Source organism: Nicotiana tomentosiformis, chromosome 9 (genome assembly GCF_000390325.3).
Source record: "Nicotiana tomentosiformis chromosome 9, ASM39032v3, whole genome shotgun sequence".
In the NCBI taxonomy this organism is placed as follows: Eukaryota; Viridiplantae; Streptophyta; class Magnoliopsida; order Solanales; family Solanaceae; genus Nicotiana; species Nicotiana tomentosiformis.
The window spans coordinates 87,917,238-87,989,326 of NC_090820.1; the positions used below are offsets into that span (position 1 = coordinate 87,917,238).

General features: G+C 37.7%; 3 protein-coding genes across 10 annotated transcripts; 2 read left to right on the forward strand and 1 right to left on the reverse strand.

Moving 5' to 3' along the window:
* The first annotated feature begins 5,888 nt into the window (after nt 1-5,888).
* Nucleotides 5,889-48,147, forward strand: LOC104101766 (protease Do-like 7). 8 transcript variants are annotated; one of them, XM_070185718.1, is made up of 24 exons: nt 5,892-6,328; nt 8,241-8,311; nt 17,503-17,637; nt 19,359-19,417; nt 20,777-20,813; nt 21,617-21,742; nt 22,707-22,796; nt 35,849-35,914; nt 35,996-36,052; nt 36,138-36,203; nt 36,646-36,753; nt 38,413-38,493; nt 40,311-40,360; nt 40,524-40,689; nt 42,199-42,711; nt 43,719-43,901; nt 44,079-44,184; nt 44,773-44,943; nt 45,143-45,222; nt 45,299-45,526; nt 46,482-46,697; nt 46,842-46,999; nt 47,253-47,364; nt 47,578-47,676. In XM_070185718.1, the coding sequence occupies exons 1-24, from the start codon at nt 6,097-6,099 to the stop codon at nt 47,614-47,616; spliced, it is 3,150 nt and encodes a 1,049-aa protein (XP_070041819.1). In that variant the 5' UTR covers nt 5,892-6,096; the 3' UTR covers nt 47,617-47,676. The 8 variants fall into 8 exon arrangements, with proteins under 8 accessions (XP_070041822.1, XP_070041823.1, XP_070041825.1 ...); XM_070185717.1 differs by having other exon boundaries at nt 5,893-6,328; nt 47,571-48,147; XM_070185719.1 differs by lacking the exon at nt 44,773-44,943 and having other exon boundaries at nt 47,571-48,147.
* A 2,581-nt stretch (nt 48,148-50,728) lies between these two features.
* Nucleotides 50,729-51,142, forward strand: LOC104101767 (uncharacterized). Its single transcript, XM_009609276.1, has one exon. The coding sequence runs from the start codon at nt 50,729-50,731 to the stop codon at nt 51,140-51,142; it is 414 nt and encodes a 137-aa protein (XP_009607571.1).
* Nucleotides 51,143-60,096: 8,954 nt separating this feature from the next.
* LOC138899154 (uncharacterized) lies at nt 60,097-60,786 on the reverse strand. The gene has a single exon (XM_070185276.1). The coding sequence runs from the start codon at nt 60,784-60,786 to the stop codon at nt 60,097-60,099; it is 690 nt and encodes a 229-aa protein (XP_070041377.1).
* Nucleotides 60,787-72,089: the final 11,303 nt, after the last annotated feature.

Sequence of the window (72,089 nt, forward strand, 5' to 3'; positions counted from 1 at the left end):
ATTCGCATAGTTCACTAGAATATATGGCCCTTTTTCCGATAAAACAACAGAAAAGGAAGGCATGGAAAACTATCAAGTGGTCCATACCCTTCATTTCATGACATGTTTTTTTTTTTAAAAAAAATTCGAAGTTAGCAAGGTCATGAGTAGGGTCGTGCATAATTTGGTAAATACCGAATTACCGTACCGAAACCGAAAAATTTGATATTTGGTATTCGATATTTTAGTATTTGGTTTAAGGTTTAAAAATAATTGGTATTAGGTATGATATTTGATATTTTAAAAAGAAATACCGAAATACCGATATCGTACCGAAATATATATTATATTACACAATACACATATTATTAATTATATCATAAATATAAAAAAAAATCTAAACTTTTACTTTTCTTTATTCTCTAAGTTTATCAATTAACTCTAAGCAAATAATAAGACATTTCTTTATGTATATGAGTTTTCTCTCTCTATGTTGATATTTGTTGGTTTTGGACAAAACTTTGTCAACAAGCATTTTTAGTTTTATACACTTTTGAGTATTTTAATTAAGAATATTATAGTCTATGGCTCCATGCACTAGTTAGTATTCAAACCGAATAAACAAAAATTACCGAACCGAAAAACCGAAATTGAAAGGAGAAAAACCGAACCATACCGAATTTAATTAGTTACGGTGTTGATATAACATTTTAAGAAATCGAATACCGAAAGTATCGAACCGAAATATCTAAACACCATATCGTACCGACGAACACCCCTAGTCATGAGAGAGTAGTAGAGTCCGGTAGCAAGATGGCAGCGAGGTGCTACGAATTTGGATTGGGCAATCCCACTTTGAACAAGAGAGGATAAGCCTAGATTGTTTATAAGTGATTTGCAATCAAAGGCAGATTCAAGATTTCAAATTGATGAGTTAAATTTTTAAAGTTTTAGTATTGAACTTATTATATTTTTAAAATTATGCGTTCAAATCTAATATTTATTATATTTTAGTGAATATTTATATATATATATATATATATATATATATATATATATATATATATATATATATATATATATATGCATGCAAAATACATAAGTTGACACTTGAAATATGGGCCAAATCCATGTTACACATTTTATGTGAGCAAAAATAATATTACACACTTAACCTTTTAAAAGTGTGTCTAATACACACATTTTTGACTAGGACTCAACATGTGTAAAACACAGGACAGAAGCGCGTCTATCAAATAAAAATATTATCTAAATACTTATTTATGCCACGTGTCAGCAAATCCCTCGTCTTCCCCGCCCATCTCTGTCTCTCTCTTCGTTTGTTTCGCCAGCCAAACTCTCCCTCCATACCATGTTCAAGAATCTTATTTTTTCCTCCATCTCTCCCTATCTTCACCACATTTATTTGCCATTTCTAATATCGATTCTGGCCTTTCTACGAACCATCTACAATTACTTCGTCAAATTTGAGTTTATTAACCTATTAGTTACTATCTAACAGTTAAAGTAAATATAGAACTAATGTCATACATTTTACCAAATTGATCAAGAACATCAACAACCCAGTTGTCACTTTTATCTTTTTTCTTCCATTACTTGTGATATTCTCCTGCAAATCCATCAATGTCGGTGCTGCTATCTTCGTTTCCTGTGATTTCTTTTTGTATAGTATCTAAAATCTAGGAAGAGGGATGCACAAGTATGGAAAAGTGAAAATTAAAATTTTAGATATTTAGATGAAAGGAGCAAGAAGATATCGAGGGATATTAGGAGGAAGAGATTGTTAAAATTAAAAATTAAATCACCAATTTATTTGCTGGTATGCAATTTAGTGATCCATGGCTTATTAGCTTTTGATGCCTTTTATTTCTTTCTCGGATTAAATCACTTGGGCTCCTAAATTTTGGGTTGAATTGTGTGTGCTGATTTTTCTGTTGGTCCATGGAGGACGAGATGGAGGGGAAAGAGATGGGGTTGAAGAAGACGAGGATATGTGTGTAATTTTAGATAGTTGTTTTATACTAATGACACGTGTTATGACCTTATTGGTGCGTGACATTACCCATATTTTGGTAAAGTGGTCAAGAAAGCTATAAATACGACAATTAGCATCCATTGTAAACACGAAATATTTTGTACACAAAAGCTTAAATCAGCTATCATCTTACAATACTATTCTTTTTCTTTTTTCTTGAATATTGTTCTCACTTCTGTTACCGAAGAGACTAAGTTCATATCCAGACTTGTATCTTTAAATTTATTTCATAATCTTACTTTTGTTCTTGTTTATTTCATATTTCTGGATCAAATTAATTCACGTATATATAAAATCACATTACAAATTCAATTGTACTACTGTTTTACAAGTAAACAATACTGAGATCAAATAAATTAGCTGTGGGAAGGTCCAATTCCACCTGTCCGCACGCCTTCATTTCATCGGCTAACATTTTGGAGTTGAAGTAGACGAGTTTAATAAGGTGATGTTTGTCTGAAATATGTTAATCAGATACTCGCAGTCGTAGACGTATCTAATAATTGGTGAGCCGTATTGATAATTGCTGCTTCATTTGCATCAAATTCCAAACAAGACTGTTGTGCAACTGAGAACTTTCCTCCTGTTTTTTCCAATGGATGTTAGATGATTTCATTTATCCAATATGAATTTTGATTTCTTAAATTTGTTTTCACATAGATAACAACTTTGGTATAAGAAGGATTTATACACTCGTCCCTGCAATTCTCACTCATTGCCCTCCAGTTTTCCTTTTCTTTCATCACTATTTATTACTCTGCTCCTATCTCAAAAAAAAAAAAAGTTAAAGAAAGAAAATTTACAACTCAAAAAATTAATTTTAAGTATAATTTATTTGATCTTTTTTCAAATTAAAAGGATAAATCAACATCTATTAAAATACCTCAATCGCTAGTATAATTCAAAAAAAAAGAAAAGAGAGTAACACATTTCTCATACAATTACAAATTTTGAATGTTTAATCATAACACGCATGAAAATTGATTGGATATTTGTGCTATTTATATTTTCTCTAATAGTTTCCTTGATTTATTGCCCTTATTTGTCATGTAACTTCTACCAAAAAAAGACAATTGGATCTTAAGAATTAAATCTCTCGAGTATGGTGTATGTAAATCATATTCTAAAAATTAACCTGCGACAAAATTGTCATTGAAGGCAAAAGCAGAACCTTTAGTCGAACACCACTATTTTATTATTCAAGCCAAGGGTGACATTTTATTCTTATTGGATATTCTCTTATTCTATAACAGATCGATTCAAATGAATTTTCTGACAAATGTGTTGACGTGGATCCACATTGCCATACAACTATTTCTGAATAAAAAAGAAAAAAAAGAAGTTCGCAAACTTAAATCCAAACGGACAAAACCATGCCAACAATAATCATATTGTCATGTAGCATGGCATTTCGATTTTAGGTAATTATTTAATTTTAGAAAAATAGACGCGAGTCTTGGCTGTACACAAAAGAAAAAAAATATAATGAAATCGTACTAAGAAAAGAAAATACTATAGATAGTTATTTGTTTACTTGGATTAAACAATTCAGATGTGCTGTAATCATTTATCAGCACATGCGCTTCTACTAATTTTGCTCAATAATCTTAACTAAGAATTTATCTAGTTTACTTTATTAGAATTTGAAATTTAGTTATAAATGTTGAGACTCTATATTTTTTTTAAAACTAGAGATTAATAATCAATAGTTTTCTAATATATGAGAAATATTCAAGGGTTAACAAAGCACATTTGGAAACTAGTTGATAATGAGTCCATCTCTCTATTTTTCTCCGAAAGGATTCAAAACATAAAATGCTGATAAACCGGAATATGTAAGATCAGTTAAACTCGTTTTCTGTCAAATTATGTTATAGTTTAAGTATAGGTCCTATAAGATTGATTCATCTGAGATGCAATTTATATAGTCTTGATTATTATGCGAGAGAATCAAATGAATGAAAAATTGTATGATGAAGAATAAAGTTAATATGACATTAAATTTGACTTCACCTGTTATTTTTTTTAAAGATAAGATTCCTTCTATAAAGCATAATTAAATTAATAACTTGTTTCGAATTTACTTAATTCATACTATAATTTATAAACAATACCCGTCAAGAAAATATAATAAATCATACTATGTATGTAAATTATTTAATTGCTTCTTTCGAATATAATTACTTTTTAATTACTATACTCCTCTCAAATATATAATAAATCATAATATGCATGGAGATCAAGTACTTGTTGCCATCATTATATACGAATATGAATCTCTTCGAAATTTAATATAACGTGTTATATTAATTTTTTTTCTCATGACTAAAAATTGTACACAAAAGTAATAAGTATAAACATATAAATCAGACGCAAGTATTTGAATAATTAAATCACAAATAAATAAACAAACACGATGCTTGATATTTTCAACAAAGAAATTACTCTATTACGATTTATGAACCAATTAAAATAAACTAGGATCCAGCATGACTACGAAAAAAAAAAGAAAAAAAGAAGTAGAGAGAACAATATTCTGGAAGAGAAAAGAGAAGAAAAAGGAGGGACACGTGACTAGGATCCAGTTTTTACAAAAAAAAATTAATTATTTTTCGGGTATGAGTAACGAGTCTTTTTAATTAATTAGGAGATATTTATAATTGACCAACATGACGATGACACATATCCCTCCGTTTAAATGAGGGGTATATTTGAACCCAAAGTATAACTGTAGGGGTATAGATAACCCAATAGTATAACAAGGAGTATTATTTGAACCCAAAGTATAACTGTAGGGGTATAGATAACCCAATAGTATAACAAGGAGTATTTTTAGATCATTTTCGAAAATATAGAGGTATATTTGGCCCTTTGCGGTTTTATAGACTGCCACCGAGCTTTAGATACCTTTCCGTTGTGACATGGATCATACCGGTCGCAATAGGTAACTTGAGTGGTTGAGTCCGTTGTAACGGGACATAAAATTCTATACTGTGCGATTTTAATTAAAATGTCATAATTTTGCATTAAAAATTCTAATGATAAATCGTTTGAAACTGTTGAAAATTATTCTCAAGCCCCACAATTTTACTAGAAACATGTTACTTTGTTCTAATTGAGTCATGTATTTCTTGATCGAAATTATTGCTCCAAAATAAAATTTTCAATATTTATTGCTTAAATGTCATTATTTATACTCATTTAACTTCAAAAAATCATCTTTAATAATCAAATCCTCTCTTTTGCTATTTTTTTGTTGTTGCATATTCTTCAGTTTTTATCGTTTTCCTCTAATGCTTAAAATTCACAATTTTCCAAAAAATACTAAAGTGAGTTTTCTAATGATAGTATCACTAAAATTATTTACAGATAATTAAAATAATACAAATATGATTGAATTAAACCCCTTGATGTGCATCCATTTCCATAGTCAAATCACATATATGCAGGGCGGACGTAGATCACTGTCACCGAATTTTTGAACCCAGTACTTTTAGTACAGAATAAAATTTTATGAGTAAAAATTCACTAAAATTATAACAAACAGTAAATATAAACCCATAACTTTTAAAAAATAATGGGTTCAATACTAAAAATTATAAAGATTAAATCCATAAAGTTTAAATTCTGAATCCGACTCTCTATATATGAGTCGAATCTTGTGACGTGTCCTTAACCTTAACCCACACATCACGCATTATGTTTTAACAATAGACCCAAGCTTTGGGGCAAGTAACTAATCAATAGTTATACTCCCTTGTTTTATTAGTTTAAGTTAATCATAGGTAAGCTTTGTTTCAATTACGTGTAATTAGAGTTTTATATGAGCTAATTGTGCAAATAAAAGTCTTCCCACTGTCGTCAAAAGTTTAGCTCTTTTTCCACACGAGTGAAGGGCCCCTCAACAGAGTGTCAACGCCAACTCAACTTCGCAGACGCCGCCAATTTTCTCGCATTTCTCTCTCCCAGTCCGCTGTCGCCGGAATAATCACTCTCCGTTCTTTTTAGCCGGAAAGTTTGTGATCGGAGGGAGAATTAAGACCAGAATATAGTCTAGTATAATGGAGGATTTGTGTATGGACATTGATCCTCCTCCGTTCAAGGAGAACAGCCTCGCTACGGCAGAAGATTGGCGAAAGGCGCTTGGCAAAGTAGTTCCTGCCGTCGTCGTGCTCAGAACCACCGCTTGCCGAGCTTTCGATACCGAATCTGCCGGTGTCAGTTCCGCTACGGGCTTCGTTGTTGATAAGCGTCGCGGAATTATACTCACGAATCGTCATGTTGTTAAACCTGGTGATTAAGATATCCTTATTTTTATCTCAAATTGTTTCTTAATCTGTTGATAGTGACTATTAAGCATGCGTGCGTTTGGACAAATTTTGAGTATAAGTGGAAAAATGTATGTGGAAGCTGAAATGCGTTTAAATTATATATTTACGCAGTCAGGTCACTTACTGCAGGAAATTCTACTTAATAACGTTGAGCGGTAATCTGATATAAATGATAATTAACCTATAATAACTTGTTAAATTATACTGATAGTGTAAAAAATTCATTACACTATCACTTTATATAACTTAAATCCAGTTGAAATTATGTTCAGAGATGATCTTTACATAGCAAAATATTCATAAAAGTTGAAAATTGGTGACTGAAAGTTTGAAAAACTTCAACTGAAATACACTTCAAACAACTATTTCAATGTGAATTATGCACTGCCGGTAAATGTTTTTTTACACCATCAGTGTAATTTAACCTGTTATAGGTGGTTACTTATTCTAGGTTATCCGTCAATGATTTTTATTTTTATTTTTATAATGGTGTCTGGACCAGCTTGCGTGTATCTCGACTAATTCAACATGATACCTGCTACCTCCCACCAGCAAGAAGTACCAGGTAACTCTGTCCACGAAGGCTTGGATAGATAGGAAGAAATTACCTAGTATTTTTGCCTCCACTGAGATTTGAATTTGAATTTCATGGTTCTCAACCCACTTCATTGACCCCTAGGCCATACCCTTGGGTCTCCATCAATAATTATTAAATAGAGTTGCCTGCAACTATATTTTAAGTGATTTGACGGGTGTAAATATTTTTTAGACCGTTATTGTATAGACCTTAAACTCTTTCAATATTCCACTCAAAGTTTGTGAAAGTTAAAATTATGTTTGGACATGAAATTCACTTTAAAAGAAAATTCATGAAAATTGAAGATTTGAAAAACTTCACTTGAAATACACTTCAAACAACTATTTCAATATGTATTTAAGTTATATGCACTAGCTATAAAAACATTTACACCATCAGTCATTATAATTTAACCTGTTATAGCTGGGTAGTCACTGTTTATTCTAGGTTATCCATTAATGCTTATTAGATAGAGTTATCTGCAATTACTTTTTAAGTGATCTGATGATGTACATTTACATGTCAGTAATAAAACCTAAAACTTTTTCAATATTCCACTTAAAGTTTTTGAAAGTTGAAATTATGTTTGGACATGAAATTTCCCTTGGAAAAAAAAATTCATAAAAGTTGAAGATTTGAACTTGAAATGCACTTCAAACAACAATTTCAATGGATTTAAGCTATATACAAAAGTATTTTACACCATCAGTCTAATTTAGCATATTACAACAAGTTACTCACCATTTACTTTAGGTTATCCATCCATGCTTATTAAATAGAGATACTTGCAATTACCTTTAAGTGATTACCGGGAATTACCTTTAAGTGATTTGATGTGCATAAAACTTAAAACTCTTTCAGTATTCCACTCGAAGTTCAAGCAATGTTTCACTTGAAATCCAAAACATCTTGTCTGAACTAGTATTTGCAAATAATAATTTCAGTATATACAGATACTGTACGTGCTAAATGGGTACTAAGAAAGTAGGGTAATGAGTACATCTTAACACAACTCATCATTCTCAGTGGAAGCAAAAGACACTACATGATTTCTTCCCATCTGCCTAAGTTTTGGGGGGCAGAGTTACCTGGTACCTATGCTGGTGGGAGGTAGCAGGTAATCGGCGGAACGAGGTGCGCACAAGCTGGCATGACACCACCGCCATGAAAAAAAGAAAACAAAAAGAAAAAACACCATTCTGTTTATCATATAGTTTGAGTTTAGATAACCAAGAGAGAAATTTGGAATTCTTACTATTGTATTTTGATGGATGTATGACTGTTCATTTGTTTGTAGGACCTGTGATGGCAGAAGCTATGTTTGTGAACCGTGAAGAAATACCAGTTTACCCCATATACAGGGACCCTGTGAGTTCACTTAGACATCCTCTGTCATGTGACTGTTGGATTCTGTTTATGCATTTATTTTGGTTGCACAGTTCGTTCTCCACCTGTATTATCTGAACATTAGATTTGACTCACGGGATACAGCTAGGAAGAGGTGCTTAATGAAAGGGGGTAAACGGAAATTTTTTGGGAAATCTAAGCCGTGGGTACACTATTGAGAAATCTTAGACACATTCTCAGTGCCTCATACCGAAAGTGAACCTTATTGGAACTAAGGCTATTATGATATGACGTGGCATTTCATAGATATCAATTATGGACTTTTAGCTTCTCAAGGTTGTGGCTGTTCCATGGAGCTGTGTCGATCTGCCAAATGGATTACTTAATCTTGAAACTAGAATCAGTAGCAATGTTAGACATATTTTATTAATTTTGTGAACAGGTCGAATTACGAGTAGGCTTTTTAGCTTGACTGAAGGGTTATAACCGTAAAAGAGCCCAGTGATATACTTAGAAATTATAATTGGCCTTAAAGATGGTAGGTTTGACTTGTTCGATGTATTAGCAAAGTTACAGTTGATTGTGTAGGATCTATTGTATAGGATGCGACTCGGGAGTGGTTGTGTATATCTTTTATGGATGTGAGCTCTGGAGGTTCACAAGGGGGGAGAAAGATCAGGGTAATCCCCTACAATTCCATCTTAGTTGAGTCTGCCTGAGGCCTTGAAATTGGCTGTTGTGGACTGTGAGTTTATGTGTTTTGAATCTTTTGATTTTAGTGAATACGAAAGTGTCATTTTCATATATATGTTTATAGATTGTACCGATTAGAGGAGCACTAACATGCCTTTTCAATGCTCAATTAGATAGAACTGTTTCTCAATGAACGGAGTATACTTTTGATATTTGATGAATTCTCCAAAGAAGCATTTTTGTTAAAAGGCTCGTTTTAAGGAGCGTTACTTAAGCCCTAAAGCTAGGTGCAAAACAAGCTGAGGGCTTCTCACTTAACCAGCTTCAGTACAATCACCAAGGCGCTAAGACATACACCTATCACTTATGGGCATTGTCATAAAGAGGCGACACTAAATAATAAATATTGCACTTAATTGTATATACTTTTAAGTTCCTTCATCCATATAATTGTTATTTATGTTTATATTAATTATTCTTGAATTTTATATATACTAGTTTTTTTTCCACCACATTTGAGGCTTTCTTTATTAATTCCCGCGCTTTTTTGCGGCTTTGCTCTTAAGTCCCCAGCAGGCCTCTGTGCTTTTTTTCTTTGTTGCTTTGTGCATTTGGTTTTAACTCTTAATATCGGTTAAGAAAATCTTTGCTTCCTGTGTAGCTATCTATGTAACAAATGCTTGTTGTATGGTAAATCTATCATTTTACTTAGAGAAGTTTCCTTTCAAGCTAACTTCAGCCTTAGCTGTGCATGAATAGCTCTGGATTATCTGCTCATCCTTTTGGGTCTTGTGTGACTATGAACAATTCATCATTTTATTAGTCCACTAGTCCTCTGTCTATACATAACATCTATTACTTGTGTTTAAGCTTATTTGTTGCTGTTACATTTGTATTAGATCCGAGTGTTGCTAGGAGTATGGTTTTACCCCAAAATAAAGTGTTTGCGAGGAGTATGGTTAGAGACTTCTATGATAGTATAGGGACATGTGGGCCTTCTAAAAAAGATTAAAGGGATTCGTAGTATGAGGGTCAAACCTTCTATTTTGGTCTCAATTCGGACATCAATTTCGTAATAAAAATAAGTTAAAATTTGCATAACTAGAAACTAGATAAAAAGTACTATAAACTACAATTTTTTATAATTAAAAATATTAAAAGAAAATGAAAAAGTTTTGGTCAAAGAAAAAGCTATTCGGCTCCCCAAATAGTAGTAATAATTTTATATAGTGGAATGGAGGGAGTAATAATTTGGTGAATAGAGCAGAATGAATGTAGAGGATTCATCTTGTTTGTGATTGAGATATAGTTGATCGATTAGTTGACTAATCCTCTATCATGGATTCCATAGTCTGTTGAACACTTGAACTTAGAAGTTCCAGTTTGCTGAACAAAACACATTATTGTGCGAGAGAAATATCTGAGGTGTTTTCCAGTTCGATGACACTAAGGAATTTGTTTGACTTTCAGGGTGTTGTTGGCACTTAAATGTAGGTTCTGCATTTATATTTTTCTTTTTGTGGAATGGAATTCTAGTTCAATGTACAACTTTTTTCTGATCAGGTTGTTCAATGTAAAACTTAACTTGGTCTACTCCGACCAGGCATATCTCTCTTTCCGAGGAAGGTTGTCACTCATATATAGTGTGTGAGGTTGAATCCCCACATACATGATGCCCCTAATCCCTGTTCCAGTGAATTTTTTGGAAGCAATTGGACAAACAGATGCAATTTTCTTTGGGAAGTCAATGCTGATGGATAAAGATAAATGTGATTAAATTATCAAATGCGAGTAGAGAACATAAGAACGTATAACAAGAGAATATGGTTAAGATAATTGATACTGAAAAAGAGGAATTGTGGAAAGATATAATCAAGTAAAAAATGGATAGTTAATGATGCACCGAGGTCACAACACCTTATGGGTGGTAGTCTGGAAACAGATAAGGAAATGATGGAATGAATTTGAAGTGATGGTAAGAATTTGGGTGGGGAATGGAGGAGAACAAGGATGTGGTGTCTTGAAAACTGACCTTTTAAGGAGCTTTATCAGATCTTGACAGGTTTTCTCACAAAAAAGGCTACATCATAGCAGACTGCTTCAGTGGAAGTATCTAGAAACTCCACTTCAGAAGGAACCTGCAGGACTGGAAATCAGCGAGTGTGAGTCCGCTTATTTCTAGACTGGAAGGTACAGCGTTAGTGGAGAAAGTCACAACCTCTGCAATGGATGGCTAAGAAGGATGGAGGTTTTGAAGTAAAACCGAGCTATAAATGGAAGCAGCACAAGAAGGAAATCCCCAGTGGTCATGGAAGCTGCTATGGAAAACCTTTGTGCCAACAAAAATGGCTGGATTAGTTTGGATAGCACTCAACGATACCTGCCTCATGCATGGAAATCTTCGAAGAAGAGTATGCAACTATGCAATATATATTAAAACAAAAGGTCTATCCAGCGCCTAGTACTACATTGCAGATTCATATGGCAAATCTAGTGTAAGTTTCTCAGTCTAGTTAGTATCAAGGACGGATGACATTGGTTTTTTAAGTGAAAAGTGCAAAAAAGCAATGAGGTCCATGGGGCTTGAAGGGAAAAAAAAGAGATGTGAAACACATTAGAAATGTACAATTCACCTATGTTACTCGGACTCTTCAAAAATATTGTTGGGTGCGTGTCGGATCCTCCAAATTTAGTATATTTTTGGAGGATCCGACACGGGTATGGGATCACTTTTGGAGAGTCCGAGTAACATAGCAATTCACTACATTTAACATACCAAACATATATGAATTTAGTTACCCCCCAAAAAAAAACGAATTAAGTACTATTATGATCAAATAGTAACTAATATAACTAATGTCATTATTAATATACAATAATGCCAATAATAATCCATCTCGTCAAAGTTGAGATTCAAAGAGCTGGCCACTTTCTTTGGGTCACTTAGTGCGTCGTTATTTAACGCGCACACATTTATGAAGCACATGGCTTTACTTATGAAGCGATAACCCTCGATTCACATCGAACATGAAAGATGCAGTGGCGAGCTGAAGTGAACAGAACATGAAAAAGTGGCAAAGACCCTGCGGAAAAACATTCAACTATTTATATTTGGACAACTTGGAAAGAGAGGAACCACAGATGTTTGGGGATAAGTGCTTATTATCTTTGTAAAGTTAAAATGATAACAAGCTTATATTTTTGGTGTAACATAAATGCCATAGATGCGTTGGATCTTTTACAGGAATTTGAAGGACTGAATTCCACGCTCATTTATTGTAACATGAGCACTACACACATAAATAGATATTATTTTGATTTTCGAAAAGAAAAGTGGCTCAACTTGGTGTAGTGTTGTGAAGATGGAAATTATGTCTTGAAAGAACTTAAAATATAAGTTAAATGCAAAGAGAAAAACACATGTTGCTTCTTATGATTGGCGCATAAGGGGTTTTGAAAAGTATATTGATGTTAGTAGGTTGCACCCAAGGTTGTGTCCTAGTGGTCAGTGAAGTGGGTTGAGAACCATGAGGTCTCAGGTTCAAATCCTAGCAGAATCAAAAATATCGCGTAATTTCTTCACATCTGTCAAAGCCTTGGTAAACAGGGTCACTCGGTGTTGTGCTGGTGGAAGGTAGCAGGTACCCCCGTGGAATTAGTTGAGATTTGCACAAACTGGCCCGGATACCACGGTTATTTAAAAAAGATTGATGTTAGTAGGTTATGTATACATGAAGAATCATGACTCGTAATCTATGCTTCTCATGTTAGAAAGATTCTTGTAAATGAGGGTTAGAGTTGTAGAGATGTCTTAGATCGTTGTGTCAAGTGGCTTCTTTAAGTTGATGGGTTATCTGAGTCAAATATTAAGGAGACAAATGTTCAGGAAGGAACATATATCATAAAACTTACACATTTCATCTATTAAATGGACCTTGGCCTTAACTCAACCCCAAAAGTTAGCTCAAGAGGTGAGAATTGCCCAAGTTCATATAAGGAGTCCACCCATCCCCTTTATTGTTGATATGGGACGCAACACCCCCTTCCACGCCCAGGACTGGACGTTTGGAGCGTGGACAATTATGGGGGCGCAACATCGGAAGATTGGGATGGGTTCTGCTTAGATACCATGTGAAATGGATTTTGGGCCTAACTCAACCCCAAAAGCTAGCTCAAGAGGTGAGGATTGCCCAAGCCCATATAAGAAGACCACCCATCCCCTTCATTGTCGGAGTAGGACTCAACATCATCTTCAAGTCTCTCTCTCTCTCTCTCATTGTCTCTTCCGCTCTCTTTTTGTAATGTCTTTTCTTTTGTGTTATCTTTTAAGTAAATTTATGAGTTAAGTTTTGTGGAACTGACAAATATCAAGTGAATAATGACTTTTTTACCTCGTTGTTGTTTCCTCAATTTAGATGAATATGTAGATTATTGTGGCTGGGGTGGGTGATGGTAGAGTGAGGTCATGTCCTTGGGTAAGACGGGGGGCGGCAAGGGAACCGCTAGGCTGAGAATTAGGTCCTAGAATATAGGGACATTGATAGGTAAGTCTAAAGAGTTAGGGAAGATTGTCCAGAAGAGGAAGATCAATATAACGTGTGTCCAGGAGACTAGATGGGTGGGTACTAAGGCGCAGGAAGTTAACGAGCTTAAATTGTGGTATTCAGGAGATGCTAGGGGCAAGTACATGGGAGGCATTTTAGTTGATAGGGATCTCAAGGAGCTAGTGATGTATGTTAGGAGAGCGAACGATAGGCTAATCACTATTAAGCGAGTGGTTGGTGGTTCACTTCAAACGTGATTAGTGCATACGCCTCTCAAGCGGGCTTGGATGAGGAGGTCAAAAGGCACTTATGGGAGAATTTGGACGAGGTGGTGCGAGGTGTTTCGCTTACCGAGAAGCTATTCATAGGAGGTGATTTTAATGGACATATTGGGAAGACTGCTAGGGGCTATGACGATGTGCGTGGCGGGTTCGGTTTTGGAGGTAGGAACGAGGAAGGAACTTCGTTGTTGGACTTTGCTAAAGCTTTCAATTTAGTGATGGCTAACACGTGTTATCAGAAGAGGGAGGAACACTTAGTCACTTTCCGGAGTACGGTGGCCAAGACTCAGATTGATTACCTTTTCCGTAGGAAGTGTGATAAAAGCATGTGCATTGGTTGCAAGGTTATCCCGACTGAGTGTCTATCGACACAACATAGGCTCTTAGTAATGGACTTGGAGATTGAGAGAGAAGGAGATGAGAGCGGTATACGGTTAACCTAAGATCAAGTGGAAAGTTTTGACTAAAGACAAAGCTCATGAGTTGGGAAGAAATTGGTGGCTATGGGGGGCTGGAGGAGTTGTGGGGACGCGAGTAGTATGTGGACCACGACAACGAACTGCATTAGGAAAGTTGCTAGAGAGGTGTTAGGGGGCACAAATGGATACTCAGGAGGCCACAAAGGGGACTGGTGATAGAATGAAGAGGTCCCAGGAAAAGTGAAAGCCAAGAAAGCAGCATATTTGAAGCTAGTAGAGAGCGCGGTCGAGGAAAAGAAAAGGACGAATAGGGAGTGTTATAAGAAGGCTAAGAAAGGCGAAATTAGCGATCACATCGACTAAGACTGCAGCGTTTGGATTCTTGTATGAGGAACTTGGGGGCGAAGACAGTGACAAGAGACTGTACAGGTTAGCCCAGGTTAGTGAGAGGAAGGCTCGGGACCCTGATCAAGGGAGGTGCATCAAAGACGAAGAAGGCAAGGTATTGGTGGAAGAGGCGTGTATTAGGCGTAGGTAGCAGACATACTTCCATAAACTCTTGAACGAGGATGAGACATGAACATCGTACTTGGTGAGTTGGAGAACTCAAAGAGCCAGTGAGATTTTCGATTTTGTAGGCTTATTAAGGTTGAGGAGGTTGAAGGGGTGATGCGGAAGATGAGCAGGGGTAAAGCAACTGGCCAGACGAGATCTCGGTGGAAATTTTGAAGGATGCGGGCCGGGCAGGCTTGGAGTGGTTTATTGGATTGTTTGATGTCATTTTTAGGACGAAGAAGATGCCCTATGAATGAAGGTGGAGTTTGTTGGTTCCGTTGTACAAGGATAAAGGTGATGTCCAGAATTGCAACAACTATAGGGGTATCAAGCTGCTGAGTCACACTATGAAAGTTTGGGATAGGGTGGTGGAGAAGAGGGTATGGAGAAGTGTGACTATTTCTGAGAACCAGTTCGGATTCATGCCGGGGCGGTCGACTACAGAAGCCATTCATCTTGTAAGGAGATTGGTTGAGTAGTATAGGGAGAGGAAAAATGACTTGCATATGGTGTTCATTGACCTAGATAAAGCCTACGACATAGTCTCGATGGAGGTTCTATGGAGAAGTTTGGAGGTTAGCGATATTCTAGTAGCGTACACTAGGGTGCTAAAACTCGTGCGAGGACTGTGGGAGGAGACTCAGAACATTTTTCCAGTGATGGGTTACATCAGAGATCAGCTCTTAGCTTATTTTTATTTGCTCTAGCGATGGATGTGCTGACACGACACATCCAAGGGGAGGTGCCATGGTATATGTTATTTGCAGATGACATAATGCTGATTGATGAGATGCGCTGCGGGGTTAACGCTAGGCTGGAGGTTTGGAGACAGACCCTGGAGTCTAAAGGTTTCAAGTTGAGTAGAAAGAAAACAAAATATTTGGACTGCAAGTTCAGTGATGGGACACATGAAGCAGAAGTGGACGTGAAGCTTGACACACAAGTCATCCCCAAGAGAGATAGCTTCAAATATCTTGGGTTTGTTCAACGGGGAGATTGACGGGGATGTTACACATCGTATTGGAGCGGGGTGAATGAAATGGAGGTTCACATATGGTGTTTTGTGTGATAAGAATGTGCCACCAAGACTTAAGGGCAAGTTCTACAGAGTGGTAGTTAGACCGACTATGTTGTATGATGTTGAGTGTTGGCTAGTCAAGAAGTCCCATTTCCAGAAGATGAAAGTAGCAGAGATGAGGATGTTGAGATGAATGTGTGGGCATACCAGTAAAGATAAGAGTAAGAATGAAGTTATTAGAGACAAGGTGGGAGTGACCCCCTGTGGAAGACAAATTGCGGGAATCGAGGGTGAGATGATTCGGGCATGTGATGTGGAGATACATAAATGTCCCGATTAGGAGGTGTGAGGGGTTGATGGGTCTGAGGAAGGGTAGAGGTAGGCCAAAGAAGTACTGGGGAGAGGTGATTAGGCAGGACATGACATTGTTTCAGCTTACCGAGGACATGACCCTCGATAGGAAGCAGGGGCAGATTTATATAGGGTGAAGCGGTGTCATGTGACACCGCTTAAAATTCAACAAATTATATGTATAAAAATGATGTGAACAATAAAAACAGTATAAAACTAAATGTATGACACCACTTGTTGAAGACATTACTCTGGTGCAGCGGGAAAGACGCTACAATTTATCAGAGAGGTGACAATATCGATTCTCCCGGCCGTGGAATTGGGATTTATTTTTTTCCTTCTAGCAAAATACTCAATATATCAATCTTGCTAGTACTGCCATCTTTACCTGCTTGTGGCGAAGGTTTAGCTTTATTTATTTATGTATTTATTTATTGCTTTCTTTTTCTTTTTTTTGAAATATTTTCCCCCTTTTTTCTTTTTGAAAGTTAATGATAATTACAATAAGGCATTTAAATTACTTTTTATTTATACGATCTTCTTCTAACGATTTGTTTATGTGTTCATCTATTTAAATGTGACACCGCTTGCAAAAATAAATGCGTACGCCACTGATAGGAAGGTGTGTAGGTCGAGAATTAGGGTTGAAGGTTGATAGGTTGTCGAAAGTTTCTCCTAGCCTTACTAGTAGTATTAGTAATATTCTTATATTTTCTTGTTCCTAGATCTTTGTTATTACACGTTGTGTCATTCTTACCAGTAGTATTAGTACTATTTTTGTATTTCTTATTTCTAGATCTTTGTTATTACTCGTTTCTTTGTTTTTCTTGTTATTTTCGGTTCCTTCCTTTTCACCGTTCTTTGAGACGAGGGTCTATCGGAAGCAATCTCTCTACCTTCACAAGGTAGGGCTAAGGTCTGCGTACACATTACCCTCCCAGACCCCACTTGTGGGATTACACTGGTTTTTTTTTTTTTTTTTTTTGTTGTTGTTGTTATTGTATATAGATTGTGTACGATATTATGCCTTGGTATGTGTCAAACTAGGTAAGGTGAGAGTCCATGTACAGTAGGGTTTTACCCTGGCTTGTGATATCTAATATGATTATCTTGCTACTGATGGAAAGCCTTCCAGCGACATGTGAAACTGAAAAAACCAGTTGGATAACTTCCTATGATGCATATGCCCAAGAATTCCATGTTTGCTTGAAATGATATTTTTCTTTTTGCTTCAGCATGTTGCTCTTTGCAGGTTTATATAAGGATGATGATAGTTTCCAAAGAATGTTTGAACGTCATATTCTTCATTTAATTGTTTGATCACAAACAGCTATTGATGTTCATTTTCTAGGTTCATGATTTTGGCTTCTTTCGCTACGACCCTGGTGCAATACAATTCTTGAGCTATGAAGAGATTCCTCTTGCTCCTGATGCTGCCGCTGTAGGTGTAGAAATCAGGGTTGTTGGTAATGACAGCGGCGAGAAGGTATGGTCTTGGATTGGACATCTTTACTTAATATCCTATTTAGTTGATCATCTTCTGTCAGTTCATGCTAATTGTTTCCTTTAATTCAAAAGGATAGCAAATCAAATCTTTATAGCAATTCCAAGAGTTTGTAAATGGGTTTCCTTGCATGCGCACTCATATATGTATACATAAATGTCAAGTAAACTTTTAGCGGAGGCACGATATCACTCAAAACTTTCTGTTGGATAAGGGCATCACAGCTGTCCAACATGCACACATACACATACATATATATACATCATAAATGTCAAGTAAGTGGAGGCCTGATATAATTCAAAACAATTCTAGTTGTGGTTACTTTAACCTCTTAATGTATATTCTGCCATAAAATGTTTCTAATGTTTGTGTGCCTAGTCATTCTTTGACTCAAGTTTTATGTTGTTAACTTATCAAAAAAGTTGTATGTTGTTCACCTTTTTAACTTATTTGTTGTGGAAACTCGGAATTCTTGTTATTCGTTGACATTAAATATCTTGCTGGCAATTTTCTTTTTGACTTTTCTTTAAATTGCTTTTTGGTGCTTGTCATTGAGTCAAAAGGAATATGGTTGTTGGGATTGTCCAATCCCAACTCGAAAAATAAAACTATGGTCAGGCGTTATTGGGCATACAAATTGGTTTCCATGTTTACAGGCATGGGTAGGCTTCAAGTGAATAGTCTTTACTTTTCAAGTAGATAGTTTTTGTTGATTGAACTAAAGAAGTTGCATTGAGAGCTGCTTCAGTTTTATTTTTGTTAGTATCCAATTTATCGGCGTCTGTTCCCAGAGCTATAAGGAGAATGCTAGGGCATGCAATTCATTCACTATGCTGCACGCAACATGTCTATTTTATTGATGTAGCGCATAATGCGTTAATGCATTTAATTCTAGATGATAAAAGAGATCTTGTGTCATCGTGATCAAATCACTGAAGACAAGATGAAATATTCCCCTAACTTTCACGACTGTTGGTCTCAACTAACCATGACTGAATATCCCCATCCTGCACGTGAGTAGAGGTGAACATGCATGGGATACTTCTTGAATACAAAGTTAGGGTTTTAGATCCTTTGCTTTCTATTCTTCTAGAGTGGTTTTGAGGCCTCACATAATCATTTGAAGAGTTGTGTTCTTAAGGGTTAAGAATTCTGTTGCCTCACAAACACCTTGAACGAGAATAGATGAATTTTTCCAATTATTAAAAGAGGTGCTCTTTGTATTTACTTGGTCAGTGGTTGCTTCAAGGCCTTTCCACCCTTTTTGTGAGCATAAGGTGGTTCTGCGTGCATTGGGAATGTTCAATTTGAATTATTTGCTTCTTAAAGTCAATCAGTGGAATTGCATTTAATAAGTCTTTGAATTGCCATGTGAATATAACTGAAGTATCCCTTGCTATTGTTATTGTTATTGTTTGAATTACCATGTGAATATTATTGAGGTATCTTTTTCTATTGTTATGTTACTGATGAATTACTGTTATTTTTGCTTCTAATCATATCTGATATATTCATGGGGCTGAAATAATGTCTTAGCCTACAACTTGTCTAGTGAAGTTGCTGTCTCAAATTAGTTGTTTTACATGACTTTTATTTTTATGTTCTATCAACCCTTCCCTTGCGTCCTCTTCAAATTTTCTAGTGATATTTGCTTTAGAATTTCTAGATCCTTATTCTTTTTGACTTTATTCTGAATTATTCAGGTGTCTATTTTGGCCGGTACCCTTGCTCGATTAGATAGAGATGCTCCGCAGTATAAAAAGTATGTAACCTATCACTCAAAATATTCTTTCATGACTCTCGAGTAAGTTGTGATGCTAGAATGTTTTTTTTTTAATTGGGGATAAGTAGAATATGATGGAATACTCTTTCATTGATCTTAGTTGTTGAATGTATTTGACTAAATGATAGTGGAGCCTGCAAGAATATTACCAGTGTTTAACAGTCTTTTGAAATGCCTTTGCTTTGTAATTGTGGAACCAAAAGAATGTATAAAACCTGCTTTATGTGCTTTGTGGTGTGTCTCAATAGCAATATAGGATCTTCTGCATCTGAATGGACTTTGCGATGTGCTACCCATCAGCTGTAGACTTCTGTTAACTTTAGTCTTTCCATCCCTGAAATATTTTTGGTTCTAAATCTGTCCCATAGATTTAATGCTGCCTCATATCAGTTTAGTGGATTTTTTAAAATGGAAGCATCTAAATAACGGGGTATTTTTGGTCAAGTGTGCCTACCACTGTCTCTCTTCTGGTACTACATCCATGGAAGTCGATTTGGAAGAGTAATGCTTCGCGTAAGTAGCTTGTTCTGGAGGAGTGTAAATAGATTGTCTGTAGGATTGAATCTCATGGTGCTTGTCTTACCTAGTCAAATTTACAAGAAATGAGCTTCAGCATATGCTTTATGTGCTAGAGAGAAACAGAATAGGTGAATCATCTTTTGCTAAACTGCCGGTTGACTAGGTAGATCTGAGTGATGTTCTTGTACATAGTTCGAAAGAACTGGGTGATGTCAAGTCAGTGAAGGAGCTGTTGGTGGTGTTGGAATGGATAAGCTGGACAAAGAGATGAAGAAATTATTGTCTACCCATCCCACTCTGTGTATTTTAGGTGATTTGGTTGGAGAGGAACCAAAGATGTTTCTAACAAAAAGCAGAACCTGTCCATAAGCTTAAGTATAAATGTTTGTATCTGTTGGCCTTTTGATGTAAATTGCTAAATTTATGACACAGATGGTCTTTTAGATTTTTTCAGCTGCATGAGATTATAAAGGGGCTGAGTTTTTGTTGTTCGTATATGCATCTACTTGGTGCTATTTCTCATTAATAATCTTATCTTATCGAAAAAATTCTTTGCTAGTGCATGCCAAGGACTTTAAAGTTTTTCCAGTACAATGAGTAGGCTGAGGCGTTTGGATGGAGAAGTCCCGTTGAAATTAACCAACTGAACTACTAACTTGTCCTCTGCATACACTAGATGTACCTGGTTTCCCTGTAATTATGGAGAACCTTTTTTTTTCCTAAATGAAGTTCTGCAGTTCTTCTCTATTGGAGAATAATTTTGCTAGTTTTTGGGGCCACTATGTATGCATTTTGATAACATCTCCAGTTTTGGTGCAGAGATGGCTACAATGACTTCAACACGTTCTACATGCAAGTAAGCATAATGATGTTACTCTCTTGTTATTTGGCAGTAGCACTGGAGGATTTTTGCTAGTTGACTAGATATGAATTTAGTAGATAATACTACCTCTGATCCTTTTTAAATGTCGTTTTAGCCAAACAAATTTGGTCCATAATAAGTGTCGTCAATTATTTTTTTCCCAATCTACGCTTGCTCCAATTAATAGGTCTATACATTTTTCTAAAAAAGTCTTTCGACAGTTATTTCTCATTTTGAGGAGATATAAGGGTAATATAGTCAAATAACTCTTATAATTATTGCTATTAAATGGTTTTTAATCAGTGTACCAAAACTTTAAATAAAATTCAAAATGGAGGAGGGAGTATGTGTTTAGAAACAAAAAGGGAGATGGTCACTTTGTTTTTTAATTTTCAAGAAAGAGCACTACCAGAGATAATTTTAACTCTTTGAGCCCTTTTGGCATGCATCTGCTGGTAAAAGACGGAGAAGATGAATATATGCTAATGGGAGCTATTACTGCTCTGCTGTGTTTTATTGTGCTGCTCCCTCAATTAGCTTATGAGTTCCAAGTTTGTGTCCTTGCTCTTGGTTTAGTAAATAGGACTGTTTTTATCAATATGGTTCTTCCATAAGTGCTAAGAAATGTCGTGAATGAGTCAAAGGAATTTTTTGTTTTAACTTGATACACTTTTATGTTCTCCAATTCTGAGGTTTAACTTCTGATTCTTGTTCTTATAGTAGTAGCTTGGTATGTTTTTCTCTGCTACTTCCAATGACTACTTTTGTTGTTCAACTTCTGTGTTCTTTTCTTCCAGGCTGCTTCGGGGACTAAAGGTGGTTCAAGTGGCTCGCCTGTAATTGATTGGCAAGGAAGAGCTGTTGCCTTGAACGCTGGGAGCAAGTTATCAAGTGCATCTGCTTTTTTCTTGCCTTTAGAACGAGTTAGTACATGTTCTCTGTTGTCCTATTTGTTAAAAGACCTTTATTATGTTATTCTATTTCCTAATTGTTGCAATTATTGTTGTTTTTCACTTGAAGCTCTAAAAATCTTAAATTTTACTGAAGTATAAAGTTGACTCTGAGAAAAATTTTGTGGACAGAGTGATATGAAGTGTCAGCCCAAATCATGTTTCCTAACAAAACTGTTATCCTGAGAGATATTAAAACCTTGAGTGGGCAAAGAGACGAGAACATTATCCTTCTCTGCTATTGGCTGTTTGCACCTTGTTTTTATGCTGCTTGCTATTTCGAGTTTTCTTGTTTTTTATATATTATTTTTATCATTATTGGGGGAACTGGGAGTTGAGCTGTTTCTTTGTTTCATTTCTGATTTTGATACTTCCATTCAGAATGGTGATGAGTCGGTATCTTCATCACTTGACTCCTGGTTTTATATTCTGTATGTTATAAAGGAATCAAATTCTTTTACTCCTGAAATACCTCTCTAGTCTAAATTTTTCTGTGCTTCCCCTGTATTGTTCATGCATTATCCTTAAAAATAGTTTGGTAAATGAGGGAGATTTGAAGTCTGAAGTTTCTTCATGCAACTTCCTGTTTCGCTTCTTCCCCTCCCCTATTATATAAGGTCTATCCCATATTCCAACAACTACCAGATAAAGTTTTTTGGTTGTGTTTGAGTAATTGCTTCTGCTGAGAGTCAAGGATTTTTTTTTCTTAGAAAAACGGGACAATAGATTGGTTAGGAGTTCACACTGAATTTATATGTTGCATTCCGAACTCTCAAGCCGTACTTATGAGTCATGTTGGTGTCATTTTAGTGACATCAGATTTTCTGGTTCTTGTTTCTTTCCAATGCTTTTAACCACATTTATGTTCAGGCTCACCTTTTCTGTTATTTAAAATCAAGAAACAGTTGATCCTTCTTTTTATTTGTTTGTATTCTAGGTTGTCAGGTCACTCAAATTCTTACAGGAAGGAGGATATTTTTCTACAAATACACGGGCAGCTGTCTCTATTCCTCGCGGTACGCTTCAGGTTTGTTTGTTATTTTCTTGCTGCGACTTATTTCCCCCCTATGAATGCCTGAAAAGGACTTGCATATCTTTTAGGGGATCTTTTTTAAAGTAATTATTTCGTTTATGCTATCTGAATCCTAAGTAAACAAGCGATATCCGAAAGCTAGAGGACCTTCACCAAGAAAAATGATTTGGTCGCTATAAATGACACCAAATCATCTACACTAATAGGTAATTTTTTGTGTGCACAAAAGATTCACCAAAAGCAAAAGGCAAGCATCAGACTTTAAAAAATCATTTTCCATCCTTTGAAATGCTCTCCTATCGGTCATTGCCCTCATCAACAAAAGCCCTCCTATGAAGTGCTCTCCTATCGGTCATTTCCCTCATCAACAAATGCCCTCCATGTCCCATGTCCGGCATCTTCTCCTCCTCCTAAACTAGCTGTGCATCACGTCCTTAACTGTAGTCGGTATTGACCACTGGACTCCAAACAAATTTAGCACCCTTCACTGCAATTGGCTTGCTACCAGGTAATGCACCACTAAGTATTTTTGTATCCGTGTCCCCCTGGAGTTTTGATGCAACGACAATGTTAGAACAATGCGGGATGTGGTTGGTGTATGTCACGAGGTTGACACCTAGCTGTTGAACCAAGTCTAGTATTTGAGTGGAGAAGGGCAGAGGAGCATAACCATTATCCCCAAGTTTTGAAGATGAAACAATAAACTTTTTAGTCCGACAAAAGTGACTCACGTCTTCGTCCAACTGTTTGCACACAATAAGTTAACTTCCTTTCCTCAAATTTTCAATTGTTAGAAATAGCACCCTCTTCTGCCAGCCACGAGAAAAGCATATCTTTCTCGGCACTCTGGAAATCCAAACTGAAAGGTGTGGCAAGCCTGTGCCCTATCTTCTAAGTAATCTATAGTAGTAGATTTTTACCGAAAACAATCCCCTGCCTCTTCCGTTCCATCTCCTAGTTCATTCTCCAAACGTGTGATATTTTGCTCGTACAGTAACTCCATCAGTTTCTGGAATACATCTATCTTCCAATCTTGTAAATTGCTCCTACATGTAAGGTCTGAATGAGACCCCTCTAAGCTGAAAACTTGATGAATTGTCATGTTTTTCCGATGTGATATGCTGCCAATAGCTGGGAAAGCTACTAAAAATGTAATATTGCTGCACCATCTTTGTTTCCAACACTATAGCTTTTAAGGGATTGTCTTGTTTTATTTAGTCATTTTGTTCCATACTCAAATGATAGCCAGTGCGATTGCTGACTATCATATATGGATCTATTCTTAAAAACTTTTTATCACTAGTCATTAGTATTAATTTCATATCAACAACACAACAACTACAACAACCCAGTAAAATCCCACTAATGGGGTGTGGGGAGGGTAGTGTGTACGCAGACCTTACCCCTACCCCGAAGGAGTAGAGAGGCTGTTTCCGAAAGACCCTCGGCTCAAAAAAAATAAAAAGACAAAATGACAAAATGACAAAAAGGAAACAATATTAGTATCACAACAACAATCATAGGATAAATAGGAACACCATGAAATCCAGAAGAAAGACGCCAAGCAAAGGGAGACAATATTAGTAAATATTAGTATCACCACAACAATCATAAGAAAAATAGGAACACCATGAAATCTAGAAGAAAGATGCAAAGTAAAAGCGATAGCTAGTAAATGAGACATGCACTGAAAAGCGAAATAGTAAGCCACAACATTGCCAATAGCTATCTTAGACAAAAATCCTACATGGCTAGTCCCACAATGGTACGAAGTAAGGCACGACTCAACTACCTCCTAACCTACAACCCTAATACTCGACCTCCATATCTTCCTATCAAGTGTCATGTCCTCGGAAATCTGGAGCCTCGCCATATCCTGCCTGATCACCTCTCCCCAATACTTTTTAGGTCGCCCTCTACCTCTTCTCGTGCCATTCACAACCAGCCGCTCACACCTCCGTACCGGAGCATCTGGGCTTCTCCTCTGAACATGTCCGAACCATCTAAGCCTCGCTTCCCGCATCTTGTCATCAATGGGAGCCACATGCACCTTCTCCCGGATATCATCATTCCTAATCTTATCAATCCTAGTGTGCCCGCACATCCACCGCAACATCCTCATTTCTGCTACTTTCATCTTCTGGATATGTGAGTTCTTAACGGGCCAACACTCAGCCCCATACATCATGGCTGGTCTAACCACCGCTTTATAAAACTTACCTTTGAGTATCGGTGGCACTCTCTTGTCACACAGGACTCCAGATGCTAACCTCCACTTCATCCATCCTACCCCAATACGGTGTGTGACATCCTCGTCGATCTCCCTCCCCTGGATAACCGAACCAAGGTACTTGAAGCTGCCTCTACTCGGGATGACCTGCGAATCAAGCCCCACATCCACGTCCTCTTCCCCTGGCTCAGCGCTGAACTTACACTCCAGGTATTCCGTCTTCGTCCTGCTCAGCTTGAAACCCTTGGACTCAATAGACTGTCTCCAAACCTCCAGCCTCTCGTTAACACCGGCTCGTGACTCATCAATCAGAACTATGTCATCGGCGAATAGCATGCACCATGGCACATCCCTTGAATATGGTGTGTTAACGCGTCCATCACCAGGGCGAATAAGAACGGACTGAGCGCAGAACCTTGGTGTAACCCCATTACAACCGGAAAATGCTCGGAGTCGTCTCCTACTGTCCTAACCCGAGTCTTAGTCCCATCATACATGTCCTTAATCGCCATAATGTAGGGAACCGACACACCTTTTGCCTTTAGGCATCTCCAGAGAATTTCTCTAGGAACCTTGTCATACGCTTTCTCTAGGTCAATAAACACCATGTGCAGATCGTTCTTCCTCTCTTTGTATAGTTCCACCAACCTTCTAACAAGGTGTATAGCTTCTGTAGTCGAACGACCCGGCATGAACCCGAACTGATTGTCGGATACAGACACTGTCATCCTTACCCTCGCTTCAACCACCCTTTCCCACACTTTCATGGTATGACTCAATAATTTGATACCCCTATAATTGTTACAACTCTGGATATCACCTTTGTTCTTATACAATGGAACCACCGTACTCCACCTCCACTCATCTGGCATCCTCTTCCCCTTAAAAATAATATTAAACAACCTAGTCAACCACTCCAAACCTGCTCTCCCCACACACTTCCAAAATTCCACCGGAATCTCGTCTGGCCCGGTCGCTCTGCCCCTACTCATCTTACGCATAGCTCCCACGACCTCCTCAACCTCGATACGCCTGCAGTACCCAAAGTCACGGTGACTCTCGGAATGCTCCAATTCGCCTAGCACAATATCCCGATCCCCTTCTTCATTCAGAAGTTTATGAAAGTAAGTCTGCCATCTCCTCTTAATCCGGGCATCTTCCATCAATACTCTACCATCTTCGTCCTTGATGCATCTCACTTGGTCCAAATCCCGAGCCTTCCTCTCTCTCAACTTGGCCAGCCAGAATAACTTCTTTTCCCCACCTTTTTCCCCAGTTCCTCGTACATACGACCATAAGCCGCAGTCTTAGCCTCTGTGACCGCCAACTTAGCCTCCTTCTTAGCTGCCTTATACCTCTCCATGCACACTCGCCTCTCCTCCTCACCTATGCTCCCCACTAACTTCAAGTACGCCGCCTTCTTTGCTGTGGGCCGGATCCCCCGGAACCGGATCGCCTAAAAATTTTTTCGGGCCATCAAATATGACCTAAGGAACCATAGTCATCGCCCCGCCATGATCGTTTCTCATAGTTATGCATTTTCGGCCAAAAAACTAGAATTCCACCACATTCCCATATTTTCGTGTGTTATAGCCCATGCCTTTCGAGTGGGCTCGGGCCCCCCAGACCCCTACTTTACCTTGGACCACTTCATTCCACCACCAGTCTTCTTTGTGCCCACCAGTTATGCCCGTCGAGACCCCTAACACCTCTCTCGCAACTTCCCTAATATAGTTTGCTGTCGCTGACCACATAGTGCTCGCGTCACCACTACTCCTCCAAGCTCCCATAGCCGACAACCGCCCCTCCAACGCTTGGGCTTTATCCTTAGTTAAGGCTCCCCACCTGATTCTCGGTCTTCCTCGAGTAGACCTTTTCCTCTTCTTTAACATAATACCAACGTCCATCACCAAGAGCCTATGCTGCGTCGCGAGTATCTCACCCGGAATCACCTTGCAATCCTTGCACAACCCTCTGTCACACCTCCTGAGGAGGAGATAGTCAATTTGGGTCTTCGCCACCGCATTCTAAAAAGTAACCAAATGCCCCTCCCTCTTCTGAAATCTAGAGTTCGCAATCACCAACCCAAAAGCCTTAGTGAAGTCCAACAACGATGTACCTCCTCCGTTCCTCTCCCCAAAACCGAAGCTTCCATGCACCTCGCCATAACCACCTGCGGTCGACCCAATATGCCCATTGAAATCCCCTCCTATGAATAGCTTCTCAGCAGGCGGAACCTGGTGCACTATCTCATCTAACTCTTCCCAGAAGCGCTGTTTAACCTCCTCATCTAGGCCCACATGCGGCGCATAGGCGCTAACGATGTTTAGGGTGCACTCTCCAACCACCAACTTAATAATCATCAATCTATCATTCACTCATCTAACCTCAACTACAGACTCTCTAAGTTCCCTATCCACCAAGATGCCCACTCCATTCTTACCTTTCTGGACTCCTGAGTACCAAAGTTTATACCCGTCCACGTCCCTCGCCCTCGACCCTACCCACCTTGTCACTTGGACGCACGCTATATTGACCCTCCTCTTCATTAATTTCATATCAATCTTTGGAAATAACTTTTAATATTAAAATTTGTTATTTGTTCTGATATCATGTTTCCTTATACAGGATCTGAAATTTGCCAGATACACTGTATAACACATTCTCTATAATCTTTAAACTGGACTTATTAAATTTTTAGAACACAAAGTATTGTCTCATAAAGTGAGATCAGCTTACATTTGTTTTTACTATAATGTATTTAAGAGATTTGGAGCATTCTCATTCCAGTATTATGTGGTGTGAAATAGCAAGGGAAAATTATAATATAGATTTCTCATTAATCTCTCTCTCTCTATATATAATTCAGGGGCATTAGCCCTATACGTGGCACTTCTATTTGACTAGGAATAACACTTATCTTTTCCCATAATATTTTGGCATTTTACACTGATTTACACCATAAAGAAATAAAACCTTCGCATACAAAAGACGTCGATTCAATTTAAAAAAACCCGTCTCTTCTACTCTATTTATTCTTTTTTCTCTTTATTCCACTATGTCTTTGAAGAAGCGCAAAGTTTTTATCGGCGCTAAAACCAAACCCACGATTCCACGACCATCACTTCTTTATTGAGATCCCTTACTCCTTCAAACAAAACCACAGTACAATCTATGTTATGGCTTTCATCGTATTCCTACTCTCTGGTGAGGCTACTCTGATCTCCTCTCCAAAGTATTGCACAATCACTTTTCTGCCAGAGATAGAGTGTGGTAGCGGAGACCCGGTCGACGAAGCAAAAGAGTACGAAAATCCAAGGTTGCTGTGCTATGAGATTTACAGTGCAAGGATTGATGTCATTTGCATGTTAACAGGCATGCAGTATGTCGAGTTCCATACCACAGTTAATATAATTGCGGACAAGGAATACTTGATATATATTCCTTTATCAACTTTTCTTGCTTTTCCAATTCTTAAGTCGTTTTGTATGAATGTACATGTGCTCACATTTGTCACAATCTTGTCTCATCGGGCATACTGATAGAACCCCAATTAGTTCACATTCTAAAAAGCAACAGTAATTCTATGTCTACAAGCTGCAATCGAAAGAAGAGCATCTGAGGTATTTTGCTCCTCCCTTCTTAGCGTTTGAAAGAAACATTCAACTATACATTTCAGAGTGTGTTTCGAATCAGAGGCGAATCCGACAAAAAATAAGGGACTTCAAAGAATCACATATTTACTCCCAAGTTTCATCATGTCTTTGAATTACCCATTAATTCACCAGTATGGTGAAAACGGATATAGACTTGGAATTCTTTTGGCAGAGATGTAATCAACAAAACTTTCATGACACAAAATTTAACAATGAGACAGTTCTACTATAGTATACAACAAAGACTTAAGGAGGGCACGCTCTTCTACAAACTGGTACACTATTGCTGCAGTACAAATTGGATAGTTATATTGCAATAGAGGAAGAAGATTTCCTTGTATCCGGAATGATAAAAAAGAACAAGCACTTAAACCTAAAATCTAGAGTTTTCGTGGTAGAATTAGGGGTTAGGGTAGAAACTAGGGATTTTAGGAATTTGGGGATTTAGACCTCAATTTGAGGTCGGATTCCAAAACTAATAACATATTCGGGCTCGGGGGTGAATGGATAAAAGTATTTTGGTCCGAACCTCGAGTTTTGACCAAGCGGGCCCGGGGTCGAGTTTTCGACTCATTGGAGGAACTTTATTTTCCTCTAGACTGATGGATACTATTGTATGAGGTGATTATGATTGTAAATGGTAGAAAAAACTATTATCTTGCCTTCGTCGCATACTGGGCAAACTCGATATAGGGTACAAATTTTTAAGATGCAATGGCAATTTTTTGGTGGGCTTGATATTTAGATTGTTCCTTACATTCACTTGAGATTACCAATTTTAACTACACTATTTATTTGTCATCCTTTCTTTTGTTTTTTGTTTTCATTCTATATTTAGCTTTCTTTAGTATTTTAATTGTTCAAGTGTAGTTTCTTTGTTGAATCTGTTGATGAGATTTTGAAAAAGATTTTCGGAGAATACATTATGATTGTTTAGTGTATACAAACTACTTATATCTTCTTTTTCTTTGTAATCTACCTTTGTATTTTGCTTATTCGCTTCTCTTTTTTCCTTGCTTATCTTCATTACCTAGAGAATTAATGCTAAGATTCTGTGAAGATTATTGGAAGAACATTGTGTTCATCAATTTCCAGTCAAGATTATCATTGGTTTAATTTTTAGTCAATTTTTCTTTTATGTTATTTATTAACAGGTCTAACTTATTTGAACTCACCTGTGATCTTAAACAGTGATGATTTTAGGAAACCTTCATATCATGAAGCTCTTGCCAACAAGTATAGTGCACGTCGTGAAATCGAACATTATATGCTTTTTGTGAACATAAAAATAGAGAAAGGGATGCTTGATTATTTTGGAAAGATCATTCAATATTGAGAAGCCAATTGTATCAAGGAACAAATGTTACTATTGAAAAATAAATAAAAGATAAAATGATAAAAGGGAAGACTTTTGTTATCATTCGTTAGAGGTTCTTCAAATATGTGATAATGCTAAATCTTCCCATTTTTGTTGAATGCTCTTAATATGTTTAGTTTTCAGAAGAATCTATCTTTTCGTTATTTTTAATATTTGAATATTAACAAAGGATCATTTGCAAACGTAATGAGGCAGTTTATGACTGCGCGAAGCGCGGACAAATTACCTAGTTTATTATAATACAAGGAGCCATATTTATACAGGGCGTGTACATATACCTAAAAGCTTCACTATCAATGCGAGACACTTATGCAAACAACACACTCTATACATAAACTAACTCTAACACTCCCCCTCAAGTTGGTGCATATAAATTATATGTACTGAACTTATTAAATAGATAACTAATACGAGACCAGTGAAGGACTTGGTGAAAATATCTGCAAGTTGATCATTTGACTTCACAGACTTAGTAACAATATCTCCCGAGAGTATCTTCTCTCTGATGAAGTGACAATCAATCTCAATGTGTTTATTCCTCTCATGGAATACTGGATTTGATGCAATATGAAGGGCAACTTGATTATCACACACAAGTTCCATCTGATTGATTTTCTCCAAACTTTAATTCTTTAAGCAACCGTTTGATCCAAACTATCTTACATGATACCGTAGCCATGACTCGATATTATGCTTCTGCGCTAAATCGAGCAACTACATTCTGTTTCTTGCTTTTCCAAGAGACCAAATTACCTCATGCGAAAATACAATATCCAGATGTGGAACGTCTGTCAGAAGTTGACCCTGCCCAATCAACATCTGTGTATCTAACAATCTGCTCATGGCCTCAATCCTCGGATAGTAGTCCTTTACTTGGAGCTGACTTTATATACGGAATGTGCGGACAACTGCATCCTAATGACTATCACAGGAAGAGTCATAGGAAATGAAATGTCAGGTCTAGTCACTGTGAGTTAAGTCAATTTTCCAACCAGTCGTCTATATCTTGCAGGATCGCTAAGAGGCTCCCCATGTCCTGGCAGAAGCTTATCATTCAGATTCATTGGAGTGTCAACATGTATGCAGCCTATCATTCCTGTCTCCTCAAGAATGTCTAAAGCATATTTCCTTTGTGAAATAACAATACCTGGGTTAGACTGATCGATCTCGATATCAAGAAAGTATTTCAATCTACCAAGATCCTTAGTCTGGAAATGCTAAAAGACATGCTGCTTCAAATTAATAATACCATTCTGATCGTTGCCAGTAATAACAATATCATCAACATAAACTACCACGTAAATACACAAATTAGGAGCAGAATGCCGATAAAATACAGAATGATTAGCTTTATTACGAGTCATGCCGAACTCCTGAATAACTGTGCTGAACTTACCAAACCAGTCTCGAGCAGATTGTTTCAAACCATAGAGTGACCCGCGTAATCTACATACAAGACCACTAGACTCCCTCTAAGCAACAAAACCAGGCGGTTGGCCTATATAAACTTCATCTTCAAGATCACCTTGGAGAAGAAAATTTTTAATGTCCAACTAATAAAGAGGCCAATAACGAACAACAACTATGGACAGAAAAAGGCGAACATATGCTACTTTATCCATGGGAGAGAAAGTATCACTATAATCAAGCCCAAATATCTGAGTATACCCTTTTGCAACAAAACAAGACTTAAGTCGATCAACCTAGCCTTCCGGGCCGACTTTGATTGCATAAACCCAACAACAACCAATAGTAGACTTACCTGAAGGAAAAGGAACAAGCTCCCAAGTACCACTCGTATGCAAAGCACACATCTTGTCAACCATAGTTTGTCGCCATCCTAGATGAGAAAGTGCCTCACCTGTGGACTTAGAGATAGAAACAATGGACAAAGATGATACAAAAGCATAATGGGGTGATGACAGACGGTGATAACTTAAACCGACGTAATGGGGGATTATGATTAAGTGCGGGTCGTACGCCTCTCCGCAATGCAATCGGTTGACTAGGAGGAGACAAGTCCGCAGTAGGTGCAGAAGCTGATGCAGGACGTGAATCATCTTGGCCTGATGTTGGACGTGGACGTTGATGATAAGTCAAGAGTGGTGCAACAGCAAAAGTATCAGTCTGAGTAATGGAGGCTACTTGTGGAGGTGTCTGCTTACTTACTCGATATCGGATGAACTCATTATACTCCCCTTCAAATAAGAAAACCCATGGTTACCTACAGTCTCGGTCTGAGCAATATGAGCATTTTTAGGTTGGGCCGTGATCTTCAAAAACAACCTCCTCTTCGTCTATTCTCCACAGTCTGAGATGTCCGATTTTTCACTGTTCGGAATGCAAGGACTGACGAGTTAGCAGTTGGTGGCGAGACCACTGTGGGACTGGGTGGTGCAGCAAGGCGAAGCAATCGTGAGAATAGTTCATCAATTGTAGGAACTATCGGACTAGCTAAAATCTGGTCACATCGAATCAAGGTTATTAGGAAGTCCAGCAAGCGTAAGAACTAGAAACATCTTCTGTCGTTGTTCCTGTTGTTTTTCAACACTAACAGTAATTGGCATCAACTTCTCAAATTTCTCCGTGACGACCTGCACCTGTCCCAAGTAAGTAGACATCCAATTCCTATTTATTTAAGTTTGTCATCCGAGATATTACTTCATAAAAACAGGATATGTTATTAGTGTATAAAGTACGAGCCTTCTCCAAAACTGAATAACATGTTTGGAATAGAGGAAACAAGGGCATTATCTTGGGATCAATAAATCGCCACAAAAGACTACACAATTGAGCATCAATCTTCTCCCAGAATGCTTTGGCCTTTACATCTCCGTCACTTGCCTTTTTGATTAGGTGATCTTGAACACTTTGACCCTTGCACTACAATTCAATCGAGGAAGCCCAAGCTAAGCAGTTTAAACTTCCCATGAAAGGTTCCGAAGTAAGCATCACACTTGAATTTCCAGAATTCGCGCTTTCATAATCAAAAACATCAACTCCGAGGGACATGGTTTACCAACTAGCAAGGAATCAGTACGAACAACAATAATCTCACCAAAAAAGTGAAGAGAAAAGGCCAGTATCCGGAAATCACCGGAATCTGGAAAAACAGCCGCCGGAAAAATAGAAAAGTGGTCGGAATTTGATTTAAACTGGACGGGTAGGCTTGGAATTGTCTCGCGAGCCAATTGTTCTGAAGAATCATTGCCAGAAAATGGCCGGAAGGGGTCTAACGCGCTGGCGCGTGAGCCCTCGCCGGAAAATCCTCTATCTGATCGGCGCGTAAGGGCGTGTGGGAGGAATATTCTGGTGGGGTTGACTGGAGTTTGGTCGCCTGAGCCCAGTGAGTCTTGTGGTGGTGTTGGTTTTTGCACATCACTGATAAAATTGACTTCTGACGCAAATTATCATCGGAAAAGTTGCACAGTGACCTTTTTTCTTCCCGGAATCGCTAGTATATTGCACAACGCGTATTTTCTCACTACCACTCTAATACTGTTAGATAGTTATATAGTTAATATGTAATTAGTCCGAGTCCCATATTGAACAGGAGTAGGATCTGTATTATGTATAGTTATAAATAGGGCTCATTGTATTATAATTAATTGATCAATATAGATTTTTTCCCGTGCATTCTCACACGGTATCAGAGCATCAGTGAGAAAAGATCGCTGTGCGTCATTCCAGCGACATCCGAGAAGAAAAAACTCAATCAATGTGCGATTTTCCGGTGACCTAAGTGACTGTTTGCGTCAAAGTCACTAATTATCAGTGTTGTGCGAAATCCAACACCACCACAAGGTTCCTAAGAGAGAGGTGGCCAAACCCCAGAAAGATTCTCCTGAAAAAGCCCTCTAACGCGCCCCCACGCGCCAGGGTTGTGAAAAGCGGTCGCTTCCTTGCTTAAAGGGAGAAGCGAAGTGACCCGTTACCCGCTCTTGCTATATGAAGCGACTCAGGTAGACAAAAGCGTGTGCTTCCCACTAAAAAGCGAGAAGCGACGAAGCGAGCGCTTCTTTGTTTTAAACAGCTGCCAGCCTATTTAATTAAAAAAGAAGGGTTTTCAGTGTTCTTTTATTAAAACACGACCAGCAGCAACAGAGATTCTAAAGAGGCGACTAGGGTTCCCTTTTCAACTTCAACAGAGATTCAGCAGCAACAAGTATGTGATGATTTCTTCTTCTTCTTCTTCTTCTTCTTCTTCTTCTTCTTCTTTCACTGTTTCAGCGTCCAAATAGCAGCTAAATGCTGGCGTTTTTTTTTTTTTTTACCTTCGGTTGTTCTTTCTCAGTCTTCTCCTCTTCGTTGAAATGTTGCCCAGTTCTTCTTTCATTGCTTTTATGCTGCACGGTTTTTAACATAATGGTATACTGCCTTTCCTCTTATTTTTATATCCTTTATTCTTAGTTCTTATTGCCTTTCTTATGTGTTATGTGTTATGTGGAATACAAGAATTTGACAATCTTGTAGAAGAATAGGATGCTTATTTTGTGCTTTAATTGATGCTACTCTTTAGTTTTTACATTGAAGTATTGAACATTTGCTTACAATTACATGTGTTGTCTATGCAGTATTTATTTTAATTGTTAGTTTACAGATATGTATAGTGTAGTCTTGTCCCACATTGGAAGAGGAGTAATATCTCCTTGTAGTGTATAGCTATAAATAGGGACCTCTTGTATTGTATTTATTATCCAATATCAATAACATATTATTGGAATAGTGGAAATAAGTAACTCTTGTGAAAATAGTGGATATTGGATAATAAATACAATACAAGAGGTCCCTATTTATAGTTATACACTACAAGGAGATATTACTCCTCTTTCAATGTGGGACAAGACTACACTATACATATCTGTAAACTAACATAAATGATATGAAGATGTAATGGAAATTTGGACATGAATTCTCATGGGAGATGTTCGGGTAAAGGGGTTAAAAGTTTGGGCTAAAAGTTGAAATTGAGCTGCGTGTGCAACACGTCGCAGTCATTGATATTAATAGAGAATAATTAGTTTTTAAGTAGTTGACTGTTAGTCATAAGGGCATATTTGATCCACTTGGGTAACGACAAGAGTATATTTGACTCCAACTATTAATGGAGGGCAAATATGAAACAATTTCACATAGTTCAGGGGCAAATTTGGACCTTTCCCCTTTTAATTAAAATAATGACCCCTAGTGTCGCCACACATGCTGTGCCATGTTAGCAAACATGTGTAATAGGCACAATTTGGCTCGAGTTCAGGTGTTAAATAGGAACGAGGCTTGTTCAGGTGTCTAAATGAAAAATGGGGCAAGTTTGAGGGGCTGCTTATATATTTGGCCGTTTCTAATTTATTTTCTAGATTCACATTTTGATCTATTTGTAAGTTATAATTGTATTGTTAAGAATATTACAATAGAACGCGTGCCTCTGGACTAACGCACCCGTGATAGGAAATATGACCTCCTTGAACCGTGCCTTTTAAAAGACTGGATCTATATTCTTATTCGGAGCATATGGTAATGCTTCGGGTTGTTTTAACTTGTTTCTTCTCAAACAGGATGTAATGCCTTTGAGATGATCGAATATGGATGGCAACTTATGTTGTTCTATGATAGAATATTATCTGTATGTCTTTACTATTGAAGTATCCTTGCTGCTGTTTCTTCTTTGAGGGGTTATCAAATTTTAGTAGTTAGCGGTTTTTCTCTGTTAATCTGCTATTGTTCATATGGACACGGTGTTTTTCTCCTTGCAAACTTGAATTTTACTTGGATGTTTTTCATATAGGTGACTTTTCTTCATAAAGGATTTGATGAGACACGCAGGCTTGGTCTTCAACATGAGACGGAACAGGTAGGAATTTAAGATTTTGTTACCTTACTGTAGATTACTAAAATAATGATTTGTCAATCTGTTGAAACTTGGCTGGAATAGTTGGTGCGCAATTCCACTCCACCCAGCGAAACTGGAATGCTTGTTGTCGATTCTGTGGTAAGTACACCATCCTAAGTGATAATGCCATAGATGTATATGCCTCTGCTTATCAAGATTTATTTTTTCGCTGGGTTGATTGCAGGTTCCTGGTGGCCCAGCTCAAAATCATTTAGAGCCCGGTGATGTGCTTGTTCGCATGAATGGGGAGGTTAGTCTTTCTTTGATCTCTTATGACATTTGAAATTTGATGGTTTCTATGCTCATTCCAACATGTTTTCTAGATTGTTTATAACTATACTATTTGCAAAAACCTAATTCTAGATGTATCTTCCTATGCTTAGAAGTTGGAACTGTACTCTCTCATTTTCCCATATGGCTGCATCCTACCAAATTCTGCAGTCCCACTTGAATTGTCTCCAGCCAACCATTCAACTAGGTTGAACAGAAACTTATTTGACAGTCATACAGTAGATTTATCTGTCCCCTCTACTGTATGGTGTGTTGTGAGGGACACTTCTATTATCCTATTTGATTACTCTCAGATCTTACGTAAATACAAGAATAGTACATTGTCAGAAATTGCTTATGATTGGAAAAATTAATCATTTATTGTTCATAGCATCAAACTGAATCCTGGAAGCTTCGCGCAGGTTGTTACCCAGTTCCTGAAGATGGAAACTTTACTTGATGACAGCGTCGAGCAGAAAATTGAGCTTCAAATTGAAAGGGGCAGCACTCCTTTGACAGTAGACTTGTTGGTAAATATTGTCTTTGCACGTCTTGGAATATCTCTACTTTTTATTTCTTTTCAAAGTTTTCTTCTTTCACTTGTAGATGGATACAACAATTATCAATTCTCTTCATCAGGTTAACCTTGGCTTTGGGCCCTAGCTTGATTTTTCAACCCACTTAGGTGCCAGCATTCTTATGCAATGCTGGTTTTAAGGTTGATATCAGTCAATCATTTTCTAACTTAAAATACAACTTCTACAAAAGCACCACATTTGATGGTGGCTCTCTGGGCACAATCAGTTTTTGGTACCTACAGCAAAATTTGGTTGACATTACTCTGTTAAATCCTGGGAATTTCTTTTTAGTTGCAAATAATTGGATATTGTTTTGACAGATGTCCTTTTTGTTTTTCACTTCCGACTGGGTCCTTATGTTTTTGGAGGCTAGCAAAGGGATGTGATGACTGTAAATATACCCAAACTAGCACCTTATAGAGACCGTGAAGCTCGCTGTTACATCAAGAATTGCAGTAGAGAAAAGAAAAGGAAAGCACTCAGAAAGAACGAATGAAAGCTTAACTTTCTTTTTTATAAAGAAGAATGCAAGCTTAAACTTTTTTAATTTTAACCCAAAATTTAATGTCACTACATAATTCTGTTATTCTTTTCAGTTCTTTTAACTTATGCAAGATATTTCCCACAAGAAAAAAATTATGCAATAAACATAAGTTTCTTTACCCAAACTAAAAGTAACTAGATGGTAGCTTCATTATCATGTTGTGATGCAGACTCGATGAACAGTGCTAGCGGCATACGATCAACTACCTCGGCAAGTATATAACTGCAACGAAACATATAAATAAAACAGGAGCCCTATTTATACATTATTGCTATAATCAATAATTATTTATACAGAAAAATATATTATTGCTATAATCAATTATTATACAATGAGCCCTATTTATACAACACATCCTACTCCTATTCTATGTGGGACTAGAACCAATTCATATTATTTACATAACTATCTAACAATCGACTATGTTTTTTCCATGTTGTTTAGTATTTATCATGGGTTCCCGCTCAGGTGCAGAAAGTGGTCCTTTCAGAAATTCCAAGCCTCTTTATATGCTTCTAGTATTGTAGCCATTGATGCATAAATAGTATCTTTTGCTCAAGTTTGATGGTTTCTGTTTTGAAGTTGTACTATACATCTGATTATAATATGAGGCAGGTGCCTTTATTTCCTAAACTCTCGATTAATGTTATAAATTTCTTATGGAGCAATTGTTCAGTCACTTTTAAGGACGGGAATCTATGTCATTTGGTTCTTTTCAACAGATATCTCTTTTACCCTTTCAACATCCTAAAGTTGGATGAGTTTTTCATACATAGATGCAGTTCCATTGTTCCGTGGTTTTGTAAGGGGGTGCTTAGTTTATCTGATATATAATTGTAGTGGCACTTGGCTGACTATATTAGTGTGCCAAATTTCTAATTTAACCTATTTATCCAAAAAATGAAAGAAGAATTTTCTTAGTTTACTTACTGTAGTTTCTTAAAAAAAAACGGAATTGGTTTAAGAAAAGGGCTCTAAAACTGTGCTGACTTGCTTATAGTGGTTTCTTCTTTTGTTTGTGCTTTTATCATCCGCGATTATGACTTCTTTTGTTTCCGCAACTTCAGGTTCAGGATTTGCACTCAATTACTCCTGACCACTTCTTGGAAGTTAGTGGTGCAGTAATACACCCCCTTTCTTATCAACAGGTTTGTGATATTCTGCACTGTTGCCTCCCCAGTCTTATGCATGCAATAAGAAACATTCTTTACCAGTAGACTTCCGTTAGATGAGTTTAGCTGCATTCTACTAATTAGTCATCCCAGTGACAGATGAATTCTAACAATTAGTGAGTCACGGAATTGTTTTTGACTTGCTCACAGGCTTCTTCCGTGGAAGAAATCAGCAGTCTGTTCTGGTTAATGCAAGATATGCTCTAATCCTAAACAATGCTACCTGCAACTACTTTTACTTTGCTTGGTGAAAGAAATTCACAAATAATTAAGTATGAATGACAATAAGAACTGACTTTAAGCACCTGAAAGTGTAATTTAGCTGTTGCATCCAGTCTACTGTAAAATTTTTAGTTTTGGTGCGTACTTGGGAACTATCGACCAGGATAAGGAGTGATGTAGGCACATTAGAAGTAATGCAAAGTTCTTGGTATGTGGGTTTCATGTTTGTGGCTTGATCAAATGAGTGTAAAATGAGGAGCAACACATTGAGAACACAAAAGATGTCCAGAAATTTTTGTAGTCATACTTCTTTCATAATTTTTGTATGGAACTTGGGGAACTCCATACCTTCTAGTTTGCAATCTGATTTTAATGCCCATTGGCATATGAATCTTGCTCCCCGCTACAAATGTAACTTAGTATAATTTTGAAGGTGGAGTGCAAGATTTTATCAAGTACATTTTATTGTCTATTTTTTCTTAATGGGAACAGCTTCAGCAAAACCTCCTGAGACGACTAACTTAACAGGGTGCCTCATCACCTGTTTGAAGAAGTGGAACAAATGTGCAACTTTTGTCGCATATGATAGATGAATAGTAGGATGAGTTCAAAACATCAAGTGGTGATGGGTGGAGTAGCAAAGGAGCTTGTAATCCTTAGGTTCCTTCTGTTTTTTGACTTTCTTACTTTTGCAACAGTTCAGGAGCTTTCTGTTAGTTGATACCAAAATTACACAAGTCTGTTGAAATTTTAGTTCAGTTATTTTGGTCCAGTAGTACTAGTAATATTCTTGTTGTGGGTTGAAAGTTACTTCCTTCTAGTTTGTTATTGTATCTGGTACTTAGCAACCACGTCCATTGTTTTTGAAAATTACTACTGGGACTGTTGCTCCATGATTATTACTATTTGATGCTACTTTTTCTCCCCTTTTACTGGATATTGTTGCTCCCTGATGGTTACTATTTGATGCTACTTTTTCTGCTCTTTGCTTATCGTCTTTGCCTCCCTCTTCCTTCTTTCTCCCCCCTCTTTCCTCTTCTTCTCCTCCCCTATTCTTCCTTTCCGCCTTTTCTTGAGCCGAGGGTATATCGGAAACAACCTCTCTACCTCTCCAGATAGGGGTTAGGTCTGCGTACATACTACCCTCCCCAGACCCCACCCGTGGGATTATACTGGGTATGTTGGGTATGTTGTTGTTGTTGTTGTTGTTATTTTGGTGCAGTTTGAACTATCTTTACTCTCTGGATGGTTTGAGTAGGCTGTCAATGTCCAACGAACTAGGAAAGTGTAGTCAACGATTGCTTGTATCTCTCTTTGGAAATATTGAGACTTGTGAGGACTGGATTTCTGGCTTGTATGTTGAAGAAATAAATAGATATTAGATGATCCCTTGTAGCAGTTCGAATCATTTTGACATTCTATTTGAAGCACAGGGTAGTCATCTAACTATAACATGAAGATCCACTGTCTCTTTGGCACAATTAGTGGCTTGTTTTTGCTCATACTTATGTAGTTTTCTCATCTGCTGTTTGCAAAAGTGAAGCCTCACCTTTTGTCTTCCTTTTTTGCAGGCTAGAAATTTTCGTTTTAACTGTGGTCTTGTCTATGTCGCCGAACCAGGGTTTGTTCATTTTTCCTTTTCCATTTGTTTAAATGATTGATCTAATGTAGTTTCTTGGCTTAAGTTCTCATGATGCTAGATTTCTAAGTATCTGTTGGTGCAATCTTTAGATACTGGCTTGTAAACAAATTTTATTGACTGTGACTACTATTTGCCATTGTAGATACATGCTATTTAGAGCAGGAGTTCCTCGCCATTCCATAATTAAAAAGTTTGCAGGGGAAGGTATATCAAGACTTGAAGACTTAATTACCGTTTTATCTAAGTTGTCTAGGGGAGCAAGAGTACCATTGGAGTATATAAGCTACAAAGAACGTCATCAAAGAAAGGTATTAGAAGCACTGCAACTGAACCATCTGTCAAACAAAAATTTGTTTCCATTGCTACCACTGGTTTTACCCTCATTTATAATTCCCGCTTCCTGTTATTGTTCTCTTCTGTTTGTTGATAAGCACAATTGCTGGTACTAGTTTGCCTTTTTAATTTGAACTTGGTGATCTACGTAAACCATGGACAGCAAGCTATGCCTCTTCTATAGTTGGGTATTACTACTGATGTGTCAGTGTAGAATGGAGCATTCTTCTTGATCAGAAAGGGTAAGGGGAAGAAAAAGAAAAGTAATGGCTGGTCCAATATTTGTTGTCATCAACAGTGTCAGGAGTATTGGCAGGAAATCTCTGTAACTGCATTGATTTTACAATTATCTATCTAAATGGTTTCAGATTTTTTGAAATATAAGGGTAAGAGTATAATATGTCCACCTGTTTGCAACTTTGTGTTTGCCAACAATATCATATTGATCATAATCTTTTTGCATGTAGACATAGGGTTTGGTTACTTTATCGTTTTCATGGTTTGATTTTTTTGTTCTTTTATTTTTGGTTTAAATTGAATTTGAACATCGAATCTGTAGAAGGGATGAATTACTTGAGCTTTGACGATGTAGGTATAAAAGATGTAATGATTGGGAATGGGTGAATTACAGCAGTGTGCAAAACACTGAGGCTACCATGGCTCTGTATAAAACAAAGCAGGGGTGGGATATTAACTCTAGGAGAAACTCTAATAATTGTGAAGTGGATGATGTGTAACTATTGCTACAGACGCTGGAACTAGTACCTTCGCGGATATTCCAGATTTGTTAGCTTGGAAGCCAGAGAAAAGTGAGGTGTTTACTCTCAGCTCCTACTACAAGTCCCTGATCTCCTCTGGTGGTGAAATGTCACTTTGTCCTTTGAAGAAGATTTGGAGAAGCAAAGTTCAAATTGAAGTAGCACGTTTTTGCTGAACTTTGATTCATGAAGCTGCTCTCTCTCAAGATAATCTTCAGAAGAAGGCGACATTATTATGCAATAGGTGTCAAATGTCTGGGGCTGGAGCTGACGATGTCAACCACTTATTCGTACAATGCCCCTTGACAACACATCTGCGGCAGTTATTTCTCAGTTTTAAACAGTGTCAAGTGTTCTACAAAAATCAGTAAAGGATTTAATGTTGTGCTGGTCTAACAGAGAACTCTGCAGGGACAAAAGAAGAGTTGGGACACAATATCAGCATGTATTTGGTGGGTGATATAGAAGGAAAGAAATCAGAGGGTTTTTGAAAGCAAAACTGAATATTTTTAGTGTAAAATGAGAAATGTCAAAATAATGTAGAAAGCATAGTGGGGATCCTCAGTCTCTTTGAGTGAAGGGACTGGAGTTATTGAACCTTGATGCACATTCCTGCACAAGCCTATGCTTTCTGATTCAATAAAGCTGTCGGAAAGTCATTTTGGTTTTCCCATCGTCTTCTTGCATGGAAGTATGACCTTCTAATAAACCTTATTTTGACTGCAGTCTGTCTTGGTCACAATTGACCGCCATGAGTGGTATGCACCCCCACAGATATATAAGCGCGATGACAGCTCTGGCTTATGGACAGTGAAACTGGCTATGCGGCAGGAATCCCCACACTTGGTATCTGGCATTTATCCAGTCGAACAAGATTTATCAAATCATACCGGGTCTTGTACTGGTGAGGTTAGTCCAAAGGACTATATACCTGAACAAGTCAGCCAAGAACCCCGGGATGCAGTTACTAGTATGGAAACTAGTGGTGAACATGTTGCCGAGGGACCAAATTCTCAGGATGATTCTGATAATGGAACAAAGAAACAGAGGGTAGAAGAGAACTCATCTGTAGATGGTGATGTAATAGCGGATTGTTCTTTAAATGAGCATGGAGAAGAAAGATTGGATGAGTCTGGATCTGTGGAAGATGCAGTTCTGAGAGATTATCAGGGTGCAGCACCTGTAGCAGCTACTTCAGTTGCTGAGCGCGTAATTGAGCCTACTCTTGTGATGTTTGAGGTAACTTTAAGGTCTCAAATGACTTGTATACTTTATTGAAAAGCATTTATATTTTTATATCATGAATGTTGATTATTCAACCCCACGGTGTGGGATAAGACTGGGTATGTTGTTGTTGAATGTTGATTATTCAAGTTTCTCCATCACCTCTCTTTTGGGTGCCTTGGCGGTGGCTTTCTTTTCTTAAGCAGTACTTATAAAACGACTTTTGATCTTTCAAAGTTTTCTTTCTCCTTTGCTTCTTTGTTCCTGGGAGGTGGTTTTTGTTGTGTAATCAGAATAATCAGACTAAGAAATGTGTTAAACTCCAGTGATGGAGCAGAAAGCTTTTCTTTTGGCTGTCTCTCTTTTGGGTCCCTCGAGGTGAGTTTCATTTTCTAAGTTTGATTAATGACCTTTGATCTTTCAAATTTCTCTTTCTCCTATGCTGCTTGGTTCGTGGGAGGTGGTTTTTATTTTGTAATCAGATTAATCAGACTAAGAAATGTGTTAAACCCAGTGATGTTTCGGGTGGGTGTTTTTTTTGGTGGACTTCTGCTTTGGATGTTAACTTTGCAATAGCTGCATGTGTGTTGCAATAAAAAAGTGTTTTATTCTCTTGACACATCCGACATTCCTTCAATTTTTTTGTGCACCATAAAGTGTTATGAATGTGATAATGATGGTCATATGGACTTCTATAGTAATGCTTTGAGCATTACATTAAGGCAATTGATGTTATTGCAACTACTAGTAAGACTTCATTCAGCATTCAATTTAATAGTGTAGGACATAAAATATGCTGAATAAATCATAAACTCCTGATTTCTTTTGCTCACTGTTGGTTTAAACTTGATATGTACGTTAGCTATAACGAGTGGTGGTCTCATGGTTTTTGTGTTATACAAATAATCAATACCAAAATGGCATGACTGCAATTAGGAGGTATCTCTAGATTTTTTTTGTATCCTGGTAATTCCTGTTTCCATCTGCTAGCTAAAGTACCTCTTATGGTGTTAAAATTGCAGGTTCATGTCCCTTCATCATGTATGCTTGATGGTGTTCACTCGCAGCATTTTCTTGGAACTGGGGTAATTGTATATCATTCCGAAACCATGGGCTTGGTTGCTGTTGACAAAAACACAGTCGCTGTACCAGTTTCTGATGTCATGATATCGTTTGCTGCCTTTCCTATTGAAATTCCTGCCGAGGTGAGGTTTTATGGGGGAAGTTTTTTACCTCCTGTTACTTCTCCTCCATTGTTGTTAAGAAGCTCAGTAACCTTTTGGGCCATTTTGTATAGGCCCAACCTACCTCAATATTGTTGGATTTGACTTAAGTCGTGCAATTTTGACTTAAACATTTAATCAGCCCTTATTAACCCTCAGGTAGTCTTCCTCCACCCTTTCCATAATTTTGCTTTGGTTGCATATGACCCCTCTGCTTTGGGAGCTGCTGGCGCCTCTGTGATTCGTGCTGCTGAACTTCTTCCTGGTAAGTGTTAAAACTCTTTGGATGATTCTACTGTTAACCTGCTTCCCTTTCATGTTCTCGCTGCGGGTGGGGAAAGTGATTTGTCTTCATTTCAGTTGCTTAATATGTGAGTATGCATTATATACTCCCAAGTGGAAAGATATTTGGTTCACAAATTTCTTTTGAAAAATCCTCGTTCTAGAGGGGAGTTTTAATCCTGCTACTGATCAGGACGTGATCCCCTTTGACACCATATCTATTTATAAAATTCTTTTCCCTTTCTTTGATCAATGGTCTTTTAGCCAAGTTGAACGCAAATTCTGTAGTCTCCCACTGTATACTGAGATATTCTTGCAGAAAATGGGCATGTTTCACATTCTTCACGAATTAAAATATTTTAAGACAACTTTTCCTTCTTCCCCCTTCCCAAAGTACATAATATCTTTGGATTAGTACCTTGCTGTCTTTGGAAAATTTTCAACATAAGGTTGTGACTCCTTGAAATCCTCTTTAAACTGCTTACCTTGTTATTATGTTTCTCAGAAAATGATGTCTCATCTCATCCAGAACACCTTTTATGTTTCTTAATTACTATTTTGTTGCCAACAGAGCCTGCTCTTTGTCGAGGAGATTCAGTTTATCTAGTGGGATTGAGTAGAAGTCTACAGGCAACCTCTAGGAAATCAATTGTCACTAACCCTTCTGCTGCTTTGAAAAGTGGATCCTCTGATGTTCCGCGATACAGAGCTACAAATCTGGAAGTCATTGAGCTTGACACTGGTATGTTGGAACCTAAGGGCCGTGCTCACTATTTGTGGTGCTGATTCCTATATCCTAGCTCTTTAGCACTCATTTCGTGAACTTTTCATGGTTCTCTACCAATTCTTCTTTTATTCATCAAAGCTCATCCTAATCTCCATCTAGATTACTGCCTTAGCCCTGTCCTATCATCTGTATAATGGATTCTGTGACCTTTCAGATTTTGGAAGCACCTTTTCTGGTGTGCTTACTGATGAGCGTGGAAGGGTTCAAGCTTTATGGGGAAGCTTTTCAACGCAGGTAAGTAATTTTGAACTGCTGCTCGGAGTTGCTGTCTGGAGAAACTTGTTTTAAGTCCTTCCTTCACTCTTTCCAGCTCAAGTATAGCTCGAGTTCATCAGAAGAGCACCAATTTGTCCGAGGTATACCAATTAATACAATAAGCCAAATCGTTGACAGGATGACTTCTGGCACAGGGGGACCACCTCGTCTTATAAATGGTTTGCAAAGACCTATGCCGTGCATAAGAATATTAGAAGTAGAACTTTACCCTACTTTGCTTTCCAAAGCTCGAAGTTTTGGACTAAGTGATGCATGGATCCAGGTAATCTGCTACTTCTTTAGGTTTCTTTTTCTGTCGTTTATGTTCTTGTGTTTTTCTCTTATCCATTTCTTGAATGGAATGTGTGTTTTGTTATAAAAAAATTTACTTCGCCTAAGACACAGAAACTTGGTCTACTTCCTTTAAAGCTCTTTTAACATCTGGGTCCATATGTGCTAGATGTGTCTTCACTCCGTTAAAGGTTAGTCGCAACTCCCAAGAAGAATACAACCCAAGCTGTAAATGGATCGAAAATTCTAAGGTTACTCGGCGTACTTGGTCTTCAATTTCATCATGAGTGTATCTATCTATGTGGCTTTTGTATCATAGCACAAGTGTATGAGCAAAATTTGTTCGGAATTAGCTGGATGTGATGTTTATGGATCTGGATATAATCATGGACATCTCTGGTTGCCACCTGGTTAATCTTCTAGGCAACATTTACTTGATTGAAATGTCGAAACCCCCCCCCCCCCCCCCCCCCCACACACACACACACACACACACAAAGATTAATTCCTACTCCCAAGTAGAATTCAACTAAAGCTTGAAGCTGGTAAATGAGATCATCAATTATACAATTTCTTATTGGGCATGTGTCATGGAATTCGTGCATGGACATATATATCCATCTACCTGTAAACTGTATCATGTTCACGTGTATGGTAAATTGCAACTCCCAAGAAGAATACAACCCAAGCTGTAAATGGACGTCTTATTGCTCAAATCATTTGCCTCTTAATTTTATGTTACCTGACATTTAGAGGCTCTCTATTGATGTTTATGCATGTTAATAGCTTTAGTCCCACTCAACTGTTTCTAAAGGATATCATTTGAATAATCTTAGGCTTTTCATGTGATCTTAAGGAATTCCAGATATTCTTGCCAAGATGGTTATAAGGGGTGAGCATAGTATGTGAGTTGGGCATTTTCTTAATAGTTGACATATCTCATTTAGGCCCTTGTGAAGAAGGATCCTAAGAGACGCCAGGTTTTGCAAGTTAAAGGTTGCTTTGCTGGCTCAAAAGCTGAAAACTTGTTGGAACAAGGGGACATGGTCTTAGCAATTAATAAGCAGCCAGTTACATGCTTTCGTGACATTGAAGATGCATGCCAATCGTTAGACCATTCCAGTCACGATGATGGAAGACTAGATTTGACAATCTTCCGTCAGGTTAGCGGGAAGCTATTTAGCATTGGCTTTACTTTTTTCAATTTCTCTCCACTTATTTGATCAATAGGACTTTATTATCATCATCAAGTACAAGAGTTCAGACATTCGCTTAGATTCTTATTAAGTTGTCTCATGGTTTCTCAGGGAAATGAAATTGAACTACTTGTGGGAACGGATGTAAGGGATGGAAATGGAGCCAAACAGGCAATAAATTGGTGTGGCGGTATTCTCCAAGACCCTTATCCAGCTGTACGTGCACTTGGGTTTCTGCCCGAAGAAGGCCATGGAGTATATGTGGCAAGGTGAGGAGACACTAGAATGTTGTAAAAAATTAAAGATGACAGGAGGGCTTCTGATCTATTTGCTTCCCAATTCTTAAGTTTTCATTGCCACGTACTATTTATCACATGTTTTCTTTTAATCTGCTATACTTCAGCTGCAATCTCTAGTCAGCAAGTAGTTAGTAGTTTTTGCTTTAGCTGACCTAATTGTGCCCTTGTGAATTTTCTTTGTCAACTATTTTGTCACAAAGGCTAATTAATGCCTATTTCTCAGGTGGTGTCAGGGGAGTCCTGCACATCGTCATGGTCTCTTTGCTCTTCAATGGATAGTTGAAGTCAACGGCAAACCAACACCTAACCTAGATGCTTTTGTCGATGTGACTAAGGTATGGCTTTTATTTATTGAGAAACTTCGCAAGAACTTATTTTGCATGAAGATGTACTAATCGCGGCTTTAGAAATGAACTAGAGATACATTTCTTTTCGAACGTGGTTCTAGCAAGCTTTGTTAATGATTCTCAGTCAACAAATTTCTGTAATGATTTTTTCTGTGGTCACGGTTTTAACATCTACTTAATTGAGTTCCTTACAGGCAATAGAGCATGGAGAGTTTGTTCGTGTACGAACAGTTCACCTGAATGGGAAGCCCCGAGTGCTCACATTGAAGCAGGATTTACACTACTGGCCAACATGGGAACTTAGGTTTGATCCTGAAACTGCAATGTGGCGACGCAAAGTAATCAAAGCATTGGATTCTGGTGTTCTGTGAACTATCTCGGCTGATTGTTTAAAGCATTTACACTACTCGGAAATTTTTGTACTGTTGGTATTTAAAGTTGTCATGTGTCATTGTACGTGAATCTTAATGAACTAAAGGTATATGGATTTGATGCCTATATATTTTAAAATAATAGATTATCTGATCATTTTTTCCAAAAAAGAAAATTACAGAAATTGTAGAGTAAGATAAAAGGCACAAGGCAGTAAGTTTATTATATGCTCTAGACAGCCTATTGTGTACCTGATTTATGTAAAATATGAACATGAGAAGAATTTTAGTCTCTGTTAACTGGTGATTCCCCAGTTTGCTCACTAGGGTGAATGTTCAAATTTTCTGCTGAACAATATTGTGTAATTTAGGTGACAATATTACACCAAGTTGCTTATCATCTCATGATTTCTTTTTCTATTTATAATTTCTGACACTGCGAACTGTTTAACCATCTCAGTTCCGGGCAAGGGTGTTCAATCCCCAACTGAAGTTTATGTGTTTTATTTGTTATGCATGTTCGAATTGTTTGATTAAACATATTCATGAAATACCTGAAATCAGGAAACAAAGGACTGCTAATAGATTTAATCAAACAGAATTCTCCATATAGGGACATTCATATGGTAATGGGTGGAAAATAGCAACTATAGGGGGATTCATAAGGTGGTGGAGAACCATATAAGAAGCCTTGACTAGACAGTTTACTAATGTCTCGCATTTTAGCAATGCAACTGAAGTAAAAGTTAACGTTAGTATCATTAATATAAGAAAAGGGCTGAATTTTCTGGTCATAGCTTTGTTAGAGATGCAGTATGGATTATAGAGGATACATGGATACATATAAATAAAGGAGAAGGGTTGATGAGAAATGGCCGTAGTGATGGCAGATTACAAGGAATTTTGCTTCTTGTCACCCATATGGTTGGTCAGAATAATTAAAAAGCAATCATTGCATAAACGAAATTCTGAATGAATCGCTTGCTGTTTAAAGCATCTTTAGATGACATTGTATAATGTAGGAAATTTTACGACACCCAATTTATTATAAATCAAAATTATTTTAAAATATTTTTTTCTATAGCTACCTTTCATATTTTATAGCAAAATAAGTATTTATGGTATATAATACCATTGAGGCATGAAATAAGGCATGAAATACGCTATTTATATTTTTCCTTTCTTAGACAACTGGACATACCTATTTTTAAGGTGATTGTCGTTACTGTATTCATGAATACATGACACGAATACATGTGAGTACATGCACATACAGCTGGACTACCCTGATTTTAGGCGCTTTTTACTGATGTATTGATGAATACAACAGCACGAATACATGTGAATACATGCGCGTACAGCTGGACTGTCCTGATTTTAGGCGCTTTTTGCTGCTGTATTCATGAATACATGGCGCGAATACATGTGAATACATGCGCGTACAATTGGACTACACTGATATTTAGGCGCTTTTTGTTGTTGTATTCATGAATACAACAGTGCGAATACAACGAATACACTACCGTAACAACTGAATAATAGTTATAAGAAGTAATTATGTATATGATAGTTATAGAAAGTTAATAACCACTAAACAATAATGGTTTCTGAAAATTCCTCCATAATCTAAAGGGTACGTTATGCTAAATAAGCTGTTATCTATAACAAGTTTTTCTATGTTTTTCTAACAAAATAAAGACTATGGCCCAACTAACTTAAGCAACGGATCAGCTCATTTGAGTTGGAAGAGCATACACACTACTAGTTTTGTGAGGAGATTCTCACCTTAGCAGCTGTTAGCACAGAACATGATACTTACAGCATTGGTATTATTTTCTCGAAGATGAATATAAGGCCCATTTGATAAAATTATTCTGTGGTATTGATATAGTTACGATTCATCAGATCAGTTGGTAGATTGTTACGAAAATGAAATTTAATGTAACTCAATCTCAAAAGCGAGAACTATCCAAAACCATATAAATCGACAACAATACTTCACTCGATGTAAGATTTTATTTAGTATGCACATAACTAACTTATCGTCTTATTTATCCGATTGTACGAGAAATATACTGGTATCCAAAAGCATATGTGGGGTATTATACTACTCATTCCCTTTCAATTTATGACTGGACACAATTGTTAAGAAAAGTAAGGAAGACTTTAAATTTTATGGTCTCAAACTAAAGATGTATATAATGTACTAAAATGCCCTTGAATCTTGTGGTCTTAAATATGCCATATGAAATTTTGAAGTTAAAGAGTTACTCCCTCTATTCCAATTTATGTGAACCTATTTGACCCTCTTGAATCTTCGTATTTCTTAGTACTTTCTGTAGCAACTGGGTCCGAGATAGAATAGAAAGTTTGAGTTAAATTTTTTCTTTTTCGAAGACCTTAAAAAAGAAACGAAGACTTTTAAAACTTATGGTTCTAAACAAGATATGATATTTGTGTGGCTATAATTCTTTTGAAACTCGTGGTGTTAAATATGTCAGAATATTTGTGTGGCTATAAAAGCTTTTCACTGAGGATAGAATTCAAAGTTTAAATTAGATTATTTCCAAATTTAGAAAATGGGTCTTTTGTTTTGGAACGGATAAAAAAAGAAATACTTTGTAAATTGGAACGAAGGAAGTACTAAATAGAGAAATAGACATTTTTTTTTAAACCGACTAAAAAGAAAAGTAAAAACACATAACTTAAATTAAAACGTACATTACAGTTTGATCTTCCTTCCCTTCCAAGTGCATGTTACGTCTAGCAACAGTCTACGGGGTCAGAGGGTCCTATGCACTTTTGTGCAGAACAGTAACCACTTAACTACCATTAGCTGCACGGCCCTGGCTAATATTTTTATGCAATGACTATTGCATTTGCGGTTTGAATGCGCCACTATGAATGCGGAGACGCAATATAATCCCATTCAGTACTAACTTCATCTCTCTTCTTCTATTGACTCTATAGAAATCAAAGATATGGCTAGGAACATTCCTACTCTTCATCTTTATAACAAACTTTCTTTACTTCCTCCTTCTATAACATATTTTGTAACTGTTCTGTTAGTCTTTGCAATAATCTCTATGGTGGCATTTTTATGTGGAGTTGGTGCTCACAAGAGGGAAAAGGAGAAGAAAAAGAGTGTGCAGTTGGGTGGTAAAAAGCCAGTTGGAAGGTTAGAGAGCAACATAAGTAGTACTAAAGCTCTTTTGATGGCCAAAATGATATCTTGGAGAAAAGAGCAAGATGAAGATGATAATCAACCAAAGGAAAATTGGGAAGATGAGAATGCACTGTGGAAAAGAACAATTATTAAAGGAGAAAAATGCAGACCATTGGATTTTTCAGGCAAGATTTCATATGATGCTAAAGGAAATATGGTGTTGGATTAATTCATGGCTTCTGCTTTGTTTTTCTCTTTTATATTCTTTTTTTGGGTGTGGGAGGAAGTGATATAAGAGTGTTGATTGTTCTCTAATTCTCTTACTTTTTTCTTTATTTTCGATTTTTTGGATTTTGCTTTTGGTGATTGTAATTTGTAAGTATCGTTGATCTCGTGACTTTTGTAATATTGTTAACATCCGGGGATAACAAGCTTCGGTACTTGCCACCTAAAGGATCGCTTGATGTCTGTATCTATGAAATCGAGAATTTCGGGGGACATTTCGTTCGAAGTATATGAAGTTTTAATCTTCCTCTAAAATTTTGTATTACTTATATAACATTGGGATTTTTATATAAAATATTACATAACAAATATAATATTATCTATAATTAACATAATATTTAGTTTTTGAATCAAATTTCCCATAAGTATCAAAAACTGTTAATTTGAGTGCCCGTATGAATTATAAAAGAACGTGGTTCTTTATCGTGTTCCTTAAGCGTAAAGTAAATAAACAATAAAATGAACACAATGATTTTTACGTGAAAAATCACCCGGCTCAAAAGGTGCAAAAATCACGACCTACCATGTAGGATTTTTAACTCCAACTCCACTATAACACTGTGCCAAAATATATCAATTACATGACTGTAATTAAATACTCTCTAGTACTCCAACTACTCCTATTTGATTCACAAGTTACTCTAACTTGTAAAGCAAAACACTCACTCCAACTCACTAATTATTTTTGACACTTGATTACAACTCAATTTCCTAAAATACATTCACTAGACTGACTCAGGCAGAATACAATGCAAGTACTCGACTCGAGTAACCAACTTATGACTCTTTTGTTGATGTGTAAAAGGATAGTTCAGAAGTCCAAAGTCGATCATACTTAAACACTTCAACTTAAGATCTTCTAGGAGTCCTATTCATAGTCAGCTTCCTATTTGATAGGACTCCTACTGTTCCAAGGATTCCACAAGGTTTGGAACTTTTGTCTCTGACTAAATTATCCATATCTTCTTGAGCAACGACCCTTATCACTTATAGCAGCCTTCTTCCATCAAACTCGGACCTGGGTAACTTTGAAATAAAATTATTGTCTTGTACAGTCGTACAAGTATCAACATGAGAAACTGATACTTTCTCTTGAGAAGTTGGTTCTTCATAACAATTAAGCAGCTACGTTAAGGACCTGGTTCTTTAAACCCTTAGTCATACTTTTTTAATCATCAAAACTTCAATACTCAATAAATTCTCTCTCGTTGATGATGACAAACCTTGTACACAACAGAACCAGATAATCACATCAAAGAACCAGATAATCACAACAAGTGACAAGTACTATTGACAGACATGTACGTTCAAAACCCACAACCCTCCAACCTTATCTTCCCCCTTTTGGCATCATCGAAAACACAAAAAATTGTTAGACATGAAGTACAGATAATGTAAGATTCAAAGCCAAACATGATACATCACAATCTTAAGAAATATCAAGGCAAATAAACTAGACTGATGATCCAATATAGTACAAAACAGTAAAGCAGAGCAAGAGGAGACATTAAGTAGTACCAAAAGAAGCCCATGGCCTTGTCTTCATCATTAAAACAAAATAAACTAAGCATACTGCAAACTACTCAGACTAAGACAAAAGAAAAAAAAAAGATAAGGCATCACTAGAATAGCAAAAGAACTAAGAACACTGGGAAGGAACATGTTCATGGGTGAGAAGCAGAGGGAGGTCAAAGCTTTCATATGGGTGGAAATATGTTGGGCATTAGCCTCCTTATCTATTCTGAGATCTTCCTTGAGTTGCTTTGTTTCCTTTCTCAGCTCATTATTGTCTTCACGAAGCTTGGCATTCTTTTCATCAGCGAACTCTAACCTCTTGCTGAGCTCTGTAGCCCTACTGCTCCCATGTAGAATAACAGATCCTGTGGGTCCTCTAGCCTTGATCTCGGTAACACCATCCAAAATGTGATTGTGGTGTCCAAACTTAAGCTCAAGTAAGAAAATGTTGAGCTTGTCAAGCAACTCAGTTAACATGAAACCATAAGGCATAACATGCTTAGGTTTGGAGGTGTCTGCAGATCTTGTCATGTGCTGAATCATCAGGCTAAGAAGATTGATAGGTCTACCAGTGTCAAGAATATCCATCACAGCCATGTCCAAAAGAGTAGCTTCATGCCTTCTCTCAAACCTCTGCAGAATGCAGGAATTGACAAAATGAAACAATAATTTGTGAAAGGGAGTCATATCAGTCTTATACACTTTCTGGGGAGTATCTAGTTCAAACTTTTGGGAGAGCTTCCTTGTGACCATAATGCCAGTGTTAACATAATTATCTATGGCTGGCCATATTTTCTTCAAGTAATTATCAAATCCCAAGGAAGAGATATTCAGAAGCATCCCCAACTCCTCAGTATCAAACTCTATTTCAAAGCCCCCTACCTTACTCTTGACTACCTTCCCATCAAAGTTGAAATTTGCATAGAACTCCACCACAGCAGGAACACATACTGGGGGAAAATCTTTGACAAACATGTGCTTCCACCCCTGTAGCTCAAGTTTTTCAACCAGTTGAGCCGTCCTTTTCTCATCAGTGTTCGCAAAAATCTTTCCATTTAGCACTTTTCTGTTCCTGAACTCTGTGAGTCGATCAACTGCAACTGGCACATTCTTTCTTATCTTACACCTACTAGCCTTTGCAGAAGGGGTAGCGGGTTTTGTAACTTTGACACCCTTTCTCTTTGGTGCAGAAAACTTAGTTGGCAAGGCAGAGTCAGACTCATCTTCTCCATCCACCTCAATAATAGGTTCCACAATTGAGACCTTCTTCTTTGGCTTCTTTGCACTTCTAGACTCCTTAATGATTTGTGCATCTACAACCTTTCTTTTACTCCTTGTAAGAGGAGTTCTGGTAGGAAGAGCCACTCATTTACTTGTTGAGATTGCTGACTTTGTAGCTTTCACAAGGGTTTTCCTGATTTTCTTCCCTACCTCAGATAGTGGCGCATCATCTTCATCACTGCTTACTTCTTCATCTCTAGTGAAAAGAGTTAACAGAGACCCAGGTTCTTGAGCCCTTGTATCTTTACTAGTTTCTTCTGAAGGGGTTATGATAGCGTTTTCAATGGTCATTGAACCTTCAGATTCCTCACTCATATTCCCATTTTCTTCCTCACTCTCTTTATCACCTTCTTCACTCTCACTTACCTTTTCTTGATCCTCACCCTCACTTTTAGAGTCATCCTCTTCTTCACTATGATTTTCTTTTTCTGCAGAATCATTAACCTGTTCATATGTCTTATCATCTGTATCACTCTCCTTCTCATCTCCAAATGCTCCCTCATTCTCACTTTTTTCTTCTTAATTGGCTATGTTTTGAGCATCATGCTTCTCATGACTGTTCACAACTTCTTCTTCTTTTTCACCCTCATCATCTTCCTTATCCTCAGTCCAACTAAAAGAAAGGCCATCGGAAGCCTCTTTTTGCACATGTTTTCTTGGAGTGGCCTTGACCTTTGTTGACTTAGAGGTATTTTTCACAGTAAGCTCAGGTGCATGGGTAGTTGCTTTTGGATGAGGGGATACAGTAGAGGTGGGGATGATAGGAAGAACAAAAATATGGGATGATGATGTAGATATAGTGGAGGATATCGAAGGAGACGGAACAGGTGTGGGTGTTGTTTCCCTTAAAGGCTTGACATTTTTCTTCGATTTAGGCTTCATGATTTTGGGTTTTGCTTCAGCCTTGGTCGATGATTTAGTTTTAGAGGGTGTTTGACTAGCTTTAGGCATGGTGATCAGATGAGAGACTCGAAGAAGAGAAAGGGAGAATTAGTTCTTGATAATTGCTCTTGATTCTTGCTTAGGGTTTGAGAGAAACAGTGAGGTCTGAGAAGATGATCATAAGATCCTTTTAAAGACGTTACTCCTAATTTGACTGAAAGAGAGAAGGTGACTGAATTTGAGCTCTAATGGGACTCTTATAACAGTTACTTTGACTGTTAGGATTTCAGGAGTAATTGAACTCTAATTGCACTAGGATTCCCCTTACTCTTTGACTAGAAGACGACTGGAAGTGATGCCAATGGAATTAGAAGTCTGAGTATAGCAATAATTTTAGGATATAAAGTCCTAGTGACTTAAGACAGTGTGGCACATACCTGAGTCAAAGGACCAACTCCTTATTTGTTTCTGCAATAAAGCTTCAACACTTCATATTAGTATCACACAACATATTTATCAGCTAGATTTTCCAAGCAAGTGTGTGAGCTTAATACCAGCACAAAGTTGAATCAAACACATTGTACTTAATTATCTACATCTAATTATGCTTTTTCTAGCTAATCACTGGGATTCAACTTAGAGGGAAGAGTTGATTAGACCTAGTTCTAGTCTATTCCTTTCAAAGTGATCCCTACTCAGAGCTTTAGTAAATATATCAGCAATTTGATCTTCAGTTTTACAAAAGTTAATTGAGATATTCCTTTTATCAATATTGTCTTTGAGAAGTGATGTCTAATGTCAATGTGCTTGGTTCTCTTGTGCTGGCATGGATTTTTAGAAATGTTTATGGCACTGGTGTTATCACAAAAAGTGGAAACACAATCAATAAATATACCATAGTCCCTTAGCTTTTATCTTATCCATAGCAACTGAGCACATCAGGATGTTGTTGCCACATATTCAGCATCGACTGTAGATAAGGCCACTGAGTTTTGCTTCTTGGTTCCCCAAGACACCAGACAAGAACCAAGAAAATGAGCTGTTCCTAAAGTGCTTTTCCTATCAACATGAAAACCTGCATAGTTAACATCAGTATAACCAACTAGATCAAAGTTATACTCTCTAGGATACCATAGACAGAGGTTAGGGGTCCCCTTGAGATATCTTAGTATCCTTCTGATAGCCATCAGGTGAGATTCCTTGGGATTTGCTTTAAATCTTGCACATAATCCCACACTAAACACTATATCAGGCCTGCTTGCTGTGAGGTACAATAGTGACCCAATCATTCCTCTATATAGTTTTTGTTCCACACTTTTCCCTTCTCCATCAAGGTCCAGCTTTGTTGCAGTTGCAATGGGTATGTCAATGGACTTAGAGGAGTCCATGTTGAACTTCTTCAGTAGTTCTTTGATATATTTCTGCTGATGTATCATGGTTCCAGTAGGTGTTTTCTTGATTTGCAGCCCTAGAAAGAAGTTCAATTCACCGATCATACTTATTTCAAACTCATTTCCTATTATCTCAGCAAATTCCTTGCACATTGCTTCATTGGTAGCCTCAAAGATAATGTCATCCACATACACTTGCACAATCAGAATATTCTTCCCTCTGCTTCTTAGAAATAGAGTATTGTCCACTTTTTCTCTTACAAACTTGTTGGTTAAGAGACATTTTGGGAGCCTTTCATACCAAGCTCTTGGAGCATGTTTCAGTCCATAAAGAGCTTTATCCAGTTTGAACACATAGTCAGGAAATTCATCACTTTCAAATCCAGGAGGTTGTTTGACAAACACTTTCTCCTTCAGATAACCATTCAAAAAGGTACTTTTTACATCCATCTAATATAAGGTGAACTCCATGTGGGCAGCAAAGGCTATCCGCATTCTTATAGCCTACATTCTAGCTACATGTGCAAACGTCTCATCATAGTCAATGCCCTCCTCTTGATTATATCCCTGAACCACTAGTTTGGTCTTGTTCCTTGTGACATTTCCTTGTTCATCCAACTTATTTCTGAATACCCATCTAGTACCTATGACAGTTCTGCTCTTCAGTTTCTATACCAGGCGCCTGACCTTGCTTCTCTCAAATTGATTTAGCTCCTCTTGCATGGCTATGATCCAGTCTGGATCCTTTAGAGCTTCTTTGATGGTCTTAGGTTCAACCTGTGAGAGGAATGTTATGAGTGCACATAGATTTCTTAGAGAAGACCTAGTTTGCACCCCTTCATTTGGATAAGAGATGATATTCTCAAGAGGATGTGAACTTTGATGCTTTCATGGCTTACAGAGAAGATTCACCCGAGGAGTGACCCAAAGGAGCAGGTTTAGTGTGTGTGGCTTCATTAGTCTGGTCAGTAGTTAGAGTAGTTATTTCTTCTTCTTGTTCCTCATGATCACTGTTAGTTTCCTTGTGGTTTTCATATCCATCTTCATACTGAGGTTCAGATTCCTTTGTATCTCCATCACTAGTGAATCCTATGTCATAATCTTCATCCTGCAGACCTTTCTCAGCTAGATTGTTAGATTCATCAAAAATAACATGAATATTTTATTTCACACACATAGTTCTTTTATTAAAAACCTTATAGGACTTACTATGTGGAGAGTAACCCAAGAAAACTCCCTCATCACTTCTGTCATCAAACTTACCTAGAGCTTCTTTCCCATTATTATGCACAAAACATTTGCACCCAAAGGCTCTCAGGTGAGTGTTGTCGGGTTTTCTTCCTCGAAGTAACTCATAGGGAGTTTTCTCAAGAATGGGTCTGACCGTACATCTATTAGCAGGTAGAAAGCAATATTGATAATCTCAGCCTAGAAACTCTTAGGCAATCCATTAGCAATCAACACGGTCCTCCCCATTTCTTCTAAGGATCTATTCTTTCTTTCTAAAATCCCATTTTGTTGTAGAGTTCTAGGTGCAGAGAAATTATGGTCAATACCATGTGAGCCAAAGAACTCAAGGAATTTTGAATTTTCAAATTCAGTTCCATGGTCAGTTCTTATACTTAATACATTACACCCTAGATTTTGTTGAATCAATATGACAAATACACAGAAAACATTAAAGGTTTTATCTTTGGATCCCAAAAACAAAGTCCAGGTATACCTGGAGAAGTCATCAACACTCACAAACACATACCTCTTACCTTTTCTACTCCTTTTTCTCATTGGTCCATATAGGTCCATGTGAAGGATTTCTAGAGGTTTAGAATTACTTACAAACTTTTTAGATTTAAAGGATGACCTTACATGTTTCCCTCTAACACAGGCATCACATACCTTATCAGAGGTGAACTCAACTCTAGGTAGCCCAAGAACCAAGTCCTTTGCTGCCAACTTGTTGAGTTGAGAGAGACTGGCATGTTCGAGTCTTCTATGCCATAGCAGTGGATCATATTCCTTTACACTCAAGCATATGTGCTCACTCTGGGGAAGTGACATAATCGATATTTTGTAGACATTGTTATGTCTCTTAACCTTTAACATAATTTCATCAGTATCAAGCTTAGCGACAATGCAAATTTTGGAATTGAATTTTACCTCATTTCCTTTGTCGCACATTTGAGAGATACTAAGAAGATTGTGTTTAAGACCTACCACCTAATAAATATCTTCTATAGCATGAGAGAGTGACTTACTAACCTTGCTAATACCTTTTATCTGACCCTTTTTCCCATTTTCAAATGACACACTCCCTCCTTGGAAGAATGTCAATGAGAGGAAGTTTTTATTTTCTTCAGTCATATGTCTTGAGCATCCACTGCCTAGATACCAGTCCTGATTGTTTCCTCTCACCTTAGCCTGCACCAAAATTCACAAATTAGTTTTGGGAACCCAGACAAGCTTGCATCCTTTTTTGTTGGAAAAGGGGATGAATCAGACCCCTTCTTGCCTAGAATAGGAGAGGGTTAACCTTTGGCTCCTCTTCCTTCTTCACATTTTTAGCAATACCAAAGGTGTTTCTAAATTGAGCATGAATTAAGGCAGGACACGTGTCTCTAAAGTGTCCTATTCTTCCACAATGAGTGCACATGTTATTATCAGAAATTCCTACATACTTGGGTCAAACTTAGGGACATATTTTCTGTAGCCAATTCCAGATTTGTTAGAGCTACAATGTTCATTCAGCCAGTTCAGGGCATCAGAAGATCTATGTCATTTGCTTAGTCTACAGAGTTCATAATTAACCTTTTTTAGGTTTTCCTGCAGGACTTTATTTCTATATTCAACATCACAAAGATTATCTTTAGCAATTTTTAATTCCTTTTTAAGATTTTCCTGCAGATCACTCATTTTTCCTTTTCCATGTATATCAGGATACTTCTAATTCTTAGAAGTAAGCTCAAGAACCTAGTTCTTAAGGTCTTTGACATGTTTCTCTAAACTAGCTTTGTCAGATTCAAGCTTTTTAATATCAAGTTTGACACAAGAAAAGTTGTTTATTAGCCGATCATTTCCAGTACTCATTTTATTCATTTCATTCATTAAGGTCACAATTATGGCCATCAGTTATTTTTTGGACTTAGCATGAGTGTTCTCTTTCAAGTCAGATATACTTACCTGGTTTGCTTCATCTTCGTTTCTGAATCGCTCATGGCCATAATCCCTGTCACTTCTTTCTCTATTTTGGATTCTTCAATCGCCATCAAGGCCACTTTGATATTTTCATTTCCAAAGTCAGTTTTTAAGGTCCGCCATATATCATGAGCAGAGATGCAAGAGGATACTCTGAGGAGAGTATTTCTAGACAAGCTTTTGTAGAGCTGGTCTTTTGTTTTAGCATTTTTCTGAACTAGCTGACAATCTTCCTCATCGTATTCCTCTTCTCTTTTGTTGTACCTGTTACCTTCACTGTCCATTTTGATTGGGAGAATTGGTCTATGACTAACAATTATCCATAGGTCAAAGTCAGTAGCCTGAAGAAATGTTTCCATAAACAACTTCCATTCATCATAATGGTGTTCATCAAACAAGGGAGGTCTTCCAATGTGCATTCCAAGCTGTATTGGGGGTTCAGTCTCCACAGCTTGGTGTTCATCAATCACAGCATAGAGACTTGTAGCCTCATCCTCCTTTTCTTCCACTAGATCACTTCCACTATCCTCATATGCTACCAAGAAGGCTTACTTCATTGCTTCAGTAAATCCTTTGCCTAGGATTTTTCCTATGTTGGAATCCTTTTCTCTCATCTACTCCCATTTCTCTTTTCAGCTCATTCTTTTCTCCGCTCAATTTCCCACATTGGGCAGTCCTTGACCATGTGATCTAGCTTGCTGCACTTGTAGTACCCATCATAGTTAGTTTTGTCGATCTGCTTGGGCTTACTACTAGTCTCTCTCTTGGATGCACTTTTGGAATTCTTCATGAACCTATTGAACTTGGAAAACATTGATAGATCAGGACCATCATAGTCAGATTCATCATTCTCAGATGCTTTAAGAACCAAGGCCTTATCCTTCTTGGGTTCTTCCTTGCACAGTTCTATCTTTCTTATTTCATGAGTTTTTAAGTTTTCAACCAACTCATCAAGTGAGATTTTGTCTAATTCCTTGGCTTCCTGGATTGCAGTGACTTTTGATTCCCATGAAGCTGGAAAGATTCTTAGAACTTTGCTAACCAGCTCTTCGGAGGTAAACACTTTTTCAAGTGATTTCAGTTCATTAGTTATTATAGTGAACCTAGTCATCATATCATGGATGGCCTCAGGCTCCTTCATGCAGAAGAGCTCATAGTTTCTCATGAGTAGCTCTATCATTGATCTCTTTACTTGGTTTATTCCTTCATGCGCAGTTTGGAGTGTATCCAATATCTGCTTTGCATTATAGCACACAGAAAATCTATTGTACTCATTAGGACCTAGTCCACAGATAAGGATTTTCTTAGCCTCTGCATTCTTCTCCATCATTCTGAAATCTGCTTTCCACAAATTCGGAAAGGGTTTCTTAGGAACTGTTTCATTTTGTGCATTTTGTTTAGTAGGAATCAAAGGACCTTGGTTCACTATGGTTCATATTTCATAGTCTTAAGCTGTCAGAAAGTCTACCATTCTTGCTTTCCACTAACTGTAATATTTACCATTGAACAGGGGTGGCCTGATAGTTGATTGTCCTTCATTAATTTCGGGTCGACCACTCATCTTGTTTCCAAGATCTCTCTAGGTGTTAGACGTGTAAATGAAAGAACCTGCTCTGATACCAATTGTTAATTTGAATTCCCATATGGATTAATATAGAACTTGGTTCTTTACCGTGTTCCCTAAGCGTAAAGTAAATAAGCAATAAAATGAACACAATGATTTTTACGTAAAAAATCACCCGACTCAAAAGGTGCAGAAATTATGACTTACCACGTAGGATTTTCAACTCCAACTCCACTAGAACACTGAGCCAAAATGTATCAATTACAATGCTGTAATTAAATACTCTCCAGTATTCCAACTACTCCTATTTGAGTCACATGTTACTCTAACTTGTGAAGAAAAACACTCACTCCAACTCACTAATTATTTTTGACACTTGATTACAACTTAATTTTTTAAAACACATTCACCAGACTAACTCAGGAAGAATACAATGCAAGTAATCGACTCGAGTAAACAACTTATGACTCTGTTGATGTGTAAAAGTATAGTTCAGAAGTCCAAAGTCGATCATATTTAAACACTTCAACTTGAGATCTTCTAGGAGTCATATTCATAGTCAGCTTCATCTTTGATAGGACTCCTACTGTTCCAAGGATTCCACAAGCTTTTTGACTTTTGTCTCTGACTGAATTATCCGTATCTTCTTGAGCAACGACCCTTATCACTTATAACAGTCTTCTTCCATCAAACTCGAACCTGAGTAACTTTGAGATAAAGTTACTGTCTTGTACAGCCGTACAAGTATCAACATGAGGAACATATCCTTTCTCCTGAGGAGCTGGTTCTTCAGAACAATTAAGCAGCTACGTTGAGGACCTGGTTCTTTGAACACTTAGTCATACTTTGTTAGTCATCAAACCTTCAATACTCAACAAAAACCAAACACGATATTACTATATGTGAATATAATCTATGCACTATTTTATGTGGACAGAATGAAAGATTATAATGCGTAGAGGCGGATCCAGGATTTAAACTCTATGGGTTCAATATTTGAGTTTTTTTAGCATTGAGCCCATTATATTTTAAAATTATGGGTTCATAGCTACTATTTGTTGTAATATTAATAAATATTTACATATAAATTATGCTCTGCATCAAAAGTACTGGGTTCAGATGAACTCGATACCATAAGGCTAGATACGCTCCTAATAATACGTGTATCAATAATACATTTATAAGAGTATCTAAAGAAAAAATAGCTCTTAAATTAGGCAACTCATATACAAAAATCATGTACTATTATTCACCACTAATAATTCATATAATATTATTATTCACTGCATAACAATCTTTGCATTATAAAAATCCATACATTATAATCTGTGACAAGATCGTGAACTAAACAATTCTAAAACCTAGAGTTGAGCTCGTTATTGTAAGTGAATATTTGGTTACGAAAAGTAAAATAACTGAGCCACACAAGAGAATTTATCTATCATATTATATGTTGCTATGATGGGGATAGACCAATGGAACAAAGTTGGCCACTTTTTGCATATTCAAGCTAACAACTTCTCGTAGTTGGGCTAGTATAATCTACAAGTTGAAGGATGATCTCCTTTCTAGTTGATTGTGATTTTTGAGTCTGGAGCCCATTTAGTCTTTTACTAAAAATATTTGGCTGCTATATAGACTTATAAAGCTTCTGCAGATGGAGGCGACCCAAGATTTGAAAGTTGGGGGAATGTGACATATGAGCGAACTGCTCAACCAGTGCCCGTTAGACTTTTGATCTTAATGGTTCCAAGCAAAATACATGTCTGTTTCTAATATATATACACTTATATATTTAGAATTTTTTCCAAAATTAACGGGATCTGGTTAACCCTTTTTCTCCAAGCATAGGCCCGTCTTTATCTACAGATTAAGCTGAAACAAAGCTTATAGTATGAAGGGCCTAAAAAATAATCAAAACATTGACAGATTGGGCCTCATAAATCTTTCTGGCCCAAACTATTAAAAACTAGGGAGTTTTATAGCTTTACCCACAAAAACTAAACTAATTACCCTTGCCTACCCATTGATTTTTCTACCTACCAAACTAATTACCCTTCCTACCCATTGTAGCTTTTGTGGGTAATTGTTTCTTTTTTTTTTCCTCATATTCTTTTTTATTCTCTGCTTTTTTTTCCTTTTCCTTCTTTTCTCCTTTTATTTTTTCTCGTTTTTATTTATTTATTTTTTTTTCTCTTTTTCTGTTCATATACTTTTTTCCAAAATTATATTATTCTTTATTTTCTTTATTCACCATAATCTGATTTTATACTCAATTTGGCTCGTTTCATTTCATTTTTTATTTTTCTTTCCTTTTGTTTATTTTTTTAATTTCACGTTCCTTTTCTAAATTCATTCAACTTTTTTCCCATACTACTATTTTATGTCTTCCGACACCTACTTCTTATACAATGAATATTATTTTCATGGAACTCCATCAAAAAATCATTTAAGAAAATTGTCACGACCCCAAATTCACTAGTCGTGATGGCACCTAACCCAACCCGCTAGGTAAGCTAATTTATCACAAACCAATTCCAATAACAATTAATAAAGTGATTAAGTAAAGAAATATTTGATTCTTATACATTCCTCAAGGATTGATAGTACAAATCATGAGCTTCTAAGAATAGAGTTTACAAAGCGGAAATGAAGTAAATACATCATCTGTTTGAAAAATACATTAACAGAGTTTTATAGATCTAAGGCTACCATGAACAAGAGGCAGCTACAACCGGGACGCAGGTACATCTTCAAATCCATCTCCCATCGAACACAGCAACATCAACAGTCAGTATATGCACGCAAGGTGCAGAAGTTTAGTATGAGTACAACCGATCCCATGTACTCAATAAGTAACAAACCTAATCTTAGGTTGAAAGTAGTGACGAGCTAACAAAAAGGTCGAGTCCAACACCAATATTCCACAACAGTTCATTACAACATAGTACAAGTAACAAAAGAGGTATCTCAGAAATAAAATGCTCAGTTTGTTCACAGTTCCAGAAAAATAGGCATTTCTTTTCAAGTATCTCAGTGAAAACCCAAATCTTTTACCGAAAAAAAAAGCCAAATACGAGTAAGTTTGAAAACTATAATTTTTCCCAAAAATCCTTTCAACAATAAATAAGATGTTTCATTTTCCTTTTAGATAGTAAGTGTAAGATGTCTCTCTATGCCCATATGTCAAAATGTATGAGAGGTCATAAATGACGTGATACTATACAACATGAGAAAAAATACATCTCTATGCCTGTATGTCAAGTGTGCATGCCAAATGCGATGCAAATCAGTGATAAAGATCATACGCATACTCTCAGAGTATCAATTCACTCTGTCCTCCCAGTCACTCAGCACTCAACACTCGGCACTCGCACTCAGTAGGTGCCTGCGCTCACTAGGGGTATGCAGACTCCGGAGGGGCTCCTAACAGCCCAAGCATTATAATCCGCACGGACAACTCATGTGCCGCACGGACAATTCACGTGCTGCACGAACAACTCACGTGCCATAATATCAATATCTGGAATCGCACGGACAACTCACGTGCCATAATATCAATATCTGAAATCGCACGGATAACTCACGTGCTATAGTAAGCCAATCTGACCTGCTGCGGCGTGCAACCCGATCCCATAATCATTCTCACAATCAGGCCCTCGGCCTCACTCAGTCATCAATCTCTCCAGTCTCTCGGGCTCCCAATATCATGATACTAGTCCGAAAATAATGATATAATGCATCAATAAATAACAACAGAGACTGAGATATGATATGCATATGAATGCGTATGACTGAATATGTAATGCAATGAAAGCAGATTACTCAACAATAGAAATGACCTCAGTGGGTCCCAACTGGATAAGCATGTAGCCTAGACATGGTTTCTAACATAATCACATCTCGATAACTCTAGTACGTAGAGATTTTATGATTTCAGACAAGTTCTGTTAATTACACAGTACCACAGAAATAACGAAAATCACAGTTCACATGGTGCACGCCCATACGCCCGTCACCTAGTATTTGTGTCACCTCACAATCAAACATATAACACGTATATTCAGGGTTCATACCCTCAGCTCCAAGATTAGAAGAGTTACTTACCTCGAACAAGCCAATACCAATGCCGAGCAAGCCAAACAATGCTCCAAAGATGCCATCCAGCACGTTCCGATCTCCGAACGGCTCGAAACTAACCAAAAACAACTCAAGTACATCAAACAATGCTAAAGGAACCAATCCCGATCGAAAAAGATCAAATCTTGAATCAAAAGTCCAAAACCGGCCCAAGGCCCAACCCGGGCTCGCACCTCGAAACCCAACAAAATTTATAAAATCCAACAACCCATTCAATTACGAGTCTAACCATACTAGTTTCACACAAATCCGACTCCAATTCGATGTTCAAAACTCAAAAATTCACATTATGAAACTTTAGGCCAAAACCCCCAATTTCCTCTTTAAAATTCACAATCCAATTACCAAAAACGAAAATAGATTAAGGAAATATAACCAAAACCGAGTAGAGAACACTTACCCCAGTCCACAAGATGAGAATTGCTCCAAGAATCGCCTCAATCTGAGCTTGGAAGTGTTAAAATGAAGCCAAAATCGCGAACCCTTGTATTTATTATTCTGTCCAGCACTTTTGCACCTGCGGCACATTAACCGCTTTTGCGGCGTCGCATTTGCGACCAAAACACGCTTCTGCGGAGAAGCACTGGAGGTCTACCTTAGCACCTGCGGTAAAAACTCCGCTGCTGCGCACATGCAGGTGCGAGTCCAATTTGCGCTCCTGTGCTTAAGTTCGCTCTTGCACCTCTCACACCGCATCTGTGCCTTCGCAGATGCGGATAAATCCTCCGCTTCTGCGGACTCCTGCTCCCAGAAACACCTTCGCTCCTGCGACTCCTTTGTCGCTTTTGCGACCATCGCACCTGCGCAAAACCAGCTGCAGGTGCGATCACACCAGAACCAGCAGCCTTCAGCAATGCACTATGCAACGAAAATGATCTGAACCTCGTCCGAAACTCATCCGAGCCACTCAAGACCCCGTTCGAATATATCAACAAGTACAATAACATAACACAGACCTACTCGAGGCCTCAAATCAAACATAACAACATCAAAACGACGAATCACACCTCAACTCAAAATCAATAAACTTTGAAACTTCAAACTTTCACAACCGATGTCGAAACTTATCAAATCACGTCCGATTGACCTCAAATTTTGTACACAAGTCATATTTGACATTACAGACGCTCCAACTTCCGGAATCGGATTTCGACCCCGATATCAAAAAGTCCACTCCCGGTCAAAATTTCCAAAATTTCAACTTTCGCCATTTCGAGCCAAATTCAACCACGAACCTCCAAATCACAATCCGGACGCGCTCCTAAGTCCAAAATCACCCAACGGAGCTAATAAAACCATCAAAATTCCAACCCGAGGTCAAATGCTAAAAAGTCAAACTTGGTCAGTTCTTTCAAATTTAAAGGTCCCTAGTTGAGAATCATTCTTCCAAATCAGTCCCGAATAACCTGAAAACCAAAACCGATGATTCACACAAATCAAAATACATCATACGGAGCTAATCACGCTCATAAACTACCAAGCGAATTGCAAATACTCAAAACGACCGGTTGGGCCATTACATTCTCCCCTACTTAAACATACGTTCGTCCTCGAATGTGTCTAGAGTTGTTCTCAAAGCCATCAAACCGCCGTATAACCTTGCCATGTATATACCCGGGGGTGATCCCACGTCACCCTATTTCATATAGGCCCGACAACACAACATAACTGAAGATCATTACTCCAATTTTAGCCCATAAGCCTTAGAATCCAATTTCCAACATCCGGAATTTCTATAAGGTCAGAATCTCGCATCTACACACTGTATAAGTCTGAACAAGCCGTAACCATAACCCAAGATGTAATCACATGATATACCGCATAACTCAAATACTCATAGCAATAATTTCTAATCACAGTGGATGCTCAAAACCACCCAATATCAGTAATAAACCTCATGCCAAACAAAACCTCATTCTAAAACCTTCGTACACTGCCGATGATGAAAGAAACACGCAGAACTCATAACCATTCATCAGATCAATCAGTCATGGAATTCCCTCTCATTCGACAAGAACTATACCCAATTCTAAGCCGACTTTCGATATTATCCTTCCAAACATGCTGTAATTAATTCCGATAGTATCCATTCTAGGTTTAATGATCTCATCTCATCCAACACGACCACTCTAGTGACATGCCGCATCAATACAATCTAAAGCCATAACACGTGCAATCCGTGCACCAATAAGCAATATTCCAAATATACTCAAATCATGGAAAACTGACTCAGACGGGAGAACTGTCCCGCAAACTTAACAAGTACCACCACAACACAACGCTAAGAACCAATCACACACCGTAGAACAAAAACACGCGAATCTAACGCAAGGGATCATATCTCAACATAACTCCGCTGCAATGCGTGACCCCATCCAAACACTGGTCCATATGAAATACCTCAGCCCCCATGCTCAAAATCAATAAACATGCGCAATCCGACATCAAGTACTCAAAGTGCATTACCATAACCATGAAGAAGCAAATGACACAATACCACACAAAACCCGAAAGAACATAACCCATATGCCATCGACCATGCAATACCCAATTACTCATCTCGCTCAACTTCCGCTATAAAGCACAAATAGAACCGCACCAGGTGTGCTTATAACCAACGAATCACAACTCCTCATAGCATAGAAGAGTAGCTCACAGATCATTTCAGAACACGAATAAGCTCAACAACAACCGAATGGCACATCCCTCAACAATAGCAGTATGGAACCAACCAATCCGGCTCGGTGTAGAATACACATCCTAATTGGGCCTACCAATGGACCCCCAAATCAACTCTTGTCACCCACAAATAGATAAATACCCTCCGAAAGTCCACAATGACTGAATCATAACATATACTATCATCTGGCTAGCTTCGGCCACAACCTCACAGTCCACAACCATGAAACAATCTGCTCTTAAGAACTCCCAGCCTCCAAATCCATAAAACACACGAATCACCATATCTGATTCCATCTCCACCGCCCGAATGTCTAACACATATCTCATACACGATCATCCCACGGGGAATACTTCTAAAATTCTTCCGTGCCACTTAGCAAAATTTGAATATCAGCAGTCGATCAACCAGGAGAGTGCCGCAGTACCTGTGAAGTATCCATAAATCAAAACACATTGCCCTTTATGAAATGTATACTCTCATCAAGACATACTGATTAGTAATATCAGTTACCTAGTCATCTGAAACCGTCCATGTTGCCTACGAATCTATGCCCTTCCCTTTCAAACTAGCCTGTGACCTTGCACATGCAAATCTCAATCCCACACAAAACCACATCTACCGTGCCATCATGTGAAGAGTACAAGAATCTCATAATCAACTCTGAGTCCCAAGAAAAATACATACCCGATCAGTCAAAAACCTTCAATTTGATCTCATCCCGGAGAAAATCCCAACACGCAACATATTCCTCACGCCGGTAGGAAATATACTCCTCAAACCGTGGTAAAAACCATTGAGAACTCTTTGAAACCCATTTGCACATAACCAAGCTATCAGAACCGAATCTCTCTAACTCAACCCAGTCACGCAGGTCGCCAAAACCCAAAAGCATTAGCACGAAACACCTGTGGAGACTAGCCACATCATAAGTACCCAAAGAACTTATTATATCCATTACTGTGCTGACCCAACCTACTACCACACTGTCCTATTTCTCCAAGTCCCTTCCAAATTGCCTTCAAATTGATACTTCTCTTTGCTGGAGCACCACGATCCTTAACCAAAAATCACCACACAAGAGACCCTAGTATAAAACCACAACGCCCTAAGGCCCAAAAGCCATTGACTTCCCTCTTAAGCACCCCAAAGCACCACAACCGCGACCCCTACTCTAAAGAGACCTTATGTGAACCTAAACTATTTTCTTCACCTTCTTGATGCTAAAATGCATAATCCACAACGGTATAAAAATGCCACAAGTCTCGACTCCATCCAATGTAACTCTCAGTTTTTATCCATATACAAATCTTGAAAATTCCAAATCGCTACATATAAATCTCGAATCCATCAGAACCATTCTCGAGAGTCATCCACTCTACTCAAATCTCAATTAAATCGACCAAACGAACCGAATGACCTGTGCCCCATTAGCACACCAACACCCAAGGGAGTAACCCACACTCCTAAGCAACCGAGCAAATTCCTACTCCATGTACATTACACCCTTCACGAATAACCACTCAATTATTTTATGATTCCCATATACCCATAAAGTGTAATACAACCTGTATCCCGAATTTCCTTTACGTGAGTCATCCTCGATCTCGACCTCTGCAAGTCATAACTGATTCACCAGTATACCCTGAACTGAAACCAATACAACACATAACTGTGCAATCAACTCGTCAATAGCAGGCTCCCCCACTTGGCTCAAAGCCATAGAACAAAATAGTCGATAACATCACGATACCCATACTCTATTACTGCCAGAATCCTGCACTGAAATTCAACTAAATCCTTCGTAAGCTCATGTAACACAAACCATATAATACCTCAAATCATCTGCAAATCTTGCATTCATCCTCGTGATAGTCAGGTCAATTGTTACAACCGATCCAAACTCAAATCGCACAAATATACCCCACTGGTAGAAAAGAAAGCCCCCACATAACGTTATAAAAACCACACATCCATAGATTACCTCGCAGGTTATAAACCACATGCTTAGCCTCAAGCTGACATCTCTTTATACCCTTTCACAACCACAACTACTAAGCAATCACTTAATCTCCCTGAGTCTGATCTCGACAATAAGACATGAGAACATATTTCGTTCCAGCATTAAGCAACAGAAAGGATCCTTCAATGCACTCATACTCGAGATTGTACGTCACATCAAAACGAAAATCAAGCACCCAATGGCCCCCTCCTTTACATTTCAATAAAACACTTCTCGTCGTATTCAAATCATCTTAACACATCCCATAGTCACATCATACTCATCATAAAGTCATTCCACCGCTCATCGAGCCACAAATTCCACTCGTAGGGACATTACCGGACATATGAATCCAAATGTAAAAGTTACAACTGAAGCTATCGAGCTTAAGTTACGGTCTAACCATGGCCCCAAGTCCTCCAGACTGGCCCATCACCAAAATACAGAATACACATCTTGAACCTCGTTCATAGAATCACAAGTCGGTGATGCATGGCCGATATCGAGCGCTCACATGCGCATACGAATACATGGAAGGCATTCAAAGAGTTACGCTTCAAGCTGAATCAATGCCGCACGATAAGGAAAGAAAGATGGGAAGTATATCCTAAATGTCCTGTAGCCTCTCGAAGATAGGTATGGACGTCATCATGCCGATTCGCAAGACTCTACTAGACACTTGCTCATGACTTATAAAATCTATGAACCTAGAGATCTGATACCACCTGTCACGACCCTAAATTTACTAGTCGTGATGGCACCTAACCCAACCCGCTAGGTAAGCCAATTAACCACTAACCAATTCCAATAACAATTAATAAAGCGATTAAGTAAAGAAATATCTGAATCTTATACATTCCCCAAGAATTAGTAGTATAATTCATGAGCTTCTAAGAATAGAGTTTACAAAGCAGAAATGAAGTAAATACATCATCTGTTTGAAAAATACATTAACAGAGTTTTATAGATCTAAGGCTACCATGAATAAGAGGCAGCTACAACCGGGACGTAGGTACATCTTCAAATCCACCTCCCATCGAACACAACAACATCAGCAGTCAGTATCTGCACGCACGGTACAAAAGTGTAGTATGAGTACAACCGACCCCATGTACTCAATAAGTAACAAACCTAACCTTAGGTTGAAAGCAATGACGAGCTAACAAAAAGGTCGGGTCCAACACCTATATTCCACAACAGTTCATAACAGCATAGTACAAGTAACAAAAGAGGTATCTCATAAATAAAATGCTCAGTTCGTTCACAGTTCCAGAAAAATAGGCATTTCTTTTCAAGTATCTCAATGAAAACCCAAATCTTTTACCAAAAAGAAATAGCCAAATACGAGTAAGTTTGAAAACTGTGATTTTCCCCAAAAATCCTTTCAATAATAAATAACATGTTTCATTTTCCTTTCAGATAGTAAGTGTAAGATGTCTCTCTATGCCCATATGTCAAAATGTATGAGAGGTCATAAATGACGTGATACTATACATCATGAGGAAAAATGCATCTCTATGCCTGTATATCAAGTGTGCATGCCAAATGCGATGCAAATTAGTGATAAAGATCATACGCATACTCTCAGAGTATCAATTCACTCTGTCCTCCCAGTCACTTAGCACTCGGCACTCACACTCAGCACTCGTACTCAGTAGGTACCTGCGCTCACTGGGGGTGTGCAGACTCCGGAGGGGCTCCTAACAGCCCAAGCGCTATAATCCGCACGGACAAACTCACGTACTATAGTAAGCCAATCTGACCCACTGCGGCGTACAGCCCGATCCTATAATCATTCTCACAATCAGGCCCTCGGCCTCACTCAGTCATCAATCTCTCCAGTCTCTCGGGCTCACAATATCATGATACCAGCCCGAAAATAATGATATGATGCATCAATAAATAACAACAGAGACTAAAATATGATATGCATGTGAATGCGCATGACTGAGTATGTAATGCAATGAAAGCAGATTACTCAACAACAGAAATGACCTCAGTGGGTCCCAACAGGATAAACATGTAGCCTAGACATGGTTTCTAACATAATCACACCTCGATAACTCTAGTACGTAGAGATTTTATGATTTCAGACAAGTTCAGGTAACTACACAGTACCACAGAAATAACGAAAATCACAGTTCACACGGTACACGCCCATACGCCCATCACCTAGTATCTGTGTCACCTCACAATCAAACATATAACACGTATATTCAGGGTTCATACCCTCAGCTCCAAGAT

Coding starts and splice junctions, on each gene's coding strand:
- LOC104101767 (XM_009609276.1), top strand. CDS start 50,729: ATGGCTAGGAACATTCCTACTCTTCATCTTTATAACAAACTTTCTTTA.
- LOC138899154 (XM_070185276.1), bottom strand. CDS start 60,786: ATGGAGAAGAATGCAGAGGCTAAGAAAATCCTTATCTGTGGACTAGGT.
- LOC104101766 (XM_070185717.1), top strand. CDS start 6,097: ATGGAGGATTTGTGTATGGACATTGATCCTCCTCCGTTCAAGGAGAAC. Junction 42,712..43,718: donor CTACTCTTGTGATGTTTGAG/GTAACTTTAAGG, acceptor TTAAAATTGCAG/GTTCATGTCCCTTCATCATG. Junction 45,527..46,481: donor TAAGTGATGCATGGATCCAG/GTAATCTGCTAC, acceptor TATCTCATTTAG/GCCCTTGTGAAGAAGGATCC.